The sequence below is a fragment of the Haematobia irritans genome, chromosome 3 (genome assembly GCF_050003625.1).
Source record: "Haematobia irritans isolate KBUSLIRL chromosome 3, ASM5000362v1, whole genome shotgun sequence".
Classification (NCBI taxonomy): Eukaryota; Metazoa; Arthropoda; class Insecta; order Diptera; family Muscidae; genus Haematobia; species Haematobia irritans.
This window is the reverse complement of record NC_134399.1, coordinates 141,965,447-142,037,535: the sequence shown is the minus strand read 5'-3', so window position 1 is coordinate 142,037,535 and position 72,089 is coordinate 141,965,447. Positions and strand designations below refer to the sequence as shown.

The 72,089-nt window shown below is 32.6% G+C and overlaps 1 protein-coding gene across 1 annotated transcript; it reads right to left on the bottom strand.

Moving 5' to 3' along the window:
- Positions 1 to 14,078: 14,078 nt before the first annotated feature.
- On the bottom strand, positions 14,079 to 49,074 carry LOC142230370 (uncharacterized). The gene is made up of 2 exons (XM_075301016.1): positions 47,633 to 49,074; positions 14,079 to 14,974 (listed from the first exon to the last, which is right to left on the bottom strand). The coding sequence occupies exons 1-2, from the start codon at positions 48,513 to 48,515 to the stop codon at positions 14,238 to 14,240; spliced, it is 1,620 nt and encodes a 539-aa protein (XP_075157131.1). The 5' UTR covers positions 48,516 to 49,074; the 3' UTR covers positions 14,079 to 14,237.
- Between the last annotated feature and the right edge of the window lie 23,015 nt (positions 49,075 to 72,089).

The window sequence follows — 72,089 nt, the reverse complement described above, 5'->3', positions numbered from 1 at the left end:
AAATTTTGTTCCTTTAAATGTTTCGAATTTTAAAGGTTTTAACGATTATAGCTTGCACCAACAAGGGAAGTTACTACTTCTACAATTTTTTTTTTTTTTAATTATTTCTATAGATAATTTTCTCAAAATTTTATTTCTATCGAAAATTTCCTCAAAATTTTATTACTATAGAAAATTTTCTCAAAATTTCATTTTTATACAAAATTTTCTCAAAATGTCATTTCTATACAAAATTTTCTCAAAATTTTATCAACTTTTATTTTTATAGAAAACTTTCTCAACATTTATTTCTATAGAAAATTTTCTCAAAATATTATTTCTATTGAAAAATTTTATCAACTTTTATTTCTATAAAAAATTTTTCTCATCATTTTATTTCTATTCAAAATTTTCTCAACATTTTATTTCTATAGAAAAATTTCTCAAAATTTTATTTCTTTAGAAAATTTTCTCAAAATTTAATTTCTATAGAAAATTTTCTCAAAATTTTATTTCTATAGAAAATTTTCTCAAAATTCTATCAACTTTTATTTTTATGTGAACAAAAAATCACAAGACTTTGTTCATAACACAGAAAAAAATTTCATGAAATTTTTTCCAATTAAAGTTTTAATTGACTTAAAAAAAAAATTCATTTAAAAATTTAATTTTTTAATTGAAACAAAAATTAATAGTATGCATAAATTTTTTGATTGGATCAAAAAATTGACTTTAAATTAATTTTTTAATTGATACTATCATTTCTGTGATTGAAGACATTTCAAATTAAATTTTAATTGGATCAATTAATTTCGTGATTGCATCAGAAAAAAATGTTTTTTGAACTTTAAAATTATTAAATTTATATTATAAATTACGGCCTCTCGTATTCGAGACAATTTTTTAGGATTACAAATATCCTTCATTCGCCCGAACCGAAACATGTACAGTCCAGGCGTGTATAGATTTGTACCTGGCGTTTTCTTTTCAATGGCTCTTAATCTATATCTGTCCTTAATCTTAATCTCATGTTCCTTAATCTATATCTGTCCATAAAGCTCGACAAATAATTGTATAATTAGATATCCTTTGAATATTAAATGTGTCGAAATTTAATGGTTTTAATGATTTTAGTTTGCACCAACAAGGGAACTTTCTTCTTCTACAAAAAGGAGAACCTACAGTAGACCTAACACGAAAATTAAAATTCTTAAAATTATTGAATTTATTGAAAATTGTGTCAAAATTTTAAACCTATTGAAAATTTTGTCAAAATTTATTTCCTATAAAAAATTTTCTTAACATTTTATTTCCGTATTTCCGTCTTAACATTTTATAACATGAAAATTAAAATTCTTAAAATTATTGAATTTATTGAAAATTTTGTCAAAATTTTAAACCTATTGAAAATTTTGTCAAAATTTATTTCCTATAAAAATTTTTCTTAACATTTTATTTCCGTAGAAAATTTTCACCTATCAACATTTTATTTCTATAGAAAGTTTTCTCAAAATTTTAGTACCATAAAAAATTTTGGCAACATTTTATTTCTACAGAAAATTTTCTCAAAAGTTTATTTCTATAGAAAATTTTCGCAAAATATTATTTCTATAGAAAATTTTCTTTGTGTAGAAAATTTTGTCAACATTTTATTTCTATAGCAAATTTTCTCAACATTTTATAACCTTTATGTTTGTAGAACATTTTATCAACATTTTATTTCTATAGAAAATTTTCTCATAATTTTCTCTGTATAGAAAATTTTGTCAAAATTTTACTTCTATCGAAAATTTTCTCAACATTTTATTTCTATTGATTTTTTTTTCAAAATTATTTCTATAGAAAATTTTCTCAACATTTTATTTGTATTGAAAATTTCCTCAAAATTATTTCTATAGCAAATTTTCTCAAAATTTTATTTCTATAGAACATTTTGTCAAAATTTCATTTCTATAGAAAATTTTGTCAAAATTGAATTTCTATAGAAAATTTTGTCAAAATTTTATTTCTATAGAAAATATTGTCAAAATTTTATTTCCATAGAATATTTTGTCAAAATTTTATTTCCATAGAATATTTTGTCATAAATTTATTTCCTCTACAAAATTTTCTCAAAATTGTATTTGCATAGAAAATTTTCAATCAACTTTTATGTCTGTCGAAAATTTTTTCAACCTATCAATATTTTATTTCTATAGAAAATTTTCTCAATATTTTATTTCTATAAAAATTTTTTCTCAAAATTTTATTTCTTTAGAAAATTTTCTCAAAATTTTATTTCTATAGAAAATTTTCTCAAAATTTTATTTCTATAGAAAGTTTTCTCAAAATTTTAGTACCATAAAAAATTTTGTCAACATTTTATTTCTACAGAAAATTTTCTCAAAATTTTATTTCTATAGAAAATTTTCGCAAAATATTATTTCTATAGAAAATTTTCTTTGTGTAGAAAATTTTGTTAAAATTTTATTTCTTTAGAAAATTTTCTCAACATTTGATCAAATTTTATGTTTGTAGAACATTTTATGAACATTTTATTTCTATAGAAAATTTTCTCAAAATATTATTTCAATAGAAAATTTTCTCATAATTTTCTTTGTATAGAAAATTTCCTCAAAATTATTTCTATAGCAAATTTTCTCAAAATTTTGTCAAAAATTATTTCCTCTTCAAACTTTTCTCAAAATTTTATTTCTATCGAAAATTTTGTCAACATTTTATTTCTATTGATTTTTTTTTTCAAAATTATTTCTATAGAAAATTTTCTCAACATTTTATTTGTATTGAAAATTTCCTCAAAATTATTTCTTTAGCAAATTTTCTCAAAATTTTGTCAAAAATTATTTCCTCTTCAAACTTTTCTCAAAATTTTATTTGTATAGAAAATTTTCATAATTTTCTTTGTATAGAAAATTTTGTCAAAATTTTATTTCTATCGAAAATTTTCTCAACATTTTATTTGTATTGATTTTTTTTTTCAAAATTATTTTTATAGCAAATTTTCTGAATATTTTATTTATATTGGCAATTTTCTCATAATTTTCTTTGTATAGAACATTTTCTCAAAATTTTATTTCTATAGAAAACCTTGTCAACATTTTATTTCTATAGAAAATCTTGTCAACATTTTATTTTTTCTCTTGAAAATTTAATTACCCTTAGTTGGAGAGGAATATTTTGCAAAATTTAAAAACATTAAGAAGTCTACCAATCTACCAAACGGTTAAAACTTTAATCTGCGTGTGATCGGTTTTCGACGTTTGATTTTCTGATTTCGTGGAAGACGATTACGACACGTCCAGTTTTACGCGCCCAACCTTTTTCAATCCTTTATCACCGAAAAATATTGTACAAAGTTTGTATTTTTCCTTAAGAAAAAAACTTTTAATACCAAAATATCAATTTTGTATATATCAATCTATGGTTTTTTTCAGGCTTTGTACTATAAATTTGAAACAAGGTTTCGTAGAAAAAATTTTATATTGTCATATAGAATACCACACCATTTCCAAATCTTTCAAGTATAAGTACAACTATTTTATTTCCGTTGATTTCTGATAGCACTTTTGTAAGAAAGTTAATTAAAAAATTGTTTTCTCTAAATTAAGTTTCTTTGAATGTGCTTGTGCACTCAAAAAAAAGTGAACTCTCTATTTCACTAAAGCCAATTTAACTTTATTTTAATTCATGGAATTATTATGTTTGGAGAAAGTTTCCTTTATTCTAATAATCTTTTGTCTACGTTAGTTAAATTAACTAAAACCGAGGAAAAAAATATACTCAAATGTAGCATAAATATTAACTAAATTCGTATCTTCCACAAAATAGTTCAGAATTTCTTTAAATTTGTAAATTTGACCAAAAATGCGTCCATCATGAACTTCGTATGTCACTAAAGACATTCTTGCAATTTTGAACTCCAAGTTTTTCCTTCAAACTACAAAATTTTCTTTAAAAAGTGAAAAAACTTAGTTATGTCTAATAAATTTTCTTGAATTTGTGGAAAAATATTTACTTATTTTTATGACATCGGCGTGATGCCAACGTTTGTAATACTGTTTAGTTAAAATTTGCTACAAATATTCAAGATTTTCTAAAATTAACCGAAAGTTTTCTTCCTGGTGGGTTCACTGTTTTTTCAGTGTGTGTACCCCCAATCTAGCCAAACTAATTTAAAGGGTGGTTAAAATTTCAAGGGCCGATGTTGATTTTGAATAAAACACAAACTATTTAGGAAATTATTGTCATTTTATTTTATTATGATATATTGGTATTACTCAATTATGTATGGAACAAATTATCGGCCAAATGGGCGCCGCGACCTCGGTGGCACACCTTCATCCGATGGTCCAAATTTTCGATGACGCTGAGACATAATGGAGGTTCTATGCCGTTAATGTGCCGAATTATCTCATCCTTTAGCTCTTGAATTGTTGCTGGCTTATCGACGTATACCTTTTCTTTCAAATGACCCCAAAGAAAAAAGTCCAACGGTGTCAAATCACATGATCTTGGCGGCCAATTGACATCGCCATTACGTGAGATAACACGGCCATTGAATTTGTTGCGCAAAAGAGCCATTGTTTCGTTAGCTGTGTGGCAAGTGGCACCGTCCTGCTGAAACCACATATCGTCCACATCCATATCTTCCTATTCGGGCGATAAAAAGTTCGTTATCATCTCATGATAGCGAACACCATTCACAGTAACTGCCTGACAGGCCTCATTTTGGAAAAAAATACGGCCCGATGATGCCGCCAGCCCATAAACCGCTCTTTGTGGGTGCATTGGTTTTTCGACAATCACTCTTGGATTCTTATTCGCCCAAATGCGACAATTCTGTTTATTGACGAATCCACTGAGGTGAAAATGTGCCTCCTCACTGAAGATGATTTTCTTCGAAAATTGATCATCCACTGTTACCATTTCTTGGATCCATTCTGCCCATTCACGACGTCCATGGTTCAAATTGAGTAAGTCTGCAATAGAGAAATGTCAAATAAAATTCGGAAAACAACTTGGCGTTTAGGTGTGGTTCACATTCAACATCGGTTTTATATCTTGTTTCTGTATATTGATTGATAGCTTTCTTTCGTATTTCATTCGTATTTCGTTCGACATATCGAAAAAGGGTAAAAAATTGTACAATACACTCTTCGGATGAAGAGGCTATGACATTTATTGACAAAATCACACCAGAAATTTTAGTTTTTCACACGATGATTTATGAAATGTAATTCCAAAAATAATTAATTAATACCACAAAAAAAAAAAAAAAAATAACCTGAACAAAACGTTATCTACATACGTATCATTTATAATGAAAACACGATAAATAAGCATACCTCTTGAGCCCACTGTACCTTAAATAAAATCATGTTAAAATTAAAAGAAATAAAATATAAACAACATATATACTATTTAAAAAAAATACAAAATACCCACCTTTATTGAATGCTTCAAAAAGAAGAAGACAAAAAATATTTATATATGATACGTTTTTATTTATATTATAAAAAAAGGAATAAAACAAATTTGTTAAAATGCCAAAATGTTATCATCTCTATCAATAAAAAAAAAAACATGTTGAAGGCACACAATTGTAGTCCGATGTTGGTAGTGCCAACCAATACTATCTATGCACTTAAATGTGTATTGTAAAGTTTACCAATAAAGGGGGAAAAGGGAAAATACGCATATTACCATTTAATTATTAAGAAAAACTCATAGATGGATTAAAAGTCAAATCATTGGCCAATAAGAACATACGATGCATACTATGGGTTCATAATATTAATGCTCAACTTATTTAATTAGAAAAGTTACCAGAGTATATACATATATAAATAAATGAATCATACAAATACATTAGGATGAGTTACAAGGATACCTATACATACACACACATACATGTTACAGAATGAAAAGTGTGAATACACCTATTTACTATATTAAGTGTTAGTTAAACTTGTACTCTAAGACTAAAATGTTCTCTCACACACACACACACATACAACTATGCTGTGTTTTGTGTATTAAGAGAAATGTACTATAAACATCCACACGCAGACACATACCGATATGTAATTAAATTAATATTAGTCGAATATTAAGAGTCCTTGCAAAGGAAGTAAAGAAAGTGTATATTAAATTTAAACTTTAAATAAATATTAGCAATTCATGTTGATTTCAAGTCGATGAACTATAAGAGTTAGCCATATATTTGAATACACAATAAGCAGAAAACTATTGATAAAGGCAACATCAATAATATTATTAATAAATAATGTCTCTATTTCTCTCTCTATTGGATGTGAAAATAAAATTTAATTTTGTGTTTTATTTGGAAACGTAAGGGTAAATATTGTCAAAATTAAGGAAAATTAACTAAATATGATAGTGAGCTTTATTGGTGATACCATTAACCATTTTCGTATTGAGTCGGGCCAGGAAAAATGTAATATAGTGGCTCGGGGGTCATTTGACCTTTTGTCAATATAACGATAGGTTATGTCCGTATTTTAATATGGGAGTCAACGTGGTGCAATGCCCGCCTTGCATTCTATGTATTCAATCTCAGTTTCAACGAAACTTTACTACCACTATACCTAACTTAATCTATGTCCGTATATAAAATTGTGTCAAAAATGAAAATTAAATTCCGCGGTTGTTGATGTAATTTAAAAAATTGAAAACTTTAATAATTTTGAATTTTTCTAAACTTCTTATAGTCCTATTGCGTGTGCAGATTAGTAGTGCGGAATTAACAAAAGATGGTGTAGTTCGGGATAAACGCAGTATCAGTACTTTGAAAAAAAAAAAAATCATGTCCGGTTCCAAAGATTTTGTCTTTACACTAAGGATTTCGCTATTGATTCCGAGCCAATGTGGGGGATAATTGAAGTAAGGATAGTTTTAAGACACCATTTTCCTTTGAATTTGAGTTTTGGGTACTTTATTCTGGTAACAAAATGTTATCTATTATTTTTTTTTCGGTTTTTTATACCCTCCATCATAAGATGGGGGTATATTAACTTTGTCATTCCGTTTGTAACACATCGAAATATTGCTCTATTGCCCCATAAAGTATATATATTCTGGGTCCGTCTGTCTGTTGAAATCACGCTAACTTCCGAACTAAACAAACTCGACTTGAAACTTGGCAAAAGTAGTTATTGATGAAGGTCGGATGGTATTGCAAATGGGCCATATCGGTTCACTTGTACGTATAGCTCCCATATAAACAGAACCCCAGATTTGGCTTGCAGAGCCTATAAGAGAAGCATATTTCATCCGATCAGGCTGAAATTTGGTACATATTGTTAGTATGTGGTCTCTAACAAACATGCAACAATTGGTTCATATCGGCCCATAATTATATATAGCCTCCATATAAACCGATGCGCAGATTTGGCTTGCGGAGCCTCAAAGAGAAGCAAATTTCATCCGATCCGGCTGAAATTTGCTACATGGTGTTAGTATATGGTCTCTAACAACCATGCAAAAATTGGTCCACATCGGTCTATAATTATATATAGCCCCCATATAAACCAATCCCCCGATTTGGCTTGCGGGGCCTCTAAGAGAACCAAATTTCATCCGATCCGGCTGAAATTTGGTACGTGGTGGTGGTATATGATCTCTACCAATCATGCAAAAATTGGTCCACATCGGTCCATAATTATATATAGCCCCCATAGAAACCGAGAAGCAAATTTCATCCTATCCGGCTGTGGTACATGGTGTTAGTATATGGTATCTAACAACCATGCAAAAATTGGTCTATATTGGTCCGTATTTATTTATAGGCCCCATATAAACCGATCGGCAGATTTGACCTCCGGAGCCTCTTGAAGGAGCAAAATTCATCCGATCCGGTTGAAATTTGGTACATTGCGCTAGTATATGGCCGATAACAACCATGCCAAAATTGGTTCGTATCGATCTATAGTTATATATAGGCCCCAGATAAACCGATCCCCAATCAAAGAAAAATCTCGATTGCCACTCGAGCCAAAAATAATCTACCAACATTTTATTGCCATAGAAAATTTTTTGAAAATTGTATTTCTATAGAAAATTTTCGCAATATTATTTCTTTAGGAACTTTTGTCAAAACATAATTTCTATAGAAAATTTTGTCAACAATTTAGTCAAAATTTTGGTTCTATAGAAAATTTTGCCAGAATTTTATTTCTGTAGAAAATTTTGTCAAAATATTATTTCGATAGAAATTTATGAAGCACCTCTTAGTTGGAGAGGAATATTTTGCAAAATCTTTCAAAACATGAAGAATTATACCAATCTACAAACCGGAAAAAATCTGCCATTTTTGGTAGACTCGTGTCCATAATTGTATATAGCCCCATATAAAGCGACTCCCATATCTCAATTCTGGCTCTATAATTATCGCACAAAATTCATATCGGTTCGTAATTATTTCTTTCCTTTATATACCGGTCGCGGACTGAATATATACGTATTTAATCGACCTTTCTTTTGTCTAATATACATCCCGTATGGACTAACTTACAATTTTGAAGATGATGTAAGAAGTTTTAACATGGCCGCAACCCAAGTAATTCAATTATAGATGACCGTCTTTAGTAGAAGTTTCTATGCAATCCATGGCGGTGGGTACATAAAATTTGGCCAGGCCAAACTTACGGCCGTATATATACTTCTTTCAATTTCTTATAGTCCTATTGCGTGTGCAAATTAGTAGTGCGGAGTTAACAAAAGAGTCGTGCAATGAGTGGCTAGAATATTTGGAAAGGCGCGACAAGATGATGCAAGCACAATAACGCTCGTCCACAAGTTTGCAAAACCCGTAAATAATTTTTTGGAAACACTCAGATTAGAAGACCTACCCCAATCGCCGTATAGCCCAGGTATTGTTCCGCTTGATTACCAATACATGAATGCTAATAATCCTGAATTTTCGTACTTATGAGAAAGCACAAAATTGGGTCGATTTACAGATGGAGTCAAAAAACATGCAGTTTTTTCGTGGTGATATCAGTATGCTACCAGAAAGATGAGAAAAAGTAGTTGATAGTGATGAACATCGAAATGTCTTCAATCACAGAAATGATAGTATAAATTAAAAATTAATTGAAAGTTAATTAAAAACAATTAAACAAATATTTGGTACTACTAATTTTTGTTCCATTCAAAAAATTTGTTAAATTAATTAAATTTTTCACTGAATATTTTTTAAAACTCAATTAAGACTTTAATTGGAAAAAACTTCCTGAATTTTTTTTTTGTGCTGTTTCATTTTTTTCGGAATAAATTCTCAACATTTTTGAAAAAGTCCCATATTTTTAATTTGACTTCGCAATACTTTGTACAAAACCTTTATACCTTAACGGTAAATAAATACCGCAAGATAAATAATCAATCATATATCAAAGTCGCAGAAATTGAGATATCTGCCTAGCACATCAGGGAGAATTTGGTTTCCTCATTAAGTTTCGGAAATGCATGTGAATTGTGGCCATCAGACTGTAACAGAGAACTGTAACTGGTGGATTTTTTTTATACCCTCCACCATAGGTTGGGGAGTATATTAACTTTGTCATTCCGTTTGTAACACATCGAAATATTCGCCTGAAACCCCATAAAGTATATACATATATTCTGGGTCGTGGTGAAATTCTGAGTCGATCTAGCTATGTCTGTCCGTCTGTGGAAATCACGATAACTTCCGAACGAAATAAGCTATCGACTTGAAACTTGGCACAAGTAGTTGTAATTGATGTAGGTCTGTTGGTATTGCTAATGGGCCATATCGGACCACGTCTACGTGTCTTTCGGAGTCTCTTGGAGGAGCAAATTTCATCCGAAATTTGGTACGTGGTGTTAGTATATGGTGTCTAACATTCATGCTAAAATTGGTCCATATAGGCCCATAATTATATATAGCCCCCCATATAAATCGATCCCCATATTTCACCTCTGGAACCCTTTGGAGGAGCAATTTTTTTCCGATTCGGTTAAAATATTGTACGTTATATTACAACATGGTCGCTAACAACCATGAAAAAATTGACCCATATCGGTCTATAATTATATATAGCCCCCAGATGTGACCTCCGGAACCCCTTGGAGGAGCAAATTTCATCCGATTTAGTTGCAATTTTCTATGTTGTGTAAGTATATGGCCACTAACAACCATGCAAAAATTTATCCATATCGGTCCATAATTATATATCCCCAGATTTGACCTACGGAGCCCCTTGGAGGAGCAAATTTCGTCCGATTCGGTTAAAATTTTGTACGTTATATTACTAAGTGGTCACTAATAACCATGCAAAAATTGGTCCACTTCGGTCCATAATTATATTTAACCCCCATATAAGACAATTTCTAGATTTGACCTCCGGAGCCTCTGAAGGCGAAAATTTCATCCGATTCGGCTGAAATTCGGTACGTTGTGTTAGTATATGGTCACTAACAACCATGCCAAAAGTGGTCCATATCAGTCCATAGTTATATATAGCCCCCAGATAAACCGATCCCCAGATTTTCTTTCTCCATGGATAAGCAAATTTCATTTGATCTTGCTAAAAATTTAGTATGCAGAAAAATGCCACTTAAAAACCATGCCAAAATTGGTTTATATCGGTACAAAGTTACCCAGCAAAAAAAGCGTCGCCAAAAAAGTAATGAAAATGTTTTTTTTCCGGAATCCGGAAGTGGTGCAAAATTGACGCAGAAGCGATGAATTTAACATGAGTTTGTCATAGGTCGGAAGTCCTCCATTTCAACAGCCGATGCACTGAATTTGCATCACTTCTTTAGGTGTGATTCGAATTCAATGTTTTGGATGTAAATTAAAAAATTCTGTGATATTTTGTCAAATAAATAATTTTGATAATTTTTTATAATTTTTAATGGATCCTAACGCTTGTCTGAAACGTTTGGCCTCAAATATTTTCAAAAATTCACAATTTTCTCAGATTGGATTTAGCATTTTTTTCGACAAAATTTAAATAATTTTTACCATTTTATGCATTCTTAAACTGATTTTAACCAATTTGAAACAAAAAAAGTTAAAATTACCCATTAAAAATATGAAAAATGCATGTTATAAAAAATTGAATGAAAAGAACTTCCTGTGTAGTTAAAATAAAGAACTTCATTGGGAGTACATCTTCTGTAAGTACTTTTAAAGTTGTGCCTTTGGAAGAACTTCCAAATTTGTTTGGATATCCAGATTTGCCCTACGGAGCATCGTGAAAGGGCAAACCGATACACTCGAAATTTGGTACGTGATGTTAGTATATGCCCTCTAACAATCTTGGTCCATATCGGCCCATAATTATATAGGGGAGCCACCGTGGTGCAATGGTTAGCATGCCCGTCTTGCATACACAAGGTCGTGGGTTCGATTCCTGCATCGACCGAACACCAAAAAAGTTTTTCAGCGGTGGATTATCCCACCTCAGTAATGCCAGTGACATTGCTGAGTGTTTCAAAGCATCTCTAAGTGGTTTCACTGCAATGTGGAACGCCGTTCGGACTCGGCTATAAAAAGGAAGTCCCTTGTCATTGAGCTTAACATGGAATAGGGCAGCACTCGGTGATAAGACAGAAGTTCACCACTGTGGTATTACAATGGACTGAATAGTCTAAGTGAGCCTGATACATCGGGCTGCCACCTAACTAACCTAACCTGTCCCCATATAAACCGATCACCAGATGTTAACTGTGGAAACTCTTGGAGGAGCAAATTTCATGCGATCCGGTTGAACCGGATAACAACCATGCAAAAATTAGTCAATATTGGTCCATAATTATATCATCTGATCTTGTTGACAGTTGGTCCTCTCATTACCATGAGAAAATTGGTTCATATCGGTTCATAATACATCTATAGGGGATTATATATAGAAATTTATTCCATCTATTTTACCTAACATAGACTTCATATGGACTAACATACAATTTGGAAAATAGTGTTAATAAGGTTTAATAAACCTTAATTCGATGTGGAGGGTACTAATGATTCAGCCTGACCGAACTTTCGCCATAGTTACTTGTTTCTTTTCCGTTTTGCGGTCTTATTTCCCAGAGCCGAAAATTTTGCTGAGAATCATAGTTTGAGTTTGTACTATACAAATCTTGTTAATATTTATCAACAATTTTCCTAAATTATACCCTTCAAGCTTGATATCAATAATATGTACATACTTGAATTGAAACCAGGCGAAAAAATAAATTAAATTTCACGATTGCATTATTTTATTTATGTTTATGTAAGACAAACTATATTAAAAATATTTTAAAGGATTGAATGAACTCATGTTAATTCTCTTTGTTAAACCTTAGTTTTATAATAAAATAAACTGGTTTTCGGTGCGGAAACGTAACACAGTATCCAACATTTCGATGGAATTTTTGAGTTTTTGGGGGTGGTCACGAATTAACCTCCTTTTGGCTCGAGGATGCCTAGTTTAGGAGATATGAGCAAAAGAAGTTTTTCATATAAAAATTTCATGTTTTTTAGGATTTTGGTGGAATTTTTGATATTTTGGGGGTAGTCACGAATTAACCTCCTTTTCGCTCTAGGACGATTAGTTTATAAAAATTTTCATATAAAAATTTGATTTTTTTTTTAAGATTTCGACAGAATTTTTGAGTTTTTGGGGGTGTTGTAGGTACTAGAGGTGTGCACGTGAGTAATAGCTTACTCACGCTCACGCACACTCACGACAGAAAAATCATACTCACGCACACTCACGCACGATATTTTTTGGTAGGACTCACGCACACTCACGAAAAGAAAATTTGTATTCACGCACACTCACGCACGAAAACGTCGTGACTCACAAAAAATACCGTGACTCACAAAAAATACCGTGAATCACGAAAAATATCGTGACTCACGAATAATTTTATAATTAATTTACCTTACCGAAGTGTCTGAAAACATGAGCATTATTAAAATCGAGAGTGTTATTAAACTCTTAACATCTCAGGTGTCACTAGAATTGTAATTGAATTTAACTCTTAAGCGTTTTATGTTGGTGAACAGGAATATTGTCGTGAGTGTAATTCGTTACTCACGCACACTCACGAAGATATTATTTTTGTGACTCACGCACGACATTTTGTTTTGTTAATCACGCTCACGCACGAATCACGAAAATTTTCGTGAGTCACGACAATTTTGTGTCACGTGCACACCTCTAGTAGGTACATAGTACATTGTACTATGTACCTACAACAATAAATTGATTTTGTGAAACATTTTTGTTTTAAATTATCAAATTGGTGGGACTTTTGTCCGAGTTTTGAATAATGTTGGTTCAAAAAAATTTTTCTTGTGCAATTTTCTTGTCGATGCATCGAGAATAGAATGGGGAATATTTGTATGTCGGTTTGATTTTTCTACACAACTCTAGCCGATACAAATCTATCTATTGGGCTTCGGTCAATTATCCACAATAAAATTGTTTTATTTAATTATTATTTAATTTATTATAATTACAAATTACAATAAACTTATTTATACGTGCACTAGCAACTAGTGGCTATCGGCTTTCGGCCAATCCACAATAAAATAAGTTGAAGGAATCCGAACAGCCTTGACTAGTTGAACAACCAATATTAAAATCAAATTTACATTTTATTCATCTCTGCTGACCATCATTATTGCCAAACTAGTGTAGCAATAAAGTTTTGAATCAAACAGTTTTTTTTGTTTAGCAGAATATAAACTTTTTTAGATTTAAATAAATATATTTTGATTATTAGGCGGCTGCATTTCAGACGAAATGTTCTGACTTCATTGGCGAGGGCGTCGATTGACCTAAAGTTTCCGGTGTCGGCTAAAATTGATTGAGCGATTGGTGGTCGCTTCATTCTTTACTTAGGACAATTTTCTTATTGTATTTCATGTCGTATTTTTCGACATTTTCCGATTAGGCTCACTTGATCTTAATGTAGTCACAATATAAAAATTATTGTTACAACTCCATGATAAACCATACAAATTCGTTTATGCGGTTTCCGGAAAACATACACACTTGATACTTTGCTAGCAATTTAACTAAAACACACGGTCACAATATTAAAATATTTTTTTTTTTTTGCAAATTTATTAACGACTGCGAATGAAAAATGATAAAATAAAACATGTGTAATTATAAATATATAAATAAACTGTATAACTCATTGTAAAAAATTTGACTATATTGCACTTAAAATTAAAAATTCTTTTAAAACATTTTCACTTTCAATGCACCTTTTCATAGTGCTGAGAAACCTTGAGCTGCTTTATAACGCAACGATGAATAGTTCGGTTGATAGTTTGGCCCACAATAGTTGGAGGTGGGAAAAAATCCACAAGGCCCGGTTAGACTATCGCTTGCTGTGGTCCCACTAGCCGTGGCAAATGTATTGTACGAACTGTTGACATAATTCTTGGTTGACGCGTACATTCCCAGAGCAGTGGGAAAACTCAAAGAGTAGGCTGCGGCAGCCGCTGCTGCATGATGATGATGATGGTGTGAATGATGAGAATGGGCGGCCAAATTCATTTGTTGCTGCAATAGGACCGCCCCTTTTTCGGGTGAAAATTTATGGGCTGTTGTTATCGGTGGCACTGGTTGTGGGGTGCTGGTGATTAAAGGTCGTCCTGTGGTCGATATACGCTCATTACGACGAAACTTGGCTCGTCGATTTTGAAACCATACCTGTACACGCGCCTCACTGAGGCCCACTTTAGTGGCCAATTCTTCACGCACAAATGCGTCCGGATAGTGGGTGCGTTCGAAAACTTTCTCCAATGCTGTTAATTGTCCGGAGGAGAAGGTGGTACGGTTACGTCGTGGTTTGCGGCTAGAATGTGGTGACGTCGATGTATCGTTATGGAGATTATGGTGCTGTTGATGTTGATGGTTGTGACTATGATGAGCATGATGATCGGCAATAATGTCATTTGCCAATGACGAAGTAGATCCAAAGTCATTATGAAATGTTTCATCTGCAACGATAAATGAATGGAGAATAGGCGTGATTAGATATGCTTCTCTACGGGTAATATTAAAATTTCTAGGCACAATGGCAGGTAATCATAAAATAGATTTTCTTTGTATACAAACTTAAAATGTTCGAAATCCCTACTTAATCTTGTTTCTATTCTACTAGTTAATCATAACATATATTATCAATACATTTTATAAATATAAATCAAAGAGGGTAGATGTAAATCCAAAGATTGGGAGCATTCCTTCAATGTTTTCCATTTGCTTTTGCAAAGAAAAGCTCTACTACATAAAAATTTTTGGGCGCCAACTTCGTAATAAATAAAATAGATAAACAGATAGAGGTCAATAGTGGCTACACTCATGATTGTATTCATAGTTTACTTGGATTCAAAGATTTTAATTTTGGTATTGATTTTTAGCCCAAGATGCTCAATCTTTATGATGAAGAAGTTTTTTTTTTAGGAAGCTATCTACAGTTAAATCTACCCTCAGAAAACGTCGGCGATTTTTTAGCCGTTTTAACTTTTTTTAGTTCACAACAAGCATGGAAAGTATAAAGTCGGACGGGGCCGACTATATTATACCCTGCACCACTTTTTAGATCTAAATTTTCGATACCACATCACATCCGTCAAATGTGTTGATGGCTATATATAAAGGTTTGTCCCAAATACATACATTTAAATATCACTCGATCTCGACATAATTTGATAGACTTCTACAAAATCTATAGACTCAAAATTTAAGTCGGCTAATGCACTAGGGTGGAACACAATGTTAGTAAAAAACAAGTAAGTAAAGTCTAAAGTCGGACGGAACCTACTAAATTACACCCTTCACCACTATGTACACTGAAAAAAAAAGCATACCCGGTTCCAAAGATTTTGTCTTTACTTTAAAAAATTTGGTATTGATTCCGAGCCAAAGAAGCGGAGAATACAAGTAAGGATACTTTTAAGACACAATTCACTTTTAAAATCGGGTTTTGTGTACTTGCTTCTAGGAAGCAAATTTTAATTTTTCGCTTTTTCAGCTTTTTTCTTCATATGCTATCAAAGTCCTTTAAAAACAACTTAACGACAAGAAATTATGCTGTGTTTCAAGTAAAAAACGTCTTTAAAATAAAGTGTTGAAAAACATGTCCTATATTTGAACGATTTTTTGCTGTGTGGTCAAGATGCAACAAGACAACAAATTTAAAGACAATTTCATTAAATTTAAAGATTTTTTCTAAATTATTAAAGTCAAGTTGACCTTAGGTTAGGTTAGGTTATGTGGCAGCCCGATGTATCGGGCTCACTTAGACTATTCAGTCCATTGTGATACCACAGTGGTGAACTTCTCTCTCATCACTGAGTGCTGCCCGATTCTATGTTAAGCTCAATGACAAGGGACCTCCTTTTTATAGCCGAGTCCGAACGGCGTTCCACATTCCAGTGAAACCACTTAGAGAAGCTTTGAAACCCTCAGAAATGTCACTAGCATTACTGAGGTGGGATAATCCACAGCTGAAAAACTTTTTGGTGTTCGGTCAAAGCAGGAATCGAACCCACGACCTTTTGTATGCAAGGCGGGCATGCTAACCATTGCACTACGGTGGCTCCAAGTTAACCTTAGCCCAAACATTTTTTCTTTCATGTTATTATATCCATTTTTAAACCAAATCACTTAATTATAAGGACAATACGACTTTATTGAAAAGTTTATCGACCTTTGGTCAAGGAAAAAAACTTTATACCAGAGAAATGCAAAATTTGCAAAATTTGCATTCGTATTTTAGAGACATGAAATCTTTGACCTCACGACAATATTTTTTTCAGTGTAGACAAACATTTGTGTTACCATCTCAACTAATTCCAATTTGCTGGGAGCTTTATAAGGGTTTGCATTTTCAGATACTTTTTGTATTTTTACAAAATTTTTTTTGTATTTTTACAAAAACTCTAGAATTAAAATTTAAATCGTCTAACGCCCTGGGATGAAACACGATGTTAGTAAAAAATATGGAAAATATGAAGCGAGAGAAATTTACAGGCGAAATCAGGCGATACATATGTATTCGAGATATAGGACAATTTTAGTAATATTTACAATTTTTGCTACTCATCAGTGGCGATTTTACAAGGATATTCTGATATATTATTTGGTCAAGTCGGGCGACTTGGAACCGTATTTAAAAATCAACCGTTTTGTGTAAAGTGTGGGAATTTTGGCCATATTTCTATAAACCGGAAAAACGAATATATGTAGGCTTTATCTAAATCTGAACCAAACTTCACACTAAAATATCATATTAAATATATTCTCTGTGGAAACTATCCAGTCAATTGGAGGAAAATTCCATTGAAAATGGGTCTAGAATATACGTATATATGTGAGCTATATATAATCTGAACCGATTTTGACTAAATTTGACATGCATAGTTAGAATAATAATTCTGCAATCTCTGCAAAATTTCACGTAAATGGGAGTATAACTTTGGCCCCCGTGGTCATATGAGTGTAAATCGGGCGAAAGATATATATTGGAGCTATATCTAAATCTGAACCGAATTCAACCACATTTGGCACACACTGAAAAAAAAAAAGCATGTCCGGTTCCAAAGATTTTGTCTTTACTTTAAAAATGTTGGTATTGATTCCGAGCCAAAGAAGCGGAGAATACAAGTAAGGATACTTTTAAGACACAATTCTCTTTTAAATTTGGGTTTTGTGTACTTGCTTTTAGGAAGCAAATTTTAATTTTTCGTTTTTCAGCTTTTTTTCTTCATATGCTATCAAAGTCCTTTAAAAAAGAGTTAACGACAACTTTAGTTTCCAAATTAAGACTTGACTTCCATTAGAAATTATGCTACGTTTCAAGTAATAAACGTCTTTAAAATGAAGTGTTGAAAACTATGTCCTATATTTGAACGATTTTTTGCTTTGTAGTCAAGATGCAAAAAGGCAACAAATCTAAAGACAATTTCATTAAATTTAAAGAATTTTTCTGAATTATTAAAGTCAAGTTGACCTTAGCCCAAACATTTTTTCTTTCATGTTATGATGCCCATTTTTAAGTGAAATCACTTAATTATAAGGATAATACGACTTCATTGAAAAGTTTTTTGACTTTTGGACAAGGAAAAAAACTTTATGGTAGAGAATTGCGTCTTCCGTGCTAAGCAAAATTTGCATTCGTATTTTAAAGACATGAAATCTTTGACCTCACGACAATATTTTTTTCAGTGCACTCACCGATACTATTAATCGTACTCCTTGTGTAAAATTTGAAGCGATTCAGGGCAAAACTCTGGCATTTGAAGCCATATATGTCCAAATCGGACGAAAGATATATATGGGAGCTATATCTAAATCTGAACCGATTTTAACTAAATTTGTCACACATAGCGACACCGTTAAACGTACCTCTTGTGCAAAATTTGAAGTAAGTCAGGGTAAAACTCTGGCTTTTGAGGTCATATAAGTGCAAATCGGACTAAAGATATATATGGGAGCTATATCTAAATCTGAACCGATTTCACTCAAATTTACCAAGCATTGGTAGAATGTCAATTCTACTCTCTGTGCGAAATTTCACGAAAATCGGTAGTAAACTTTGGCCTCTTTTGCCATATGAGTCTAAATCGGACGAAAGATATATATGGGAGCTATATCTAAATCTGAACTGATTTGGCTGATATTTTGCAAGTTTTTCGAGACTCATAAAATATTCGGATGTAGTGAATTTGAAGAACATCGGTTGATAAACACGCCAATTATGACCAGATCGGGGATAAATATATATGTCAGCTATATCTAAATCTGAACCGATTTTTACCAAAATCAATAGCGATTGTCTTTGTTTCAAAAAACGACCCTATGCAAAATTGGAGGACGATCGGACTTAAATTGCAATCTGTACTTTGCGCACAAAAATACATGAACAAACAGACAGACGGGCATCGCTAAATCGACTCAGAATTCAATTCTAAGACGATCGGTATACTAAACGATGGGTCTCAGACTTTTCCTTCTTGGCGTTACATACAAATGCACAAACTCATTATACCCTGTACCACAGTAGTGGTGAAGGGTAGAAATACGGGAAACATTTAATTCTGAAGCATCGCTCGATATATATGTATTAGAAGTTTAGGAAAATTAGAGTCATTTTTACATGCAGGATACAATGCTAATGCTACTCCCTGTGCAAAATTTCAACTAAATATATATATATATATATATATATATATATATATATATATATATATATATATATATATATATATATATATATATATATATATATATATATATATATATATATATATATATATATATATATATATATATATATATATATATATATATATATATATATATATATATATATATATATATATATATATATATATATATATATATATATATATATATATATATATATATATATATATATATATATATATATATATATATATATATATATATATATATATATATATATATATATATATATATATATATATATATATATATATATATTTCGCCCGATATGGACTTATATGGCCCCAGAAGCCAGAGTTTAACCCTAATTTGCTTAAAATTTTGCACAAGAAGAACAATTAGTACTATAGTCAAGTGTGGCAAATTTTATTGAAGTCGGTTCTGATTTAGATGTAGCTCCCATATATATCTTTCGCCCGATATGGACTAATACGGTCCCAAAATCAATAGAGTTCTATACTGAGGCAAAACACATACTTGTGCCAAATTTGAAGTCGATTGGACTAAAACTGCGACCTAGACTTTGATTACAAAAACGTGTTCACGGACAGACGGACATGGCTCTATCGACACAGGAGCCCACCCTGAGCATTTTTTCCAAAGACACCATGTGTCTATCTCCTTCTGGGTGTTGCAAACATATGCACTAACTTATAATACCCTGTTCCACAGTGTGACGCAGGGTATAAAAATCGCAAGAGGTTCGTCTCTCCCAAGTAAATCGAAGAACAGATGTGGATATTTCGGTTTGGTGTTGTTGCTGTTATACCAAAAACTTATTATTATACCTCAAATGAAAGTACAGAATACTCGTATCATAATCGGATGATTTTTAAGATACATACAATTTTTCACAAAATGATGGTAAACAATTGAATAGTTTGGAATATCCCATAAACATTAGTAGATATTTACATAAAGTTTTTATGGTTAATAACACTTGGGATAAACTTTACGACGACATGATGTTTATTTAGATTGAACCATTATAAAGAAACATTTTGATTGACGAGGTTATTTCTCAAGACCCAACATTTTTACTTTGTTCAAATCAAAACACCGAACTGCGTAACATACTTGAAATATAAGCAATTTGATGAAGTACCAATGAAGTGCAATTGCCCCCAAAAACTAAATAGTCTCATATTTTCTACAAAAGTGCTAAGTTTCTAAGGAGTTGTTTTAATTTTCTGCAGAAATTCATTTACAATTAACCACATATTTTCGCAACAAGAAATTTTATATATTGCCATAGATGTACACATTGTCTCGACGAAAGATTCTTTAAGTAACTTTGCGTATGATTTTAACCTCAAACCACTATAAACCACACTGTGCTGTTGTATGTAGCCTGGGGCCATCAAAGAATTCTATTAAAGTTGAAACCTTTTAAAAATTCCCAAATGAGATGCTAAGAGACTGAGAAACATTTGATTTTGAAAGACTTTGGGAATTTTTAAATTATGTACATACAAAGTATTAATAGCCAAAGGCTTTAAAATAAATGTTTATGATCCCCTTCAGAACTGCTGTCAATGGCCAGCCGATTCTAGGTAAACCCATAAACCATCATCCCCCGGCATTATAGACCCCCCTCCACACCACAAGGATATTTGTGGTTGTTAAAAATAAAGGTTTTAATAGTTTTCACAATCATTTCCCCATCAAATAATATAAGGCCTAACGTTTATAGATAGGAATTATGAAGTCATCAAATAATGATTAATTTTCGTTACGTTATTATGGCAGCCTCTCGCTGCCACTGCTAAATGTTCAGTTGTCTGCTTGAGGCGCTATTCCCTAGATTTTATCTTTGATGTGACACATCTGATGATTTTGTAACATCTCTTCCTGACATCTCTCCCCCCAAAAGGGGCCAATTTTATGACCATGTCGTAGTTGTTAATGATGATGTTTGCCTTTGGTCAATGCTTTAAAGATTGCATGTGTGGCATATGGTGGCTGTACGATTTTGTAGAGGGAGTAAATTCATAGAGAAATTTATGCCAGGATATCTTCACATGGTATGGTGGTGCTTGGTAAAAGGTTGTCACTTTTATGTCATTCCCGTTTACCAATGTTACAGTGACATTTATGTCGGCACTGCTGTTAGCTGACTAATGGGTCTCTAATTGATTGTAAATCAAATTTTTATAATCTTTAAACTTTTGTTATGTTTTTCTTGTAGATATGTTTGATGTCAGCACTTCTCAAAATATAGACATTCCCAGAATTATTAGCAGTAAAAACGAAAAGCCTTATTGGGGAAGGTGGTTGTTTGTGACTCAATCATTATTTTTGATTAATTACAAATCATGTGTCAACATTGAAAAGCCTGAAGCTACCAACAAATTTGGCTTAATTTGCGAAGCCATTTAAGGTATTTCGAAGGCAATGGGTGCATAAGACGTGGTTGTTTTATAAAAAAAGGTTGTTTTGGATGACATCCAACTTTAAATCTTTTTAACAGTAGTGGTTTAAACAGCTGACGACGTTTCGTATTTTCTTGCACTGTCCTGAAAAAAGAGCATGCCCTGTTCCAAAGATTTTGTCTTTATATTAATGATTTTGATATTGATTTCAAGACAAAAGTCACATGTCTTTGAACTAAGGCATATTTTCCTTAAAGTAAAGAAACACATTTTTGATTTAAAGAAATCGTCCTTAAATTAAATGAAATATTTAATATTTACTTGAATATTATTTCAAATTTTTATTTCTTTAGAAAAATTTTGTCAAAATTTTATTTCTATAGAAAATTTTTATAAAATTTTATTTGTTGTTTTTTATTGCAGCTTAAAATCATACATTGACTAAACTACAAGTGTAGCTTAACCAACATAGGAAAAGAATGTTTGTCAAATTTATTTGGGCAAAGCCCTATAGACTGCAAGATGGTTGGATGGACGCACGTTTCGGAATTACCACATTCCTCATCAGCATCCTCTACTTGCAGCAAAACTATCAACCAATTATCAGAATAAATTCAGGCAGTTCATTAAACCCAAACCCACACTTGAACCCTCCGGCTTATGCCGAAATAAATTGTTTTGAATTTATTTTGGCATAAGCCGGCTATCAATGTAAATCCTTTTTTCGGAGGGTTCAAGTGTGGTTTATTGTTGGGTTTAATGAACTGCCTGAATTTATTCTGATAATTGGTTGATAGTTTTGCTGCAAGTAGAGGATGCTGATGAGGAATGTGGTAATTCCGAAACGTGCGTCCGTCCTACCATCTTGCAGTTTATAGGGCTTTGCCCAAATAAATTTAACAAACATTCTTTTCCTCTGTTGGTTAAGCTACACTTGTAGTTTAGTCAATGTATGGTTTTAAGCTGGAATAAAAAACAACTACAATGCTTAAAGAACAAAACCAACAATAACAAAACAAAAATAAATTTTATTTCTATGCAAAATTTTGTCAAAATATTATTTCTGTAGAAAATTTTGGCAAAATCTCTGTAGAAAATTTTTGTTTAAATTTTATTTCTATAAAATTTTTTTGTCAAAATCTTGTTTCTCTTGAAAATTTTTCACAAAATTTTATTTCTATAGAAAATATTTGTCAAAATTTTTTTTCTGTAGAAAATATAGTTAAAATTTTATTTCCATAGAAAATTTCGTTAAAATTTTATTTCTATAGAAAATTTTTTTGAAATATTATTTCTATACAAAATTTTGTGAAAATATTATTTCTGTAGAAAATTTTGTCAACATTTTATTTTTTTCTATATAAAATTTTTGCCAAAATTGTTTCTATAGAAAACTTTATCAAAATTTTATTTTTCCAAAAATTGAAGTCCATCTTAGTTGGAGAGGAATATCTTGCAAATAAAATCAAGTAAGGAAAGTCTAAAGTCGGGCGGGGCCGACTATATTATACCCTGCACCACTTTGTAGATCTAAATTTTCGATACCATATCACATCCGTCAAATGTGTTGGGGGCTATATAAAGGTTTGTCCCAAATACATACATTTAAATACCACTCGATCTGGACAGAATTTGATAGACTTCTACATAATCTATAGACTCAAAATTTAAGTCGGCTAATGCACTAGGGTGGAACACAATGTTAGTAAAAAAAAAATGGGAAACATTTAAATCTGAAGCAATTTTAAGGAACTTCGGAAAAGTTTATTTATGATTTGTCGCTCGATATATATGTATTAGAAGTTTAGGAAAATTAGAGTCATTTTTACAACTTTTCGACTAAGCAGTGGCGATTTTACAAGGAAAATTTTGGTATTTTGACCATTTTTGTCGAAATCAGAAAAACATATATATGGGAGCTATATCTAAATCTAAACCGATTTCAACCAAATTTGGCACCCATAGCTACAATGCTAATTCTACTCCCTGTGCAAAATTGCAACTTAATCGGAGTAAAAATTGGCCTCTATGGTCATATGAGTGTAAATCGGGCGAAAGATATATATGGGAGCTATACATAAATTTGAACCGATTTCAATCAAATTTGGCACGCATAGCTACAATGCTAAATCTACTCCCTGTTCAAAATTTCAATCAAATTGGGCCAAAGCTCTGGCTATTAGAACCATATTAGTCCATATCAGGCGAAAGATATATATGGGAGCTATATCTAAATCTGAACCGATTTCAATCAAATTTTTCACACTTAACTGCACTACTAATTGTACTCCGAATGCAAAATTTCAGACAAACTGGGCCAAAACTCTGGCTTCTAGGACCATATTAGCCCATATCGGGCGAAAGATATATATGGGAGCTATATCTAAATCTTAACCGATTTCAATCAAATTTTGCACACTTGACTATACTACTAATTGTACTCCTAGTGCAAAATTTCAACCAAATTCGGCCAAAAATCTGGCTTCTGGGGCCATATAAGTCCATATCGGTTGAAAGATATATATGGAAGCTATAAAAAACTCTGGCTGCTGGGTCCATATCGGGCGAAAGAAATATATGGGAGCTATATCTAAATCTGAACCGATTTCTTCCAAAATCAATATTCTGGCCCAAATTAGTAACATGTGCCAAATTTGAAGGCGATTGGACTTAAATTGCGACCTAGACTTTGATCACAAAAATGTGTTCATAGACAGACGGACATGGTTATATCGACTTAGGGTCCCACCCTGAGCATTATTGCCAAAGACACCATGTGCCTATCTCGCCTCCTTCTGGGTGTTACAAACATACACTGAAAAAAAGCATGCCCGGTTCCAAAGATTTTGTCTTTACTCTAAAAATTTTGGTATTGATTCCGAGCCAAAGAAGCGGAGAATACAAGTAAGGACACTTTGAAGACACGATTCTCTTTTAAATTTGGGTTTTGTATACTTGCTTTTAGGAAACAAATTTTAAGTTTTTGTTTTTCCAGCTTTTTTTCTTCATATGCTATCAAAGGTCTTTAAAAACGAGTTAACGACAACTTTATTTTCCAAATTCAGACTCGACTTCCAGTAGAAATTATTCTACGTTTCAAGTAAAAAACTTCTTTAAAATAAAGTTTTGAAAAACATGTCCTATATTTGAACGATTTTTTGCTTTGTAGTCAAGATGCAAAAAGACAACAAATTTAAAAACATTTTCATTAAATTTAAAGAATTTTTCTGAATTATTAAAGTCAAGTTGACCTTAGCCCAAACATTTTTTCTTTCATGTTATGATACCAATTTTTAAGTGAAATCACTTAATTATAAGGACAATACGACTTCATTGAAAAGTTTATCGACTTTTGACAAGGAAAAAAACTTTATATTAGAGAAATGCGTCTTCTATGCTAAGCAAATTTGCATTCGTATTTTAAAGACATGAAATCTTTGTCCTCACGACAATATTTTTTTCAGTGTATGCACTAACTTGTAATACCCTGTTCCACAGTGTGGCGCAGGGTATAAAAATAATATTTTATCCAAAAGCTCAGTTCATTTCGTTTATATCAAGCACAGTTATTTTCTGACTATAAATCTTCAATAACCCACGAAGTTTCATTATAAAAAGTTTATTTAGTATAAATATAAAAGTGTAAATTAAAAAAAAAAAATGGTGTTCGGTCCGACCGAACGGATGGAACCCACGAGCCTTTGCATGCAAGGCAGACATGCTAACCACCGCACCACGTGGCCAACAAATGTTTGTTTCTGTTAAATAATGTTATGTTCGCATGGGATCGTGGGCGCTGTAAACTATGCTACATAAGTGTAACTTATAACGATAATTGTCTACTGGTGACTATAACAGCTACGTAGCCCAGTGGATAGTGTGTTGGCTTACAAACTGTATGGTCTTCGGTTCGATTCTCCGTCCAGGTAAAATTTAAAAAAATTATGAAATTGAATAATTTCTTCAACATTATTTGTATTACAGAAAAAGGTGCCAAGAACTAAAAAATTTCGTGGAAGTGAAAATTATGTGAGGGAATGAGCACAATCTTCTTTGGGGCAAATTCTTCCAAGCATATAATATTTTGGGCTCAAAATGCTTCCAAACATATAATATTTTTGGGCTCAAAATGCTTCAAAATATATAATATGTTCACATAAAACAAACATATTAATGTTTCGGCAGTATTCAATAATATATGTGCTCCTTGCGAAATATGTTTGGAACATATATTAGAGAAGCGATTTTTTTAGGGTGTTGCTTATTATACATTTATTATAATTTGTAATTATTAATTTATTTTAATAAATAAATAAAATTGGGTGCTTTATGAAGGCGTTGTTAAAAATGGGTCAATATGAACCATACTCATGACGAATATCGATATTGATGGGATAGAGTTCGGTCCGAGTCCTCACAAAATGATTTAACAAAACTGGGATTGAATCTGTTACCCTTAGTAGGGAAAGCGGGAATGTTAACTATTGCACAATGCCGGCTCCTATATGAGCCTATATAAATTGTTGGCTTAGTGTATTTTACATTTCGCCAAAAATTGCCTAAAATTATTCAACTACTTTGCCTAACTCACAACTGGTTTCCTGCGTCCCACTTGTTCTATGTATTCGTTTCGCTGCCGTCACTGAAATAATTTCTTGTCACAAAAATCAGATCATATTTTTTTTTTGTTTTTGGGAAGATCCGCATATCATCACAATTTCAAACAAAAAGGTACCGCCACCGCCTTCATTCAGTCACAATGAGAATGACTGTGACAAGTACGACAATGTATGCGAGTGAATTTCATTCACTCAATTGCCCACATATGGTGCATAAAGATGTAACAATCCATCATAGCTACGTTTGAGCATCGCGATGCGGTCTTATTTGTTTTCATAGCCATCGAGTACAAATGCAATTGCATGACACCACACAGGCATTGAATCTGATGTCCTGAAAACAGAGGGTTGCTGTTGTACAGTGTATGTACTATAAGTGGTATCTCTCCGATACAAGAAACGTTTTTCTTTTTACTTCTTTGCGGCATCATAAACAGAGATATAACCTCAGTCGTTCTGCCACTGGGCATAAATGAATAATTATATTTTAAAGAGCCATAAATTTACACCTAATTATAAATCATTTGTTGCTTCGCCTATAATTGGAATGAGGCGAGAGGGTTTCGTTTCTATAGGGATGCCTAACATTTTCTTTATGATGTGTAGACATAAGGAATGTGTCACATTAAAATCAAAATATTATGGAATGGGGAATTATGCCATATAATGGGCAATTAAGGTAGCGTTTATCGAATGGAAGTGGTAATGGTCTACTTTTCATAGTTCTCAGTAATTGTTAATAGTTCTGGGAAATTTTTCTAAAACGAAAATGATCTGATGTTAAGTGGAAATATTTGTAGGAAAAATATTATGACACACCCAGAAAAAATTCCGTAGTTAAACTAATGCTAAATTTAACTTATTTTTATTGGAAAAAAATTATATGCTTGTAGTTGAATTTTATTATTTTTATCGAAATTTTCCACAGCTTAATGAAATCTTACTTTCTTTAAGTACGCCTCAAAAATTTTATGAACTAAACGTGAGTATGATCATCAATATCAATATGAACTAAAACAAATGAAAATTTTCGTACGATTCCCAAAAATAGTAAGAATATACTACTGTATGGTAAAAATGGTCATGGTTTTGCGCCAATGATTTTCTTCTTTACTTTTAGTTAATTTTTTCTTCTATGAGATGATGTACTTTCGTGAACTGCAGTTAAAAAGTACAACAGGGCATTACAATTTCCTGGTTTTAACAACACTTTGTGGAAATCTCAAAATGTGGAGTATAATTTAGTTCAATTTTCGTGCGTGGTAGTTCATTCTTCCTATAAAACAGTTCACTTTTTTTCGGTGCACACAACTACTCTGTAAATGGATATTATTCCCCAGCAAAAAAAAAAAAGAGCTTCCAAGAAAGTAGTTTGGATCACCAATGTTTGATCCGGAAGTAGTGCAAACTTGGATCATCTCCAATGAATTTTACATGGGCTTGTCATAGGACGAAAGTAATCCATTTGCATTGCTTTAGAAGTTGTGCCTTCGATGTTCATTTGGATAAAGAAATTAAAAAAAAAACAATTTTTTTCCAATTTCACTTTTTAGTTTTATTATTAGTTTTGTTACAATTTTATTTTCTTATTACCTAATTTTTACAAATTGAAAAACTTCGTCGCTTCCACTGGGGGTTGAACCTGGGTCTGTTGGCACCATAACAGAATACCTTAACACACTCGGCCACAAACGCCATTGAACACGATGCATCAAAACGTCTATTCAAATGTTTGTGATATGAACTTCCCAGAAAAAAATTTGGAAGTTCTTCCAAAGGCACAAATTTAAAAGCACTTCCATAAGATGCAGTCCCAATGATGTTCTTTATTTTAACTACCCAGGAAGTTATTTTAATTCCATTTTATATAACTTGGTTTTTTCATACTTTTAATGGATAATTTTAACTTTTTTAGTTTCAAATAAGTTAAAAACAGATTAAGAATTCATAAACTGGTACAAACCATTTAAATTTTGTCGAAAAAAATGTTTTTTTGAAAATATCTGAGGTCAAACGTTTCCGACAAGTGTTAAAATCCATTAACAATTATAAAAAAAATATAAAATTATTTATTTGACAAAATATCACAGATTTTTTTAATTTACATTCAAAACATTGAATTTGGATCACACCTAAAGAAGTAATGCAAATTCAGTGCAACGGCTGTTGAAATGGAGGACTTCCGTCCTATGACAAGCCCATGTTAAAATCATTGCTTCTGCGTCAATTTTGCACCACTTCCGGATCCAAAAAGAAGATTTTCATTACTTTTTTGGCGACGCTTTTTTTTGCTGGGCTAATATGACACCACGACATTACATTCTAACGACTTCCTGAGATGTTATTCATTATTATGAATGAAAAAGTAAAGAACGCTAGTTCAAATCTCACCAGAGGCAATTTTTTGTTAAATATTTTTCTAAAAAAGTATATTTTTATGTTTGTTTTTTGTCGGCATAAATCTTTGTATAAATATATTTTTTCCATTAAAAATCAAAAAAAAAAAACTACAATTTATCGTAATTTGTAAAACCTTTTAAAAAGAACTTCCATGGAAGTGAACAAGTCAAACGGCACAGTTTCAAATCCCAGCGGGGATGATTTAAATTTTTTTATTATTTTTTAGCGATTTTCTATTATTTTTTGCGAAATTTATTTGTGCAAAACCCAAATTTTCACATAAAACGGCCTAATTGCGTTACTTTTGAATTGTCTTTAAGTTAAAATTCTTGTTCCGATAAAATTCGGTATTTAATTTTACCCAACGGTCGATGAATACAAACGGGGCCTTTATACCCTCCACCATAGGATGGGGGTAAATTAACTTTGTCTTTCCGTTTGTAACACATCGAAATATTGCTCTAAGACCCCATAAAGTATATATATTCTGGGTTGTAGTGAAATTCTGAGTCGATCTGAGCATGTCCGTCCGTCCGTCTGTTGAAATCACGCTTACTTCCGAACGAAACAAGCTATCGACTTGAAACTTGGCACAAGTAGTTGTTATTGATGTAGGTCGGATGGTATTGCAAATGGGCCATATCGGTCCACTTTTACGTATAGCCCTCATATAAACGGACCCCCAAATTTGGCTTGCGATGCCTCTAAGAGAAGCAAATTTCATCCGATCCGGCTGAAATTTGGTACATGGTGTTAGTATATGGTCTCTAACAACCATGCAAAAATTGGTCCACAGCGGTCCATAATTATATATAGCCCCCATATAAACCGATCCCCCGATTTGGCTTGCAGAGCCTCTAAGAGAAGTAAATTTCATCCGATCCGGCTGAAATTTGGTACATGGTGTAAGTATATGGTCTCTAACAACCATGCAAAAATTGGTTCACATCGGTCCATAATTATATATAGCCCCCATATAAACCTATCCCCCGATTTGGCTTGCGGAGCCTCTAAGAGAAGTAAATTTCATCCGATCCGGCTGAAATTTGGTACATAGTGTTAGTATATGGTCTCTAACAACCATGCAAAAATTGGTCCACATCGGTCCATAATTATATATAGCCCCCATATAAACCGATCCCCCGATTTGGCTTGCAGAGCCTCTAAGAGAAAAAAATTTCATCCGATCCGGCTGAAATTTGGTACATGATGTTAGTATATGATCTCTAATGACCGTGCAAAAATTGGTCCATATCGGTCCATAAATATATATAGCCCCCATATAAACCGATCACCAAATTTGAACTCCGGAGCCTCTTGGAAGACCAAAATTCATCTGATTCAGTTGAAATTTGGTACGTGATGTTAATATATGGCCTCAAACACCCATGCAAAAATTGGTCGATATCGGTCCATAATTATATACAGGCACCATATAAACCGATCCCCAGATTTGACCTCCGGAGCACCTTGGAAGAGCAAAATTCTTCCCATTCGGTTGAAATTTGGTACGTGATGTTAGTACACGCAGAGAAGAAACATGATTGTCACAATCATATTCGAAGAGCAAAATAATACGATAGGAGCTATTTTTGCGGCGACCATGTAACATTTTAACCTGCAACCATGTTGGCTCAGTGAACATGGTTCTAAGAAAAATGTAATTGTCCTCATCTAAAATGTTATTATATTGATAAAAAGAATTTTGTTTGAATGAAAAGACAATGGTCACGATTTAAAATGTTATGGTATTCATTAAAAATGTTTTTCTTCTAGTTAAAAGAATATGGTCACAACCAAAAATGTTTTTATCTTTATGAAAAAACTTTTTTCATCGTCGAAAAAAGGACGCCACTTGAGAAAAGAAAACACAAAATTATCTTTATTTGTTTGCTTTTATTTATTTATAAATTAATTCATTGTTTATTTGTATTTATAATGCCGTTCAAGCAAACATCATATATTTTTACACACTCTATTTTATTTCAATTTTAACAATAAGTAATTATTCCATATTTACATCGTGCCCATCAAATGTACAAACGCAGACATCATGTAACTGCAAATAAAAATAAATGATACCATATAGTAAAATGCAGAACAAAAAAACAGGTATATTTTTTCAATTACACTTTCCTTTTTTGTGTTCACATAAAACCACGTGCCACTTCTGAATAAATAAATTAACACAAAACACAGTAAATCCGTATTCTCCGTCCATTACAAGAAACAATCAATACACGACTGACGCGCAAAATGAAAAACGTGTGTACCTGCTCAATGTTTTTATAAAATTCTTTTCGCTGCAAACATGTTAAAAAATTAAAAGGTCACGAAAAAAATGTAAATGGTCTTTATGGCCATGTAATGGTTCTAGACATGTCTATACTTAACCTATAAAAATACTTTTTTCCCTGTAAAAAAGTAAAAAAAAATTAATGGTCAGGTACATGATTTTCCCGACCATTTATTGGTCTCAAATTCTATCATTTTAATGATAGAACATGTTTGCGGCATTTGGGAACCATTCAAATGCTTATTGCCACCATACATTTTTCTCCGCTCGAAAATTATTTTTACAAAGACAAAATACATGGTTTTCGCGGCAATTACATGCTCTAGATAAGCACTAAATGGATGCGGCAACCATGTCCAAACATGGTTTTTCTGTGCGTGTAGATGGTATCCAACAACCATGCAGGAATTGGTTCCTATCAGTTCATAATTATATATAGCTCCCATATAAACCGATCCCCAGATTTGACCTCCGGTGCCTTTTGGAGAAGCAAAATTCATCCGATCTGGTTGAAATTTGGTACGTGGTGGTAGTATATGATATTTAACAACCATGTGAGTTGAAATTTGTGGATGGCAGTCTTTCGTAGAAGTTTCTACGCAATCCATGGTGGAGGGTACATAAGATTCGGCCTGGCCGAACTTACGGCCGTATATACTTGTTTGGAAATAATTCTGCAACTTTTGATCAGATAAAGATATCAACATAAATTGGGTGAAAGCTGAGGCGTTTTCCTATAAGTTTGCAAATTTTGTCCCTACTGGGTCCACGGTCTGACCTGTAGACGTTGAAAGTTGGTCACTTTGGGGATATGAAATTTTGTCTTCGCTGTCATCTCCGCAATTTTGAACCGATTCCGATAATTTCTTTGCTGGATAGAACTTGTATTGCTCGTGTGCATGTGCAATTACTCGTATTTTCTTCCGTTCGCAAGATATGGGATCCACAATTTATTTTTTTGCAATTTTGTTTTTGAAGTGGGGTCAGCATTTTGAACCTTTTTTGAGTGGATCTATAATTTCTCTTCTTAACTGCATTCCCTACACATTTCTACGAATTTTGGAAGAACAAATTGTGTACCTATGTGCTTTAGATTAAAAGTTGTGAAGTCCACAAATTAGTATTAAAAAAAAACCGAATTTAAACCACTTTTTTTTGGAAAAAGGCACATACTTTCTTTCTGTTGTAACATAGATTTCTCTTAACCGTTTTTTGCTTGTTTCTCATAGAACACCAAATAAATATACGTTTTAAACTTTTATCGATCATTTTTGTCAAGTTCTTCTTCTCCCAAAATCGGCAATTTTTCAAAAAGAAAAAAATGTTTAAAATTCTCATTTGGCAAAGCACGATTGCTAAGCCGATCTCTTTTCTGAAACCCCACATGTGTCCACTAACTAACTGTAAAACTTTTGAATATGTTACCAGTAAACAGCTGAGAAATATGCAAATTACAAAAAAAATACGATCCACACTTTTGGAATTTTTGGGAATTTTTGATACAAATTTTGGGAATAGTTTCTTAAAAGAATTTTGCCTGCAAAAATAAATAATAATCATAACCATATCACAATAAGTTCAAAAGTTAATAAAAAAATCAGAATTTTTGAAAAAATTGTTCCTTGCCCCAAAAACTTAAAGTTTTCGTATTTTTTTTTTTCAATTACATAAGAATAAAGTTCTCTCAAACACCTTTCCAACGATATATAATATTTTTGGACCATTGCTGGGGGCTATACCTAAATCTGAACCGATTTCGATTAAATTTGGCACACTTGATAATTCTATCAAATATACACAATTTTAAGCAAATCAGAGTAAAATCCTGCCTTTTGGGGTTATATAAGTGCGTACGATATATATGAGAGCTATATCTAAATATGAACCGATTTCAATTAAATTCAGTCTGCATAACTGGAATTCTAATTCTAACACCTGTGAAAAATTTCAAGTTAATCGGAGTGAAAATTTGGTCTCCGGTGGTCATATGAGTCTAACTCGGGCGTAGGATTTATATGGGAATTATATCTAAATCTGAACTAATGTCCTCCAAACTCAGCGCACACTAGCTAATTGTACTCCTTGCGCACAATTTGAAGCAAATCAAAGTAAAACTATTAAATGTAATAAATCTTTATGCTTCATTTGTGTATAACTATCCCCCTTTTTGAAGTTAATTTAACTAACAAAACAAATATTAAAATCGAAGAAACTTACTCCAAATATAATAATTCCATGAACTAAAACAGAATTAAATTGGCATTAGTGCCACATAGATTTAACTTTTTTTGAGTGTATGTAAGAAAAAAACTGAAAAATAATTTATTTGACAATCTTATTAAATATGTATTTCTTATAAGAAAATTTGGTTATACCACGGCAACTAATTATTGCTTGTTTTCAACGATAACACAAATTTTTACCGCGAAAAGAAAAACTCAAACAAATAGTTTACTTTGAAGCCGATCGGATAAGTTAAGATGATAATCTGTCGACATAAATCTATTGTAGCCCACATAATTTTAAATATGCCCCGGCCTCTGTTTATTATGAATTTAAACTCCATGATGATTTTAAATTTTAGTCTTATCTCTATATTATTTACATCTACCTTAGAAGAAAGAAAGTATATGCCTTATTTCTCACATAACATATCATAAAAAATAGTCAACAGATGCTACAGTATGATTCACAAATACAAAAAAGTTTTAATATCACAAAAAAAAAAACGAAAAATTTTAGTCCATAACAATTCAGCTCCCCTTTCTCTTCATAAACTAATTTAAAAATAAAATAAAAAAACGTAAACCTTTCGTAAAAAAAACAACCAAAAAAGAATTTGGAATAAAAAACAACGATGCGATATACACAATTGTCACCATGAAATAAATCTGTCACTTCCCAATTGATGGCAATTTGTCAGCAATCATCAATTGCTACAACCCTCAGACCCACCCAGCATATCGAGAGACAAATCTCACAGATATTGAATGAAGAAAAAAAAACATGAAGCAGACTCTTCACAAAAGCAGAGGTAGAAGCATCAACATCAACATCAGAAGGAAAAAGACAATTTATTGTCTCCCCAGAGAGATTCACTAAAAAGTGAAACTCTTTTTTTTATGAAGTTCCATACTCACACACACACATACACATACATACAGCTAGTTATAATGAATACTCTCCAACCCCCCGAAAATATCACACACAAATATTTCGAAAAGTCAAAACAAAACTCTTTGATTTTCAAGTCCGTCTATGTGTCAGTCAACCAGACCGTCATTGTGGCATGATCCACATTCAGTTAAGGAAAACAAACAGCAACAAAAAATTCTCAACCCGCTACATAGCCAATCGTAAGCAATTCCCTCGATGCCAGGAAATTGTATAGGATAATTCAGTTCACTTTCCCCTCTCACCAATATCAACACTCTATCTAAAGAGAGCAACTGTTGCTACTACTAAGGGTTGCCTGGCTAGATGGATGAATGCAATATATCCGTCCATCCATCCACGACAACATTGAATTCAGACACTTACCCATACTCTCTGCTGCATGGGTGACGATACTCTCGTTGTGAAGTGTATCCCGGGTACTTTTCACAAATATTTTATTTTGAAAAGGATACAGTTTGAGTTGCATGATTGCACATGTTCCACTCAACTCAAGTAAATTAAGAGCGACATTGTAGATGCACCACGATATAACTGCACTCGTGGGGCTGTTGCCGCTGCCATTGCCAATGCTTCCAGATGAGGCAGGCTATAGTGGATAAGAATGAATCTATTCATTTGGTTGGTGTGGAGTAAGTTACGATGTAATTGCGACTTCTTTCTTTATATCCATCGGATAATAATATCTGTGTTTGTGATTTGCCTTTTTTTTTGTGGAATCCCTATTTTTGTTTTCACTGATGTTTTTCGGTTATACTTTCATTTCCCCATGTACGAGTAGTGTACTAAAATAATCCTCCGTTTTTGTGAGAGTACTCAAGATTGTTGCACAGCTTTATTATTTTAATGTACAGTATATGGTTTTGCTATTGAGACTCTATTATACCGAATAGATTGTATTATAATAGTTTTATGATTGAAGATTCGTACCCAGATGTTAAAATGGTCTCTATGAAACAAATCCCCAAAAAAGGAACAAAATAGATACCCAATTTGGCCTACAGAAATTTTTTGGGGATTTAACAGGTTGGATGATTGGTCCCCGGTCTAACAAAGAAAAACACATTTTTTTTTCAAAATTCGCTTTTATTATTCAACATAGTTCCCTTCAAGAGCGATACAACGATGATAACGACCTTCAAATTTTTTGATACCATTTTCGTAGTACTCCTTCGGTTTTGCCTCAAAATAGGCCTCAGTTTCGGCGATCACCTCTTCATTGCAGCCAAATTATTTCCTGCGAGCATCCTTTTGAGGTCTGAGAAAAAGAAAATGTCGCTGGGGGCCAGATCTGGAGAATACGGAGGGTGGGGAAGCTATTCGAAGCCCAATTCATGAATTTTTGCCATTGTTCTCAATGACTTGTGGCACGGTGCGTTGTCTTGCTGGAACAACACTTTTTTCTTCTTCATATGGGACCGTTTTGCCGCGATTTCGACCTTCAAACGCTCTAATAACGCCATATAATAGTCACTGTTGATGGTTTTTCCCCTCTCAAGATAATCGATAAAAATTATTCCATGCGCATCCCAAAAACAGAGGCCATTAAATCCTTTGCCAGCGGACTTTTGAGTCTTTTCACACTTCGGAGACGCTTCACCGGTCGCTGTCCACTTAGCCGACTGTTGATTGGACTCAGGAGTGTAGTGATGGAGCCATGTTTCATCCATTGTCACATATCGATGGAAAAACTGGGTTTTTTACGAGTTAACAGCTGCAAACACAGCTCAGAATCATCAACACGTAGTTGTTTTTGGTCAAATGTGAGCTCGCGTGGCACCCATTTTGCACAGAGCTTCCGCATATCCAAATATTGATGAATGATATGACCAACACGTTCCTTTGATATCTTTAAGGCCTCTGCTACTTCGATCAACTTCATTTTACGGTCATTCAAAATCATTTTGTGGATTTTTTGATGTTTTCGTCGGTAACCACCTCTTTCGGGCGTCCACTGCGTTCACCGTCCTCCGTGCTCATTTCACGACGCTTGAATTTTGCATACCAATCAATTATTATTGATTTCCCTGGGGCAGAGTCCGGAAACTCATTATCAAGCCAAGTTTTTGCTTCCGCCGTATTTTTTCCCTTCAGAAAACAGTATTTTATCAAAACACGAAATTCTTTTTTTTCATTTTTTTCACAAAAACAAAAGTTGTTTCACAAAAGACGCTCTGTCTCACAAACTAATTGACTTACAGACGTCAAATTTTCACACGAATCATTTGAAGGTTAGTACTATATAAAAATAATATCCATTTAATACTAGCGACGCCATCTATGTGTCAGACCGGGGACTTATCAGCCAACCTGTTATTTAATATTTTGGGGATTTATTTCATTTTTAATTTGGGAAGGTTTTTTCCACTCAGAAATAGCTCCGCAATTTATCATAAAGGAAGCGGCCACCACTTGCCACCATCGCCAAAATAGGCCCCATTTGAAAATAAAGCACAATCCCAAAAGGGAAATTGGGGTTAATTTTCATTTTAGATATTAGGGTTAATAGTAATAATATAAATGGGCCCTATAGTAAAATACTCCCCATAAGAACGTAAAGCATTAGTGTTGTTTTTTTATATATGTTTTTGGGGTCCTATTTCATTTAGGTTTTGAGGTTAATTTTCATGGGTCCATATTCATAGCACCGCTCCCTTTATGATGAGTTTTGAAGTGTTTTTTTTTTTTCACTATGAAACAACTCCCCAATTCATCATATAGGGAGCGGCGCTATGAATATGGGCCCATGAAAATTAACATCAAAATCTAAATGAAGTAGGACCCTAAAAACTTATATGGAAAACAACAATGCCAATTTTTATGTTTTTTTTTTTTTTTTTGGGATGTAATATAATTTTATTTTTGGGGCCCGTTTACATTATGAAAATTTCCAATTCGTTTTGGAATTGTGCTTAATTTTCAAGTTTGTCCTATTTTCGCTTTTTGCCAATGGTGAAAACTGTACATCCTTTGCTTGGTGCTAGAATATGGACCTCATGAAAATTTGCCGTGAAACCTAAATGAAGTAGGACCCTAAAATATTGTATGGAAAACAATAACACATATTTTTTAGGTTTTTTTTATGAAAATAAACCCCAACATTTCAGGTGAAAATAAACTTCAATTTTCTGTTTTGGGTTAAGCTTTGTTTTGAAGTGGGGCCTATTTTCTCATTCTGGAATTTGACAATGGTGGCAACTATACACACTTTTGTTGTTCTGAATAGCGGTCTATCACAGCAGTTTTCGTTTTTACGTCTGGGTTTTAAGGCATTCTCCTATGGATGGAGTCCAAAATGAACTAACGCAATTCCAACATGACATAAGTGGTCGGTCTTCAACAGAGATTCAATATGTTCTTCTATGGACAGAGCCCAAAGTGGATTAACGCGATTTCGAAATGATATAAATGGACGACCTTCAGCCGGGGTCTAGGTCTTTCGCCCATAGCATTCTTATGTGGTACAATATTATGAATACAACACAAATTAATTTTTGCTCTTAAAAAATGGTTGGGGTGGTCATATTTCTTCTCTGCGTGTTGTGATATAATCTAATCTAACCTAACACCATCTGGAAGCGGTGAACTCCGGGGTGTTTTCTTCTGGCAGGAGTTTTCTGTTTTGGTAGCCTAAGTCCCTATCGGACTAGGCAGTTTCAAAACTATAGTTTTAAAATTTATAAACACTTATAAGTGTATAAATTATAATTCATCGACCCTGGACTGTTCCTCGGTTTGTTTTTCCCCCAAATTCGTGTGTGCGGCCGCCACTGTCAACACAAATTAACGTAATGTCATGTCAACTGTGTCGGGATTGTCATGAAAACCACAAACGCTTGACGTATGTGTAACATATCCAACTTTTCTTTAGTTTCGTTTGAAGTGGAGAAATTGATATGTTGGTGATCATCGTCATCGTCATCATGTTCATCATCACCATCATGTTCATCGTAAAATTAATTTATTGAGATAATGGATTGTCAAATACGTGAAGGAGTTTTAATCGGTATGAAATTCGTTTGACGCTAAAATCTCTAAACAATTGACAAGGTCATATGATTTTAATTTTAAAATTACTGGGAAATCACTATTAGGTTCTTGTGGAGAATCGCATGTTCTATGTTAAATTTTTGGCAAATGCGTACAATCAAAATCGATTTCATTGCTATTGAATAGAATATATCACAAGGTATGCAGGTGTGATTTATTATTTCATTTCATTTTATTAAGTACCTACACAACAAGATTAAAATCTAATAATTACAGTGCAGGATTATACAAGTTAAAACATCTCCGACTTATATTAAGTATACACAATAATTAAATTTTAAAGATAAAAGGAAACAAGTAAGTAAAGTCGGGCGGGGCCGACTATATTATACCCTTCACCCCTATATAGCTCAAAAATTGTGTTACCATCTCAACTACTTCACATTTGCTGGAGGCTATATAAAGGAGACAATTTTTTACATCTACAAAATCTCTGTAATTAAAATTTAAATCGGCTAACGCTATCCAGTTAATTGGAGGAAACTTCCATTGAAAATGGGTCTAAAATGTGTAACAGTTTACCACATTTCCCCAACTCTGGTGTACGTATATATGGGAGCTATATATAATCTGAACCGATTTTGACTAAATTTGACATGTATAGTTAGAATAATAATTCTGCTATCTATGCGAAATTTCACGTAAATGGGAGTATAACTTTGGCCCCCCTGGTGATATGAGTGCCAATCGGACGGAAGATATATATGGGAGCCATATCTAAATCTGAACCGATTTCAACCAAATTTGGCACAATTACCGATACTACTAAACGTACTCCTTGTGCGAAATTTGAAGCAAATCACGGAAAAACCCTGGTTTTTGAGACCATATAAGTCCAAATCGGGCGAAATATATATATGTGAGCTATATCTAAATCTGAACAGATTTTGACCATATTTAACACATACAATAGTATCGGTAAAAGTACCGCTTGTGCAAAATTTGAAGTAAGTCAGGGCAAAACTCTGGCTTTTGAGACCATATAAGTCCAAATCGGGCGAAATATATATATGGAAGCTATATCTAAATCTGAACAGATTTTGACCATATTTGGCTCATACAATAGTATCGGTAAAAGTACCGCTTGTGCAAAATTTGAAGTAAGTCAGGGCAAAACTCTGGCTTTTGAGACCATATAAGTCCAAATCGGGCGAAAGATATATATGTGAGCTATATCTAAATCTGAACCGATTTTAAAATTTGACACCCTTAACGATACTATTGGTAGAATGTCAATTCTACCCTCTGTGCAAAATTTCACGAAGATCGGTGGTAAACTTTGGCCTCTGTGGTCATATGAGTCTAAATCGGACGAAAGATATATGTGGGAGCTATATCTGAATCTGAACCGATTTGGCTGATATTTTGCAAGATTTTCGAGATTCATAAAATATTTGGATGTACGGTATTTCAAGAAAATCGGTTGATAAACACGGTAACTATGACCAAATCGGGGATAAATATATATGGCATCTATATCTAAATCTGAACCGATTTTTTCCAAAACCAATAGTGATTGTCTCTGTCCCAAGAAACGGCCCTATGCCAAATTTGAGGACGATCCGACTTAAATTGCGAGCTGTACTTTGTGCACAAAATTACATATGCAGACAGACGGACGGACGGACGGACAGACAGACGGGTATCGCTAAATCGACTCAGAATTTAATTCTAAGCCGATCGGTATACTAAAAGATGGGTCTATGACCACTATTTCTTGGCGTTACATACAAATGCACAAACTTATTATACCCTGTACCACAGTAGTGGTGAAGGGTATAAAAAAAAACAAATCTAGCGGGAAAATAACTAAATTGGCAACGCTGCCTTCAACCAACCAATTCGAGCCATGCATGCACACATGGCAAAAACTAACCGAGAAAAAGCCAGCGTTTTCGCGAATTATTTATCCTCAATTTCATATGGGGGCTATATATAATTATGCACCGATGTAGACCAATTTTTGCACGGTCGTTAGAGACTATATACTAACAGCATGTACCAAATTTCAGCCGGATCGGATGAAATTTGCTTCTCTTAGAGGCTCCGAAAGCCAAATCGGGGGATCGGTTTATATGGGGGCTATATATAATTATGGACCGATATGGACCAATTTTTGCATGGTTGTTAGAGACCATATACTAGCACCATGTACCAAATTTCAGCCGGATCGGATGAAATTTGCTTCTCTTAGAGGGTCTGCAAGCCAAATTTGGGGGTCCGTTTATATGGGGGCTATATATAATTATGGACCGATGTGGACCAATTTTTGCATGGTTGTTAGAGACCATATACTAACACCATGTACCAAATTTCAGCCGGATCGGATGAATTAATAACGTAAATGGGAGTATAACTTTGGCCCCCCTGGTCATATGAGTGCAAATCGGACGGAAGATATATATGGGAGCCATATCTAAATCTGAACCGATTTCAACAAAATTTGGCACAATTACCGATACTACTAAACGTACTCCTTGTGCGAAATTTGAAGCAAATCACGGCAAAACCCTGGTTTTTGAGACCATATAAGTCCAAATCGGGCGAAATATATATATGTGAGCTATATCTAAATCTGAACAGATTTTGACCATATTTGGCACATACAATAGTATCGGTAAAATTACCGCTTGTGCAAAATTTGAAGTAAGTCAGGGCAAAACTCTGGCTTTTGAGACCATATAAGTCCAAATCGAGCGAAATATATATATATGGGAGCTATATCTAAATCTGAACAGATTTTGACCATATTTGGCTCATACAATAGTATCGGTAAAAGTACCGCTTGTGCAAAATTTGAAGTAAGTCAGGGCAAAACTCTGGCTTTTGAGACCATATAAGTCCAAATCGGGCGAAAGATATATATGTGAGCTATATCTAAATCTGAACCGATTTTAAAATTTGACACCCTTAACGATACTATTGGTAGAATGTCAATTCTACCCTCTGTGCAAAATTTCACGAAGATCGGTGGTAAACTTTGGCCTCTGTGGTCATATGAGTCTAAATCGGACGAAAGATATATGTGGGAGCTATATCTGAATCTGAACCGATTTGGCTGATATTTTGCAAGATTTTCGAGATTCATAAAATATTTGGATGTACGGTATTTCAAGAAAATCGGTTGATAAACACGGTAACTATGACCAAATCGGGGATAAATATATATGGCATCTATATCTAAATCTGAACCGATTTTTTCCAAAACCAATAGTGATTGTCTCTGTCCCAAGAAACGGCCCTATGCCAAATTTGAGGACGATCCGACTTAAATTGCGAGCTGTACTTTGTGCACAAAATTACATATGCAGACAGACGGACGGACGGACGGACAGACAGACGGGTATCGCTAAATCGACTCAGAATTTAATTCTAAGCCGATCGGTATACTAAAAGATGGGTCTATGACCACTATTTCTTGGCGTTACATACAAATGCACAAACTTATTATACCCTGTACCACAGTAGTGGTGAAGGGTATAAAAAAAAACAAATCTAGCGGGAAAATAACTAAATTGGCAACGCTGCCTTCAACCAACCAATTCGAGCCATGCATGCACACATGGCAAAAACTAACCGAGAAAAAGCCAGCGTTTTCGCGAATTATTTATCCTCAATTTCATATGGGGGCTATATATAATTATGCACCGATGTGGACCAATTTTTGCACGGTCGTTAGAGACTATATACTAACAGCATGTACCAAATTTCAGCCGGATCGGATGAAATTTGCTTCTCTTAGAGGCTCCGAAAGCCAAATCGGGGGATCGGTTTATATGGGGGCTATATATAATTATGGACCGATATGGACCAATTTTTGCATGGTTGTTAGAGACCATATACTAGCACCATGTACCAAATTTCAGCCGGATCGGATGAAATTTGCTTCTCTTAGAGGGTCTGCAAACCAAATTTGGGGGTCCGTTTATATGGGGGCTATATATAATTATGGACCGATGTGGACCAATTTTTGCATGGTTGTTAGAGACCATATACTAACACCATGTACCAAATTTCAGCCGGATCGGATGAAATTTGCTTCTCTTAGAGGGTCTGCAAGCCAAATTTGGGGGTCCGTTTATATGGGGGCTATACGTAAAAGTGGACCGATACCAAGTTTCAAGTCGATAGCTTGTTTCGTTCGGATGTTAGCGTGATTTCAACAGACGGACGGACGGACATGCTCAGATCTACTCAGAATTTCACCACGACCCAGAATATATTTATATACTTTATGGGGTCTTGTAGCAATATTTCGATGTGTTACACACACACACAGAAACCTTCAAAAAAAGGAGGTATGTTCAGATGTACTTTTGGATATATCACAGTCTTTCGACATTCACAATGTACAATCATCGAAATAAAAATCATCGAAAATAAACCTATGGTATACAAAGTCCTAAAGCCAATATGGGCATATGGTATCCAGCTCTGGGGATGCACTAAAGAAAGTATTATTAAAAGCTTTCAAATACTCCACAACAGCTCCGAAATCTTGAGAGAGATATTGTAGTTAAATGCCTCTTGGTATATACACACAAAGAAAATTTCATTAAAATTCAGCCAACGAAAAATTTTCATTGACATAACGTTTCATTATTATAATGCAAATATTCGTTTATAATACGAAATGTTACGTTCATTACCAGAAAATTCGTTATAATAACGAACATTGTTGTTGTATTAACGAATTTGTTTCATTGGCTGACTTTTAACGACACATTTCGTTAATATAACGAAATGTTTTCTATTACTGTAAGGAACAGTGATCTATATAGGGATCTAAAAATCAAGAGATGAAATTCAGCAAGCAGCAGACAACTATAACACACGTCTGTACCAACACATAAATCCGGAAATTCTCAAACTTATAGAAGAAAACGTAACCCCAAAACTGCACACAAAGAAAATTTCATTAAAACTCAGCAAACGAAAAAATTTCATACATATAACGAAACATTTTCATTCATACAATGAAAATATTCGTTAATAGTACGAAACGTTACGTTAATTAATAAAAAATTCGTCATAATAACGAAATATTTCATTGTATTAAAGAATTTGATTCGTTGGCTGACCTTTAACGACACATTTCTTAATATAACGAAACTTTTTCTATTAGTGTAACTAAATCGTTATAAACCTCGAGAGTAGATTTGCCACACACAAAAAAATTTTTTTCTGATTCAATCACGAAATTAATTGATCCAATTAATTTTTTAATTGAAATGTCTTCAATCACAGAAATGATAGTATCAATTAAAAAATTAATTGACAGTCAATTAAAAAATTAATTGATCCAATTAAAAATTTAATTGATACTATTAATTTGTGTGATTGATTTTTATTTCAATTAAAAAATTTGTAGATTCAATTAAATTTTTAATTGAATATTTTTTAAAACTCAATTAAAATTTTAATTGGAAAAATTTTCCTGAAATTTTTTTCTGTGCAAAAGAAATATGCATTGAATCCACGGTTGCCACAGATGGTAGAATTCTACAAAAAATGGTAGATTTTTTACTGTTTAGTAGATTGGTAGATATTCTATGGCAAATTATTCCTCTTCACACATTTTCTATAGAAAAAAATTTTGACAAAAATTTGTATAGAAATAAATTTTTGATAAAATTTTTTAAATAAATAAAATTTTGACAAAATTTTTTAAAGAAATAAAACTTTGACAAAATTTTCTACAGAAATAAAATTTTGACAACATTTTGTATACATATAAAATTTTGACAAAATTTTCTACAGCAATAAAATTTTGACAAACTTTTCTATAAAAATAAAATTTTGACAAAACTTTCTATAGAAATAAAAATTTTGCATAGAATTAAAATTTGGACAAAATTTTCTATAGCAACAAAATTTTCTATAGAAAAAATTGACAAAATTTTGTATAAAAAATTGACAAAATTTTCTATAGAAATAAAATTTTGACAAAATTTGTACAAAATTTTCTATAGAAATAAAATTTTGACAAAATTTTCTATAAACATAAAATTTTGACAAATTTTTCTATTGAAATAAAATTTTCTATAGAAAAAAAATTTAACAACATTTTCTATAAAAATAAAATTTAGACAAAATTTTCTATAGAAAACAATTTTGACAAAATTTTCTATAGAAATAAAATTTTAACAAAATTTTCTATTGAAATAAAATTTGGACAAAATTTTCCATTGAAATAAAATTTTGACAAAATTTTCTATAAAAATAAAATTTTGACAAAATTTTCTATAGAAATAAAATTTAATGAAATTTTCTATTGAAATACAATTTTGCCAAAATTTTCTATAGAAATAAAATTTTGACAAAATTTTCTATAAAAATAAAATTTTGACAAAATTTTCTATAAAAATAAAATTTGGACAAAATTTTCTATAGAAATAAAATTTTAACAAAATTTTCTATTGAAAAAAAATGTTGACAAAATTTTCCATTGAAATAATATTTTGACAAAATTTTCTATAGAAATAAAATTTTAACAAAATTTTCTATTTAAACAAAATTTTGAGAAAATTTTCTATAAAAATAAAATTTTCACAAAATTTTCTATAGAAATAAAATTTTGACAAAATTTTCTATAGAAATAAAATTTTAACAAAATTTTCTATTGAAAAAAAATGTTGACAAAATTTTCCATTGAAATAATATTTTGACAAAATTTTCTATAGAAATAAAATTTTAACAAAATTTTCTATTTAAACAAAATTTTGAGAAAATTTTCTATAAAAATAAAATTTTCACAAAATTTTCTATAGAAATAAAATTTTAACAAAATTTTCTATTGAAATAAAATTTTGACAAAATTTTCCATTGAAATAATATTTTGACAAAATTTTCTATAGAAATAAAATTTTAACAAAATTTTCTATAGAAATAAAATTTTAACAAAATTTTCTATTTAAACAAAATTCTGAGAAAATTTTCTATAAAAATAAAATTTTGACAAAATTTTCTATAGAAAAAAAATTTTGACAAAATTTTCTGTAAAAATAAAATTTGGCAAAATTATCTGTAGAAATAAAGTTTTGACAAAATTTTTTATAGAAGTACAGTTTTAACAAAATTTTCTAGAGAAATAAAATTGTTATAAAATTTTCTATTGAAATAAAATTTTCACAAAATTTTCTATAGAAATAAAATTTTGACAAAGTTTTCTATAAAAATAAAATTTGGACAAAATTTTCTATAGAAATAAAATTTAGAAAAAATTTTCTATAAAAATAAAATTTTGAAAAAATTTTCTATAGGAATTAAATTTTGACAAAATTTTCTATTGAAATAAAATTTGGACAAAATTTTCCATTGAAATAAAATTTTGACAAAATTTTCTATAGAAATAAAATTTTAACAAAATTTTCTATTGAAATAAAATTTTGACAAAATTTTCTATAAAAATAAAATTTTGACAAAATTTTCTATAAAAATAAAGTTTTGACAAAATTTTCTATACAAATAAAATTTTGACAAAATTTTCTGTAGAAATAAAATTTTAACAAAATTTTCTATAAAAAAAAATGTTGACAAAATTTTCTATAGAAATAAAATTTTGACAAAAATTTTCTGTAGAAATAAAATTTTAACAAAATTTTCTATTGAAATAAAATTTTGACAAAATTTTCTATAGAAATAAAATTTAATGAAATTTTCTATTGAAATACAATTTTGCCAAAATTTTCTATAGAAATAAAATTTTGACAAAATTTTCTATAAAAATAAAATTTGGACAAAATTTTCTATAGAAATAAAATTTTAACAAAATTTTCTATTGAAATAAAATTTTGACAAAATTTTCCATTGAAATAATATTTTGACAAAATTTTCTATAGAAATAAAATTTTGAGAACATTTTCTATAGAAATAAAATTTTGACAAAATTTTCTGTAAAAATAAAATTTGGCAAAATTTTCAGTAGAAATAAAGTTTTGACAAAATTTTCTATAGAAGTAGAGTTTTGACAAAATTTTCTAGAGAAATAAAATTGTAATAAAATTTTCTATTGAAATAAAATTTTCACAAAATTTTCTATAGAAATAAAATTTTGACAAAATTTTCTATAAAAATAAAATTTGGACAAAATTTTCTATAGAAATAAAATTTTGAAAAAATTTTCTATAAAAATAAAATTTTGACAAAATTTTCTATAGGAATTAAATTTTGACAAAATTTTCTATTGAAATAAAATTTGGACAAAATTTTCCATTGAAATAAAATTTTGACAAAATTTTCCAAAGAAATAAAATTTTAACAAAATTTTCTATTGAAATAAAATTTTGACAAAATTTTCTGTAGAAATAAAATTTTAACAAAATTTTCTATTGAAATAAAATTTTCACAAAATTTTCTATAGAAATAAAATTGTAATAAAATTTTCTATTGAAATACAATTTTGCCAAAATTTTCTATAGAAATAAAATTTTGACAAAATTTTCTATAAAAATAAAATTTGGACAAAATTTTCTATAGAAATAAAATTTTGAAAAAATTTTCTATAAAAATAAAATTTTTACAAAATTTTCTATAGGAATTAAATTTTGACAAAATTTTCTATATATGTAAAATTTTGACATTTTTAATTTTTTGTTTGGTACTTTTTGGTAAGATTTTCTCCAAATTTTGGTAGATTATTTTTGGCTCGAGTGGCAACCGTGATTGAATCACCAGCTGCATCACATTCACATTAATACATATATTAAAAAAATACTAATTAGTCTACTCCAAAACAAAATCTTGAGAGGTATTGTAAATGCCCCTTGGTGTATCAGGAACAGTGATCTATATTAGTCTAGAAAGGACTAGTCGTAGTATTATACTTAAGCAATTTTGTTATGTTTAAGAAATAAAAAAAAAATTGTGGAAAGACAAAATCTTTGGAACTTGGCAAGATTTTGTTAATGTGCCAGAGCTAAATCAATTCATGAGTTCTTGAGTATATTTATTGATGGGTATATGACAAATACCTTGACCACATATTTGAAAAATAAAACAATTGAAAAATAGTATAGAATCCCCGATTTACAAACTAAGCTAAAAAAATTATGAGATAAGTCTCAAAACTTAAATTCGTATTAATTCAAATACGAATCGAATCGAATTTTTGCTTCTAAAGTTAGAGTTTTTGAACTTTGATATGTATAACAAGTTTGTAATACTAATGTTATAATCATTTTTCTATTCTATAATGCAATACAGAAAATTTATCAATATTTCCTATGGTGTTTTTTGTTTTCATTCTAACTTCATTTCAAGTTACTAATTTGCGATGGTAAACCGCCAGTTTACATGACACCACCACATCAACAATACTTGATAAACACTTTTTGACATTTCTAAATCAGTTTTTGAAATCCTTGAAATGTTCAAAAATCAAAATGCAATTTCATTTCCAATTTTATGAAATGATGTACATCTGAGGGCGTTTCACAACATCAGCCCACACAAGGCAATATGGTCCAAACTTACCCAAATTATCCCCAGGTGATGGTGAAATGATGGACAGTTGTTGATTTTGTTGAAGCTGTTGCTGCTGCTGCAATTCCAAGTGAATATGGTGTGGATGCTGTTGGTGATGGGACATTTGCAATTTGTTTGTAATCAGACTGTGGGCATGATGTTGTTGATGGCAATCTTGCACGGCAGCTATTTCTAGTAAATTGTTCACAGAGAAACGTTTAACATTTTCCGAACCCTTGTCCATGACGAACGGAGAGGAAGAGTAGGCACCGGAACCCACAACTGTTGCTGCCGCAGGTGAACTGGTCAAAGTCAAAGAGCTGGAAAGTTTTGCCGATAAACAAGCCGAAGGTGATAATGGCTTAGTGGCACATAGTTGTGGATGATAGATAGTGGAGGCGGTCAACGATAACGATGCCGGAGCAGACGATGGTGACATTGAGGGAGATGAAGTGCTGGGAGAATTGGTAACTGCGGCCATAGCCATTGGTGGACACATTACCAAACTTGAAGATCCCAAAGATGAATTAACGTAATTACTATTTTTATGAGTCAAACTATGTAAATGCTGCAATGATGACATACTGGGATCTACATTCGTTGTCAATGCAGAAGATCCAGACATTAACGATAAGGCTGAAGCTGTAGACGTGGGGTGGGTGGATTGCGAGTGTCGCTGTTGTTCCGTGGCATGAGTATTCTGTGTGGCTGAGGTGTAAAATTGCTGGACACTATTATTCCCCATTGCAGATGTTGTGGCCAAAGAAGGCGATAACGAGGACGACTGCGTTGTTATTACCCTGCCATTATCGCCAATCATAGTTGACATAATTGCTGGCATTTCATGTTGCTGTGACTGTGTCTGTTGTGATTGCTGTTGATAATTTAACATTGCCGCTAACACAAAATGCCGTTTGTCGTCCGTGGGAAATAAATCAATGTTGCTCGCCTAATGGCTAATTAACAAATAAGTATTGAATTTCTCCTTCTCTCTGTGCCGCAAAAAAATAACTTAATTATGTATCAATTAATTAAGAAAATTGTCACTGTGCTATTTGTTCATTTCTATTGGCAATGGCATACGCAAGCGAACGAATTTTCTTTGTTGTTGGTCATTGCCTAGCAGCCCCAAAGACAAAACAGCATCACCTTTTTCACACTTTTCTAAACTTTTCAGCACTTTTTTCTTATTTTTAATAGGATGTGATGGATTTATCTCTTTTGGTTTGCCAATTTGGTTGAAATAAATTTTCTTTTGTTCTTTAAAATATTTAAGGTTTTTCATCAAATCGATTCAACGAAGAGACACTATAACTGGTCGTAATTGATTAGTGATATATTTTTTTTTTTTCGTTTCGTATTTTCTACTCGATTTCTTTTTGTTTAACTAATTCAATTAGCAATTAGCAAAATACACAATTAAGTTAATTAAGTTAATTGCTATCGCAATACTAAACTATACTAAAGTCAACTGACTACTGAAATTATTTTCAAAAAGAAAAAAATCCCAGCACTCTCAAGAAAAATGTGAAATAGAACATTGTCACCAACACCACCACAAAAACCACTGATCATTGTCACCTCCTTTCTAGATGAGTAGTTCAACATTTTCATTAATATGGGGAGAGTATAAGCGTATGGGTGTGTGTGTGTGTGTGTACAAAACATCCTCCCATTCCATATGTGAGTACTGTTCGTATCCCCCTTATTAAAGAATATTTGTTGTTGATCTCTTTTTACCTACACAATGCGATTTCATATTCTCACTCACTCTTTCTCATTGAAAATCTCTTTTCTCTTTAAGTTATGCATTTTCTTATTGGCTGTTCATTGTGTTGATCATCAAATTGGGGGGGGGGGGGGGTGATAAATGTATGACCTCTTTTGAATGAAGGAGGCGTGCTCTCCCCAATGTTGTAGATTTATAAATATAGAAATCACTGAACATAAGTGATGATATTATTAAAAAAGAAACAAATTTTTTTATTTAGAATTTTTATCGGTGGCGATGAAATTTCAAATCGTAAATTGTGGTAATTGATTTCATTGCAATTAGTCTATTTTCAATAAATAAACTGGATTGTCTTCGTACGGAAAACGGTTGAAAACAAAAGGAGCAAAGCCGTCGCATAACTGAATATAAAGTTTCCGCTCACAAAAGTATCTACGGAAGTCTAAATTCTATACTGGATTTTATCAATATCCCAATTGGATCAATTTATTGATTTACTAAATATAATTTAATATCTTTATACTAAATAAATAAATGAATTAAAGCTGCTGGATATGTGTTATGACGTGTTTTTATCATGGAGTTATTTCGATGGGATAAAATATAAAGCTGCCTACATTGTCGTGTGCATTTAAGGCATTTATGTAGATATTACGCTGAAAAATAAAATCCGTAGTTAAACTAATGCTAAATTTAACTTAGTTTTTGTTGTAAAAAACTATTTAGTTATAATTAAATTTTATTACTTTTTTCGAAATTTTCCACAGCCCAATTAAATTTTCCTTTTGTTAAGTATGCTTCAAAGACTTTATAAACTCAACGTGGGTATGGGATTCAATGACCGTACATATAAGTTCAATATTAACGAACGCGAAAAAAATGTTCGTATGATTCCCACAAATAGATTTGGTGCCAAAGATTTTTTTCTTTACTTTTAGTTAATTTTTTTCTTCTATAGGAGAGTGTTGTAGTTAAAAAGTAGACCAGGACATTAAATTTTCCTAGTTTTACAACGCTTTGTGGAAATGTCAAAATGTGGAGTTAAATTTTCACAATTTACTTTTTTTTTCTGTGTAGTACTTTCCTATTTCATGTTACCCAAATCTGGTTTTAAATTTGACAATTTTTAACATGGATCCCATATCAGACTCATCGTGATGAACTTTTCAGCAAGTCCACATTGAATACCTTGAGATCAATCGAAGTAACTGCTAAAACGTTTTTCAGTTCTCCATGTGCCTTAACACATAATGTGACGCGCCGTTGGGAATAAGCTAAAAAAAGGTATTTTATCATTGAACTAAACAAAGCTTCGGGAGGCATGGTGCCCAGTGGTAATATAACAATGGGCTCAATAGTCTACCTATGGTAATCCAAGTACATCGATGAAAAACAGTGATGATACAGTTGTAATAAGTTTGCCATTTCGTTTGTACCACATCAATATATCAATTTTCCAAGATGAAAAATTAATCAATAAAAGCAGAATATAATTATGACATTTTATAGTGACATGATGAAAAGCTCCAATTCAAAAATTGATTTTTTTAAATTATTTATTTAGAAAAGGAAACTATTTTCGCCAGATATTACGTACTTAACCCTTTCACTACCGAAATAAACCTTATGTTATAAATTTTAATTTATCTTTTGTTTTTACTTGTACTAACAGCATGTATAACAAAAATTGTATATTTGAGGACCTACATCAATTTCTTCAAGACGTATATGAGTTTCGTCTAAATAGAGTTTGTGGACATCGGCAGGCAAAGGGCTAATACGTTAACACATGTACAACGATGGTTTAAACAGCTGATGCAGCCAGAATCATTGAAAACCCTACCAATGCATCCAGAAAAAGTCACAGATTTGTTGCGGTGACATAATTCGACCGTACTTCTTCAAAGATGATGCGAATCATATGTTAACATAACTGTGAATGATGAGCGCTACCGTGAGATGTTATCCAACTTACTTTTGACAACTTACTCATGACATGTGGTTCCAACAAGACGATGCTTCATACCACACAGCAAGCGTAACAATGGAGTTATTGAGAGGCGAGCTCAGTGAACATTTTATTTAATGTTCTGGACCGGTCAAATGGCCTTCTATATCGTGCCATTTAACGATTTAGGCTATCTTTTATGGGACTACTCGTATGTTAGAGGACATGTCTATACGGTCCGTTTCAATTGACGCATTGGAAGGCAACATTGAAGCTTTCTCCCAAACCTAAACCAATGATACCCCAATGTTTACTAATTCAGTAGGGGTGGTTTAGGGTATGATATAGTCGGCCGACTTTCTACTTTACACACAGAGAAGAGATTGTTTGGAAATCGGTTGGAGTAATGAACATTCTACTTTTATAATTAAATAACACTTGTCTCAACATATATACTATATTTACAATCATACGTGGGTCTTTACTACAGTATTTCATATATTTCAATGGATTTACGGTTGTGCTAGAAGACATACAGTTGTAGGAACTAAATGTCTCTATATTGAAATTTTTTGCCTGAATTCGGATGACACGACTTGCCGCAATTAATTATCGAAACTATCACTTAGTTATCAGCACTTACGGTTGGTTTTCACAACCGAATATAATTTGAGTTATTTTACAAATGTCATTTCTCTTAAAATATTAATTTAATGTCAAAACAGACGATTACAAATTAAAACGGTAGAATTCTCAGCAGCGGCAATTTCTTAAATCTTCTATAGAAACATCTACCAAATTGTCTGAAGAACTCGGGAGGAAATAGTTTGGATCAGAATCAATGGCCATGGGAAAACGCCGAGGTACCAGTTGTATGTACCAATCGATACAGTTTCGACAGGTATTTATCCCTAGCATCGTCTAGTCTTTAACTCGATCAATTAACCACAACCTTTTTCTTTTAATTTAGTAAAATACTGGCCAGAGAGGTTGATAACTGAACAAACGAAATATGAACTTTTCGATAGCTGGTGAAGTCGGCAAAATTTCAGATTTTACATTTTGCGTCCATATCATTTAAATAGGTGCACTCCTTGACCACATGTTCTTGATTTTTGCCGCATAGGGTGATTTCCAATTCATGGCGAAGGGTATACGAGCTGATTTATAACGAACATAATCGAGCCATTTTCATGATTTGATATCAAATACATTGTTTTTAGATTTATACTATACATATATTTAAATAAAATAAAATATAATATTTGATTGGGAAGGAATTGGTTTTTAATTCAGTCAGGAGTAATATTAAGGTCGGGCTACAGAACCGTATGATGAAGGTAGCTATAACCGATGTCGTCTGCAGACCCAACCAACACCATATGAGATATTAGTTGTGCCGACCGAATCAGTCGGGTGACACAACTGCCAACTGGTAGTTGCTACAACTGCCAAAAGGAGGTTGGCAATAAATTCGATTGTCACAACCAATTTGTATTCTCTGTGTACTTACTTGTGTTTTTTTTTTTAATTTTCCTATAGCTTTTTATCTATTGTCCGATGCATTTTCTTGTTTTTTACAAATTTGACCATACAAATTTACACGCAGAAAAGGAATGTGCTTATTTTTGCAATATATTTGAATGAAGTTCATGACTATCTACACTGAAAAAAGCATGCCTGGTTCCAAAGATTTTATATTTCATTTCTACCGCATAATGGCCACCTAGTATTTTGGAGACTAGGATTGACACTGTACATCATCGCAGCAAAAAAAAATTGGAAGTTCTTCCAAAGGCACAACTTTACAAGCACTTCCAGAAGATGTACTCCCAAAGATGTTCTTTATTTTAACTACGCAGGAAGTTCTTTTAATTCAATTTTTTATAACTTGGTTTTTTCATGCTTTTATTGGGTAATTTGAACTTTTTTGTTTCAGATAGGTTAAAAACAGAGTAAGAATTCATAAAATGGTACAAATCATTTAAATTTTGTCTAAAAAATGCTAAATCCAATCTGAAAAAATTGTGCATTTTTGAAATTATTTGAGGTCAAACGTTTCCGACAAAATTCCATTAAAAATTATAAAAATTATTTATTTGATAAAATATCACAGAATTTTTTAATTTACATCCAAAACATGTAATTCTGATCACACCTAAAGAAGTGATGCAAATTCAGTGCAACGGATGTTGAAATGGAGTACTTCCGTCCAATGACAAGCCCATGTTAAATTCATCGCTTCTGCGTCAATTTTGCACCACTTCCAGATCCAAAAAGAAAATGTTCATTACTTTTTTAGCGACATTTTTTTGGCTGTGTGAGCTTGGTGCTACACTAAAAAAATCATGTCCGGTTCCAAAGAATTTGTCTTGACTCTAATAATTTTGGTATTGATTCCGTGCCAAAGAAATTGAGAATTGAAGTAAGGATACTTTTACGCCAATTCTCATCTAAATTTGAGTACTAGTTCATATTTCCAAGAAAATACGTTACATATATTCGAAGTCACTTTTATAAATCCAATGATGAAGCTCTTAAAAGTATTGTCCTTAATGTTTCTGCGAAATACACCCATGGTTTACCCAATGTGAACTTTTTCCCATATCATATGAAATTAGACATTTAAGTAACCAACCCTCCACCATACGATGTCATTGCGTTTGTAACACATCGAAATATTGCGGAAATTCCGAGTCGATCTAAGCATGTCCGTCCATCCGTCTGTTGAAATCACGCTAACTTTCAAAGGAAAAAAAGCTATCGGCATGAAGTAGTTGTTATTGATGTAGATCGGATGGTGTTGCAAATGGGTCATATGGGACCAGGTTTACGAATAGCTCCCATATAAACCGACCTCAAGATTTGGCTAGCGGAGCCTCTTAGAGAAGCAAATTACATCCGTTCCGGTTGAAATTTGGTACGTGGTGTTAGTATATTGTTTCTAACAAACATTCAAGAATTGGTTTATATCGGTCCATAATTATATATAGCACCCATAAAAACCCATCGCCAGATTTAACCTCTTAGAGGAGCAAAATTCATCCGATCCGGTTGAAACTTGGTACGTGGTGCTAGTACGAGGGCAGTTCGGAAACTTTTTAGTCTAGCACAAAAAGCGCGGTATAAACAGAAAAAAGTTAAGTGTTTTGGAAACTTCCATCTCTGTTATAAACACATGTTAAATTTTGTTTCGATATGGCAACTTCTTCATATAGAAACATGTGTTCACAAAAGACGCATCCGCAATTTTTTTACAATGGAAAAATTAGAAATGCGTGCTGTCATTACATATTTACATAAAAAAAGGCTTATCGGGACAAGAAATTCATATTGATATGGTGAATGTGTTAGGTGAAAGTGCTCCTTCATATGCAACAGTAAAAAATTGGGTTGCTGAATTTAAACGTAGTCGTACAACAGTGTTGCCAGGTATTTTTTGATTCTTCCCCCAAATCTTAAGAAAAAAAACCCCTAAATTGGTCTAGACTTTTTTCAAAAACCCCCAAAAATGTTAAGTATGTAAATAGTACAAAAAGAGATCCAAAATTTCGTTAAAATTTCCTGTAGTGATACACTTTAAAAATTAAATTTAACACAAATATATAAACTGAAAGATTTTTTTTCTGAGGAACAAAATTTTAGAAAGAATAAGTTTTTTTATGCTAAAAATTTTCTTTCGAAGTAAATATAAATCATTAGATAAAATCATTACACCACTTGTCACAAATTCGGGTTCGATTCCTGCCTCGACCGAACACCAAAAAGTTTTTCAGCGATGGATTATCCCACCTCAGTAATGCTGGTGACATTTCTGAGGGTTTCAAAGCTTCTTTAAGTGGTTGAACTGCAATGTGAAACGCCGTTCGGACTCGGCTATAAAAAGGAGGTCCCTAAGTGAGTCTATGTGAGCCTGATACATCGGGCTGCCACCTAACCTTTTTTTAATAGTATCAAATATTAAAAATGCCCCTTCAACAGATGCGTTTAAACAAGAATGTCATTGCATACTTGCTTGGGTTGACTTCCCTTATTTTTTTCTCAAAATTGAGAATTGCTCCACTTTATAAGATCTAGGATATTTTTTTACCCCCAAAAATCCCCCCAAATAAATGTTACCCCTAAAAATCCCCCTAAACGTGTAAAAAACCCTAAATTTGGGGGGAAAACCCCCAACCTGGCAACACTGTCGTACAAGCATTGAAGATGAACTACATAGTGGACGTCCAAAAACAGCAACAACAACAGAAATTGTAGGCAAAGTGCATGATCGACGAATAAAAGTGCGTGAAATTGCTAATATCATCTTAAATGATCGAGTCTATTTAATTTTGCATGAAGAACTACGGATGAAAAAGCTTTCTGCAAGATGGGTGCCGCGTTTGTTAACAGTCGATTAAAAACGCATAAGAATGAACATTTCTCAAGCTTGTCTAGATCGTTTTAAGCAAAATAAAATGGATTTTAAGCGTCGTTTCATAACTGTTGATGAGACATGGATCCACCACTATACTCCACAGACAAAAGAACAGTCCAAACAATGGACTGAAGCTGGAGGAAGTCCACCAAGAAGGTTTTTATACCCTTCACCACTACTGTGGTAAAGGGTATAATAAGTTTGTGCATTTGTATGTAACGCCAAGAAGGAACAGTCTGAGACCTATCGTTTAGTATACCGATCGTCTTAGAATTAAATTCTGAGTCGATTTAGCGATGTCCCTCTGTCTGTCCGTCTGTCTGTATATGTAATTTTGTGTGCAAAGTACAGCTCGCAGTTAAAGTCCGATCGTCCTCAAATTTGGCACAGAGTTTTACATTGGCTCAAAGACATTGACTCGGTTCAGATTTAGATATAGCAGTCATATATATTTATCACCCGTCTGGTCATAATTGACGTATTTATTCAAAATTTCGTGCAGCCAAATATTTTGGCGTTTTCGTAAGATATGCAAAATATCCGCCAAATCGGTTCAGATTTAGATATAGCTCCCATATATATCTTTCGTCCGATTTGAACTTATATGGCCTCAAAAGCCAGAGTTTTTCCCTGATTTGCTTCAAATTTTGCAGAAGCAGTACGTTTAATAGTATCATTAAGCGTGCCAAATTTGGTTGAAATCGGTTCAGATTTGGATATATCTCCCATATATATCTTTCGCCCGATTTACAACCATATGACCACGGAGTCCAAATTATTCTCCCATTTACGTTTTTTGCTGAGATAGCAGGATAATTATTCTAACTATGCATGTCAAATTTGGTCAAAATCGGTTCATATTTAGATATAGCTCCCATATCTATGTACGCCAGAGTAGGGGAAATATGGTAGAATGTTTCATATTTTTGACCCATTTTCAATGGGAGTTTTCTCCAATTGACACGATAGTTTCCACAGAGAATACATTTAATATGATATTTAAGTATGTCATCTTGATCTAATATGGCCAACATACCTACATTTTACACAAAATTCTGTGATGATTTCCACAATTTGTAGTCATATCCTACACACTGTAATGCCAAACTTTCCAAAAAATCGTCGAATTTTAAATAAAACTCCGACTTGTGGAATTATCGCCCGAATTGGCCAAATAATATATCACAACCCACAATTGACCATATATCTTGGCGAGATTTAACCAATATCCTTGCAAAATCGACACTGCTGAGTAGCAAAAATTGTAAATATTACTCAAATTGTCCTATATCTCGAATATATATGCATCGCCCGATAAATCATAAATGCTCTTTTATACAATTGCATCAAAATTGCTCTAGCTTTATATTTCCCATATTTATACCCTTCACCACTACTGTGGTACATTTGTATGTAACGCCAAGAAATAGTGGTCATAGACCCATCATTTAGTATACCGATCGGCTTAGAATTAAATTCTGAGTCGATTTAGCGATGTCCGTCTGTCTGTCCGTCCGTCTGTCTGTCTGTCCGTCCGTCTGTCTGTATATGTAATTTTGTGCACAAAGTACAGCTCGCAATTTAAGTCCGATCGTCCTCAAATTTGGCATAGGGCCGTTTCTTGGGACAGAGACAATCGCTATTGGTTTTGGAAAAAATCGGCTCAGATTTAGATATAGCTGCCATATATATTTGCCCCCGATTTGGTCATAGTTAGCGTGTTTATCAACCGATTTTCTTGAAATACCGTACATCCAAATATTTTATGAATCTCGAAAATCTTGCAAAATATCAGCCAAATCGGTTCAGATTTAGATATAGCTCCCATATATATCTTTCGTCCAATTTAGACTCATATGACCACAGAGGCCAAAGTTTACTACCGATCTTCGTGAAATTTTGCACAGAGGGTAGAATTGACATTCTACCAATGCCTGGTAAATTTGATTGAAATCGGTTCAAATTTAAATATAGCTCCCATATATATCTTTCATCCGATTTGAACTTATATGGCCACAAAAGCCAGAGTTTTGCCGTGATTTGCTTCAAATTTTGCACAAGGGGTACGTTTAATAGTATCGTTAAGTGTGTCAAATTTTGTTAAAATCGGTTCAGTTTAGATATAGCTCACATATATATCTTTCGCCCGATTTGGACTTATATGGTCACAAAAGCCAGAGGTTTACCCTGGCTTACTTCAAATTTTGCACAAGCGGTACATTTAACGATACTATTGTATGTGCCAAATATGGTCAAAATCGATTCAGATTTAGATATAGCTCCCATATATATCTTTCGTCCGATTTGAACTTATATGGCATCAAAAGCCAGAGTTTTGCCGTGATTTGGTTCAATTTTTGCACAAGGAGTACGTTTAATAGTATCGGTAAGTGTACCAAAATTGGTTGAAATCGGGTCAGATTTAGATATGGCTCCCGTATATATCTTCCGTCCAATTTGCACTCATATGACCAGGGGGGCCAAAGTTATTCTCCCATTTACGTGAAATTTCGCATAGATAGCAGAATTATTATTCTAACTATACATGTCAAATTTAGTCAAAATCGGTTCAGATTATATATAGCTCCCATATATACGTACACCAGAGTTGGGGAAATAGGGTAGACTGTTACACAGTTTAGACCCATTTTCAATGGAAGTTTCCTCCAATTAACTGGATAGCGTTAGCCGATTTAATTTTTAATTCTAGAGATTTTGTAGAATTAAAAAAATTGTCTCCTTTATATAGCTTCCAGCAAATTTAAAGTAGTTGAGATGGTAACACAAATGTTGGTCTACATACGGGTGAAGGGTATAATATAGTCGGCCCCGCCCGACTTTAGACTTTACTTACTTGTTTTTTACTAACATTGTATTTCATCCCAGGGTGTTAGCCGATATAATTTTTAATTCTAGCGATTTTGTAGAAGTACAAAAAATTGTCTCCAAATCGTTTCAGATATAAGTATTTGTATGTGGGAATATAAACCTTGATAATTACTCCCAACAAATTTGAAGGAGATGGAGATGGTAACACAACTTTTTGTCTACATAATGGTGAAAGGTATAATATAGTCGGCCCCGCCCGACTTTAGACTTTACTTACTTGTTTGGGACTTCAAAGGTATTTTATTGATTGACTATCTGCAAAAGGGTAAAACAAAAAATTCAGAGTACTATTGCAACCTTTTCGATCAATTAAATGTACAAATTCGAGAAAAACGTCCTGGTTTACAACACAAAAGTGTTTTAACAATGGCTAAAATCAACGAATTAAAGTACGAGTTGCTTGACCACCCACCTTATTCTCCTGATTTAGCTCCGAGTTACGTTTACTTGTTCCCAAATCTAAAAAAAATCCTTGCTGGCAAGCGTTTTACCTCAAATGAAGATGCAATTACAGTTGTAAACCAGTATTTTGAAGACCTTGAGGAAAACTATTTTAATTAAGGGATAGAATTGCTAGAAAAGCGTTGGACTAAGTGTATTGAAGTTTCAGGAGATTATATTGAAAAATAAATATATTTTTGAAAAACTAACTATTCTCTTTCATCGATAGGCTAAGAAGTTTCCGAACCGCCCTCGTATATGGTCTCTAACATCCATCAAAAATTGGTCCATATCGGTTCATAATTCTATATAGCTCCCATATAAACCCATCCCCAGATTTGACCTCCGGAGCCTCTTGGAGGAGCAAAATTTATTCGATCCGGTTGAAATTTGGTACGTGGTGTTAAAATATGGTCTCTAACAACCATGCACAAATTTATCCATATCGGTCCATAATTATATATAGCCCCCATATAAACCGATCCCAAAATTTTACCTCCGGAACCTCTTGGAGGAGCAAATTTCATTCAATCTTGTTGAAATTTGGTATGTGATTTTAGTATATGGTCTCTAACAACAATGGAAAAATTGGTCCATATCGGTTTCTAATTATTTGTAGACTTACCTATATATAATTTTTTGTGTAAACTATACCATGTATGGACTAACGTGCAATTTGAAGACGATGTTAAGAAGTTTTAAGGTACCTTGCCATCAGTAAGAATCCCAACCCAAGTAATTCTATTGTGGATGACAGTCTTTCGTAGAAGTTTCTACGTAAGATTCGGCCTGGCCGAACTTACGACCGTATATACTTCTTTCTTTTATGGTTGTTATTTTATACAAAACAAAAAATAACATATATGTATTTCGCAATTGATATTCATATGTTATATATCTATAAGCTTAATAATTAGGAAAATTCATCAAAATGTAGTTACCTTTTTTAATCCTTGTAGAACAATCTTTCTTAAGTAGGGAAGCAATTGAGTGGTCAGTATCCATCCTAATGTTTTCGTCATTTGCTGCTGCATTTCCTTTTGTGAGAATTAATAAAATTGTATTAGTAAAATATTTTTTAATAAATGATTAAAAATATTTCAACTCTTAAAAATTATTAAAGAACTTTTGATTTTCGAGATTGGTGCATATGTCGCATAAATGTATATGCAATAAATTGAATATTTAATCAACGCCGTATGTCCTTTGACACACAAGACACACGCACACACATAAGTACTCGCTATCACCTCTGTTGACTAAGGTTTTGGACGATGTTGTTTAGTCTGATTGTAAACTTCATCTCATCCTTAAAGCAATTGAATATGATTTATAGCCAAACAAAAAGCAAAATTGTGCCCAATAGAGTGTATAGCGCCATTTAATAGTCTACTTCTTGCCGGTCCAAAGTGTTAATATTTCTTGCTCTTGAAAAAGCATCAGGAAACAATTTGTTTGGCTATCCATTGAATCAATGAACCCTTATTCTTCCAAGATGTAGAGTAATGAATTTCAGTACATGTATTACCCTTTTTGCGTTTATTCTTTAAATGTTTATGCATTTAGTTTTTGGTTTTGTTTTTTTTTTTTTTGTTTTTTTAGTTGGCCTAACTCGAAAAATGGGCAGACATGCAAACAAAAATACGACGCGATAAAATGTAAATAATGAAACAAGTTGTTCGCGCATGTCGATTACATGTCATCTCGATATTATTTACATAGACAGCGATTATTTTAAGCATTTTATCGATTTCTCAACAATACAATTAGGGACGTTTAAGTGCAATGCGTAATGCAGTTGCATGTACGAAAAGTGTGCTTTTCATATGTTTCGGTGTAAAGCTCATAATGGTTGTAAGTCAACACGAAATATTTGGGACATGTATTTTAATATGTTAGAACATCGACTTTTTTTACCCTCCACCATAGGATGGGGGTATATTAACTTTGTCATTCCGTTTGTAACACATCGAAATATTGGTATATATATATTCTGGCTCGTGGTGAAATTCTGAGTCGATCTAAGCATGTTCGTCTGTTGAAATCACGCTAACGAAACAAGCTAACGACTTGAAACTTGGTACAAGTAGTTGTTATTGATGTAGGTCGGATGGTATTGCAAATGTGGCATATCGGTTCACTTTTAGGTATAGCCCCCATATAAACGGACACCCAGATTTGGCTTGCGGAGCCTCTAAGGGAAGCATATTTCATCCGATCCGGCTGAAATTTGGTACATGATGTAGTATATGGTCTCTAACAACCATGCAAAAATTGGTCCACATCGGTCCATAGTTATATATAGCCCCACTAATAAACCGATACCCAGATTCGGCTTGCGGAGCCTCAAAGAGAAGCAAATTTCATTCGATCTGGTTGACATTTGGTACATGATGTTGGTATATGGTCTTTAACAACCATGCAAAAATTAGTCCACATCGGTTCATAATTATATATAGCCCCCATATAAACCGATCCCCAGATTTGACCTCCGGAGCCTTTTGGAGGAGCATAATTCATCCGATACGGTTGAAACTTAGTACGTGGTGTTAGTATATGGTCTCTAACTACCATGCAAAAATTGGTCCATATCGGTTCATAATTATATATAGCCCCCATATAAACCGATCCTCAGATTTGACCTCTGGAGCCTCTTGAAGGAGCAAAATTCATCCGATCCGGCTGAAATTTTGTACATTCCGCTTGTGTATGGCCGATAACAACCATGTCAAAATTGGACTAACTTACAATTTATAAAATGATGTTAAGACGTTTTAAGATGCCTTGCCATCGGCCGCAACCCAAGTAATTTAATTGTGGATGACCGTCTTTAGTAGAAGTTTCTACGCAATCCATGGTGGAGGGTACATAGGATTCGGCCGGACCGAGCTTACGGCCGTATAGTTATACTTGTTTAAATATAATATGAGTGGATACAATACTTTAGAAATTTCAGAATTACTTCCGAAATTTCGCTAAACATGCAAATGTTTGGAGATATCGATGTCCTACATCATTACCATTGATGGCGCTCGAGTTCTGTCAACCAATTCAAGGTGTACATTTTCAGCTGACCTTCTCCAGTCTTTATTTATTTTTATACCCTTCACCACTACTGTGGTACAGGGTATAATAAGTTTGTACATTTGTTTGTAACGCCAAGAAAGAAAAGTCGGAGACCCATCGTTTTAGAATTAAATTCTGAGTCGATTTAGCGATGTACGTCTGTCTGTCTGTATATGTAATTTTGTGTGTAAAACAGGGCTGTGGAGTCGAGACAATTTTGCTCGACTCCGGCTCCGACTCCAGCATTTCTTATTAGCCTCGACTCCGACTCCGGAGTCGACTCCAGGTCGTGTACCTAAATCTCATTTAAACAGTATTCCAATTGTAATTTTAAGGTGTAGTGTTCCAAAAATAGACCGATTTAAGTATTCTATTTTGCCATAAGTGTTTATATGTCAAAAAGAACTCTAAATTTTGATACGACTCGACGACAAATCTCACCTTTTTAGGGATGTAAAGAACTCTACATTTTAATTTCAAAAATCATCAAAATATAGGTAGATAACAACAATCTCCAGAATATGAAGTTATAAAAACACAAAATTTCAAAAAATAATTAAGTTTCCAGAAGCTTAAGAAGCTTATATAAAACAAACATAAACTGCCATAAATTAGGACGGGCGGAATTTTAAATAACCACTACCATACAACAGATGACAGTTTCGAATATTGTTGCTATAGAAGTAAAATTATGAAATATCGATTTATAAATGGTCTATCAGTTATAGACATTAGAGACCATCAATTTAATGTAAAGAATTTCGAGTGGCTTTGATGACACAAACTTTCTCCCAAAAGATCCGCTCAGATGGCAGTTTGGCAGAGGTTTAATTTAAAATTACAGCTGCCACGGACATCGGATGTATATGGAGATTTCTCAAGTAATTATCTCCATATACAAAATCTGGGCTGCCGGGAATTTTTTTTTTCAGAATTTTTTTTACTCAGTTAAGGAATGCAACATTAGCGGAGGGGCGCAAATTTCAAATTCGTGTCCTAAAATAAAAAAAAAAAATTGTGGCAGAAATTATGAACTTTAAAAATAGTTTTCCTTAATTACACGGTATTAATTGCGTGGCCTTAAATTTAGCTTGAATAATATTTTATATTATATCAATATTTTTTTCAATGTACGAATTTTCATTACAATTTATATGCCTCACTGCATTTTTTTTTCATTGTTTTGGAAAAAAACCGCATCCGTATTTTAAGGTAACCATTTTTTGCTCTTATGTCAATATTTTTTTTCAGTGTATTTTAGTTCATATCCCGGTTCAAGGAATTTCATTCATATCCCAGTTCAAGGAAATAATATGGATGAAGATGTTTTCCTAATATCATTATTGAGTTTATATCCTTTTGTATTATGTGATTTTGGTTTCCAAATTTATATTGTCTTCCTCAAGCATTACACCCATACACAACGTTCATGTGCAATTTCATGAATCTGGCTTCAATCATTCGTCTTCATCACTATTCCATATTTCAGCAAATCTTTGGCTTGATGCATTGCCGCACATAATGAGGTAACGCATAGTTGAAGTATGTGGCGCCACTAGGCCACTAACAAACTAATAAGCATCCTTATGAACAGTGCATTAGCACAACGTCCCCCACCCAGAGGTGAAGGCAACCGAGGATAGACCTCTTAATCATCTTCCACTTATGAATATAGACACGCACACACATGTTTATGGTTAATCCAAGCAGTAGCTCATGTTATGCATGTTATCCATGGCATGAGCTGTGGTTGTGATAATTATTTGGGAAAACCGCTCGATTCGGGAATCATATTTCATGAAACCATTTCTTTTCGTTGATTTATTTGGTGTTTTTTGTTATGCCTCATAAACTAGGGAATGTCGTTTTTTTTAGCCCCCGTATTTTCCACAAACATGAAGGGCACCACCTTTTTAAGGTATTTTCTTGTTTGGTTTTATTTCCTCTATACAGAATGTATTACTAAACCTACATATACACACCCTCCTCAGACATCTTGGAGGTTTTACGCAACAAGTCCTTAATAGTCATCCTTCGGTTTCATTGTCACTACAAAAGCAACTCAATGTCTAGGACGTAACCACTTTATCGAGTATGTATCTCTCATACAAATGACCATGCTATTGTGTTTGTTTTTAGACACCAAGTACATTGAGTCACAGATGTTTGTATTTCGTGTGTTTGGAGTGTGTGTGTGTGTGTGTTTGACTTTGGTCGTTCCAGATCCTTAAGAATTGAGAAGTTTACATTTTAAGTGGGTGTAATAGGAATAGTGTTGACAGTTTAATTGGTATTTATTGCTACTTAAAATTCAAGGATCTTGTTAACAATTTTCACCTCATATTTTAGATGATGTTCTGATGTCATTTCGTTTAATTATATTTATACCCTAAACCATATATTGGTCAAGGTATACTAACTTGGATTTCCAAACAAATATGCCTCCCAGAAATATCGAGTTTAGACCCCATAAAATGTATTTGTCGTTCGCAGGATTCCAGTCACAAATTTTAGCCGATTTTTATGAAAAAATCGGATGAAATTTAAATATCGTCCGATCGTTGTGAAATATAACATAACGTAGTATTTTTTTATCAGGGCTGTGGAGTCGAGCCAATTTTGCTCGACTCCGACTCCAGCATTTTTCATCAGCTCGACTCCGACTCCGGAGTCGACTCCGGGTAATATAACTAAATCTCATTCTAATACCACTAATTTGTAGTTCTATTGTGGGAGTACCGTAAGTTGATCGATATAAAGTATCGTATTTATTTATGTGTGCAAAAAAAGGTCTTAATTTCACATTAGATGCCAATTGAACTCTATATTTCAAATTTAGGGCAATGTTTAATAAATAAAATAATGATATAAATATGATGGGTATTATTATATATTAATATGAGAAGATACCAACAGTATATGTATTTGTGGACCAAAATTATTGACACTATCTCAAATCCTTTAAATTTGTTGTGAGCTATATAAAGGTTTATATTCCCATATGCATGAATTTGAATCTGAATCGATTTAGGCAAAATTGTATATACTTCTACAAAATCTATGTACTTAAAATTTAAAACTAACGTTATGGGACGTAACACAATTTTAACAAAAAATAAAAATGCAAGGAAAGTCTAAAGTCAGGCGGGCCGATTGTAATATACTCTGCACAACTTTGTATTTAGATCTACATTTTGATAAAATCTCAAGTTAGACTTCTACAAAATCTAGGGCAATATTTGGGAAATATTTATAATTGTTCAGACAATTTCGCAAAAATGCATTTATGATTCATTCATTGAAAATTTTGAAAATTTGAATCATTTCTACAAGTTTTCGACTCAACAGTGAATATCAGTGAGCATACAATTTTGGAAAAATTTTCTACAGAAACAAAATTTTGACTAAATTTTCTATAGAAATAAAATTTTGGCCAAATATATAGATAAAATTTTGAATAAAATTTGGCAAAAATTTTCATAGAAATAAAAGTTTGAAAAAATTATCAATACACCCAGAAAACAAATTCGTTGCCTCAACCGAATTATTTGCCAACCGAAAGCAGGTGGTTCCATCAACTATCAATGATATCTGTCAGCACAACTAACATTTGGCAATTGTAACTGCATGGTAGTATGTTGGATCAACTTTACATTGGTTGGCGCAATCTCAAATAAATTGTTTTGTTTGTTGGTGCAACCGCCCTCGATTTTCTTTATTATTATCCTAACCAAATTCCAATATTAAATGAAAGGGCAGATTATATTGAGATTTTATTAATTTATTACAAGATTTACAATCATAATAAACTACGAAAATAAATACAAAAGTTGCTAACAACAAAGGCTTTTGATCTACATATATGTGAGATCAATTTACATTACAATTTACAATTTTTTATAGGTAATGTTTGTATACCAATGAGAGATGGTTATTAGGTTGCAATTATGTGGTCAAACTACAGAACCTAATTCAATATATACTTGCCAGAAATTTCTTCCTTAAGCCTCTAAAAATAAATACAGATCGACTTAGGCTCGTCCTGTGTGCTTAATACAATAAAAAAGCTCGCTTGCCGTAAAAAGTATTTGTGTTTGTTGGTGTATGAAGCCTGCAATTTTTATGGAAATTTTGTAATATTCCTTTTTTATAAATCGATGCGATACTTACCTGAAGGCAGCTTCTTTTCTATGGGATAAACTTTATTCAATGTATTGCGGACTATTATCAAGTAAATGCTGTTCCCCGTTTTGCAAATTTTGTAGCGTCATACCATTTACCATGTCGATGTTGATATAAATATTTATTTGTTGCAACAACTACCTTACGCCCGTCCTATAATTGAACTAAGATTCTATTGGTATACTCAACTTTTGGTTGTACCAACCATTTGTTGATTCTCATGATGTAGGTCTCACTATGCTGGTAGTTAACTCAATAATTTTATGCAGCATAAAACCAAATTTATCGTCATTGGTTATTGTAACCAATTGAATGGTTATGGGAATTTCGTTTTGATCCTGTGAACTTTTTTATGGTCGTGTTAGATGTATAATGGGGAAAATAATCAAAACATTGTTCTTGTAACAAAAAATACGTTACTGACATCATTTCGTCATTGTAATGATCGAAATACAATTAAAAAAAAGTTGTGTAGCAAACAACATTTTGCAAAATTTTCTATAGAAATAAAATTTTTTAAAATAAAAATAAAATTTGAATTGTCTATAGAAATAAAATTTTGACTAAATTTTATATAGAAAAAAATATTTCTATAGTAATAAAATTTTGGATACATTTTGTAGAAGTGGGTATCAGTGAGTATCAGTAAGAAAAAAAATTTTGAGAAAATTTGTTATAGAAATAAAATTTGACAATTTTTTCTTATAAAATAAAATTTTGAAAAAATGATCAATAAAAATACAATTTTAGAAAAATTTTTGTGTAGTAAATAAAATTCTGCAAAATATTCTACAGAAACAAAATTTTGACTAAATTTTCGATAGAAATAATATTTTGACACAATTTTCTTTAGAAATAAAATTTTGACCAAATTTTCTAATAAAAAATCTATTACTATAAAATGTTGGCAAAATTTTCTATAGAAATAAAGTTTTTACCAAATTTTGACCAAATTTTCTAATAAAAAAATCTATTACTATAAAATTTTGGCAAAATTTTCTATAGAAATAAAATTTTGACTAAATTTTCTATAGAAAAACATATTTCTATAGTAATAAAATTTGGAATAAATTTTTTATAGAAATAAAATTTTGACAAAATTTTCTATAGAAATAAAATTTTGACAAAGCTTTTTATAGAAATAACATTTTGACAAAATTTTCTATAAAAAAACAACTTTGAAAAAATTTTCTGTCAATATTCCACATATGTATATGGCCTTAAAATAATTTCGATTGTTCGAAATATTTCAAATAAATTGATATGGGCATTAAAATGGATCGATCCAGCCCATCTGCTAGTTTAACATTCTAGGAAACATAAAAAGATAGCCGTAATTGGAAGTTGATTTTCATTTACAATCATGCTGTACATTGATCGAATGAATAACGCAATGGAAACTAATATGTGTAAAAACTTTCTTATTTACAAACAAGTAAGGAAAGTCTAAAGTCGGGCGGGGCCGACTATATTATACCCTGCACCACTTTGTAGATCTAAATTTTCGATACCATATCATATCCGTCAAATGTGTTGGGTGCTATATATAAAGGTTTGTCCCAAATACATACATTTAAATATCACTCGATTGGACAGAATTTGATAGACTTTTACAAAATCTATAGACTCCAAATGTAAGTTGGCTATTGCACTAGGGTGGAACACAATGTTAGTAAAAAACAAAAATATGGGAAACATTTAAATCTGAAGCAATTTTAAGGAAACTTTGCAAAAGTTAATTTATGATTTATCGCTCGATATATATGTATTAGAAGTTTAGGAAAATTAGAGTCATTTTTACAACTTTTTGACTAAGCAGTGGCGATTTTACAAGGAAAATTTTGGTATTTTGACCATTTTTGTCGAAATCAGAAAAACATATATATGGGAGCTATATCTAAATCTGAACCGATTTCAATAAAATTTGGCACGCATAGCTACAATGCTAATTCTACTCCCTGTGCAAAATTTCAACTAAATCGGAGCAAAAAATTGGCCTATGTGGTCATATGAATGTAAATCGGGCGAAAGCTATATATGGGAGCTATATCTAAATCTGAACCGATTTCAATAAAATTTGGCACGCATAGCTACAATGCTAATTCTACTCCCTGTGCAAAATTTCAACTAAAGCGGAGTTAAAAATTGGCCTCTGTGGTCATATGAGTATAAATCGGACGAAAGATATATATGGGAGCTATATCTAAATCTAAACCGATTTAGCTGATATTTTGCAAGTTTTTCGAGACTCATAAAATATTTGGATGTACTGATGTTGAAGAACATCGGTTGATAAACACGCCAATTATGACCAGATCGGGTATAAATATATATAGCAGCTATATCTAAATCTGAACCGATTTTTTCCAAAATCAATAGCGATTGTCTTTGTTCCAAAAAACGACCTTTTGCCAAATTTGAGGACGATCGGACTTAAACTGCGACCTGTACTTTTCGCACAAGAATACATGAACAGACAGACAGACGGACAGACAGACAGACAGACAGACAGACAGACAGACAGACAGGCGGACATCTCTAAATTGACTCAGAATTTAATTCTAAGACGATCGGTATACTAAACGATGGGTCTCAGACTTTTCCTTCTTGGCGTTACATACAAATGCACAAACTTATTATACCCTGTACCACAGTAGTGGTGAAGGGTATAAAAATGTGAAGTGAAAAATTTGGTTTAGACGGAGTCGGAGTCGAGCAAAATTTTTACGGCTCTGACTCCAGCAAAATCTTCAGACTCCGCATTATTGCGCCACACTGTGGAACAGGGTATTATAAGTTAGTGCATATGTTTGCAACACCCAGAAGGAGACCAGATAGACACATGGTGTCTTTGGCAATAATGCTCAGTCCCTGAGACGATCTATCCATGTCCGTCTGTCTGTCCGTCCGTCCGTCATTGAACACATTTTTGTGATCAAAGTCTAGGTCGCAGTTTAAGTCCAATCGCCTTCAAATTTGGCACAAGTTCCTGTTTTGGGTCAGAATAGAACCCTATTGATGTTGGAAGAAATCGGTTCAGATTTAGATATAGCTCCCATATATATCTTTCGCCCGATATTGACTTATATGGCCCCAGAAGCCAGAGTTTTACCCTAATTTGCTTGAAATTTTGAACCAGGAGAACAATAAGTACTATAGTCAGGTGTGCCAAATTTGATTGAAATCGGTTGAGATTGAGATATAACTCTCATATACATGTTTCGCGCCATTTAGTCTTATATGGCCCCAGAAGTCAGAGTTTTACTTGAAATTTTACACAGGGAGTAGAATTAAAATACTAAGTATGCATGTCAAATTTGGTTGAAATCGGTTCAGATTTCTATACAGCTTCCATATATATGCTCTTCCGATTTGAGCAAAAATGACCAACATACCCACATTTTCTTTAAAAAATCGCCACTGCTAAGTCGAAAACTTGTAAAAGTGACTCAAATTTTCCTTTATTTCTAATACATATCTATCGACCGATAAATTATAAATACATTTTTGCGAAGTTGCCTAAAAATTGGTTCATATTATAATGTTTCCCATATTATTTTTTACTAACATAGTGTACCATCTCAGAGCATTTTTCGACTTCAATTTTAAGTCTATAGATTATAAATTTTGTTCAGATGGAGTCAGATTTAAATGTATGTATTTGGGACAAAAACCTTTATATATAGCACCCAAAACATTTGACGGATTGGATATGGTATCGGACATGTGGATCTACAAATTGATGCAGGGTATAATATAGTCGGCCCCGCCCGACTTTAGACTTTCCTTACATGTTAGTATTCAGAATTTCATTGAAATCGGCTCAGATTTAAATATAGCTCCCATATATATTTATCGGCCGATATGCACTAATATGGACCCAGCAGCCAGAGTTTTATACCGATTTGCTTGAAATTTTGTACAAACATAACACTTAGTCGTATAGTCAAGTGTGCAAAATTTGATTGAAATCGGTTCAGATTTAGATATAGCTCACATATATATCTTTCGCCCGATATGGACTTATATAGCCCCAGAAGCCAGATTTTTGGCCGAATTTGGTTGAAATTTTACAGTAGGAGTACAATTAGTAGTGTAGAAAAGTGTGCAAAATTTGATTGAAATCGGTTCATATTTCGATATAGCTTCCATATATATCTTTCGCCCGATATGGACTAATATGGTCCTAAAAGCCAGAGTTTTGGTCCAATTTGGTTGAACTTTTGCACAGGGAGTAGATTTAGCATTGTAGCTATGCGTGCCAAATTTGGTTGAAATCGATTCAGATTTAGATATAGCTCCCATATATATCTTTCGCCCGATATGCACTTATATTGACCCAGAAGCCAGAGTTTTATTCCGATTAGCTTGAAATTTTGCACAAGGAAATTTTGCACAAAATCAATAGGGTTCTATTCTGACCCAAATTAGGAACAAGTTCCAAATTTGAAGGCGATTGGACTTAAATTGCGACCTAGACTTTGATCACAAAAATGTGTTCACAGACAGACGGACGGACGGACGGACGGACAGACGGACATGGTTATTTCGACTCAGGGACCCACTCTGAGCATTATTGCCAAAGACACCATGTGTCTATCTCGTCTCCTTCTGGGTGTTACAAACATATGCACTAACTTATAATACCCTGTTCTACATTGTGGCGCAGCAATTATATCAGTGCTATGTAGAAGGTGCTCCAAATCGGGACATCGCCCACAAAAATCAGCGCTGATTCGGTTGTGGCGCAGTGTGGCGCAGGGTATAAAAAAGGCCGATTAAATACGTATATAATTAGGTTTGACAAAATTTTCTATAGAAATAAAATTTTGATAAAAGTGTATATAGAAATAAAATTTTGACAATATTTTCCATAGAAGTAAAATTAGAACAAAATTTGCTATAGAAATAACATTTTAACAAAATTTTCTGTAGAAATAAAATTTTGTCAAAATTTTCCATAGAAATAAAATGTTGACAAAATTTTCTATAGAAATAAAATTTTCTGATTATTAATTTTGTTCGGCTTTAATATTTATTTTAATATTTATTTCGGTTAGTGCCACTAACCATCTTCTGGGATTTTGTATGTGAGTTCGTGTGATGCTTTTCGTTCCGCAAGTCACCGTACAGAACGAAAAGCATCAAAAAATTAAGCCGAACAAAATTAATAATCAGAATAAGCATAAAATAGGTCAACAACACTCAAAAATATTTTTAAGAAATAAAATGTTTACAATATTTTCTATAGAAATAACATTTTGACAAATTGTTCAATAGAATGACAAAAATTTTCTATAGGAATAAAATTTTGACAACATTTTCTATAAAAATAAAATTTTGGTAGATTATTTTTGCTCGAGTGGCAACCATGATTATGAACCGATATGGACCAATTTTTGTGTGTTTGGGGATCGGCAATATATAACTATAGACCTCTATGGACCAATTTTAGCATGGTTATTAGCGGCCATATACTAACACCACGTTGCAAATTTCAACCGGATCGGATGAATTTTGCTTCTCCAAGAGGTCCCGGAGGTCAAATCTGGGGATCGGTTTATATGGGGGCTATATATAATTAGGGACCGATATGGACCAATTTTTGCATGGTTGTTAAAGAACATATACCAACACCATGTACCAAATTTCAACCGGATCGGATGAATTTTGCTCCTCTAAGAGGCTCCGAAAGTCAAATCTGGGGATCGGTTTATATGGGGCTATATATAATTATGGACCGATATGGACCAATTTTTGCATGGTTGTTAGAGACGATATACTAATACCA

Coding starts and splice junctions, on each gene's coding strand:
- LOC142230370 (XM_075301016.1), bottom strand. CDS start 48,515: ATGTTAAATTATCAACAGCAATCACAACAGACACAGTCACAGCAACAT. Junction 14,975..47,632: donor ATCACCTGGGGATAATTTGG/GTAAGTTTGGAC, acceptor TTATCGTTGCAG/ATGAAACATTTCATAATGAC.